Source organism: Glycine soja, chromosome 19 (assembly GCF_004193775.1).
Source record: "Glycine soja cultivar W05 chromosome 19, ASM419377v2, whole genome shotgun sequence".
Lineage (NCBI taxonomy): Eukaryota > Viridiplantae > Streptophyta > Magnoliopsida > Fabales > Fabaceae > Glycine > Glycine soja.
In genome coordinates this window covers 43,358,659-43,430,747 of record NC_041020.1, presented here as the reverse complement: position 1 = coordinate 43,430,747, position 72,089 = coordinate 43,358,659, and the positions used below count along the sequence as shown (strand labels likewise).

General features: G+C 30.3%; 8 protein-coding genes, 1 non-coding gene and 2 pseudogenes across 9 annotated transcripts; 4 read left to right on the top strand and 7 right to left on the bottom strand.

Annotated features, from left to right (window-relative positions):
• The first annotated feature begins 16,728 nt into the window (after positions 1-16,728).
• LOC114398052 (protein SODIUM POTASSIUM ROOT DEFECTIVE 2-like) lies at positions 16,729-19,046 on the top strand. The gene is made up of 3 exons (XM_028360174.1): positions 16,729-17,503; positions 17,996-18,071; positions 18,621-19,046. Exons 1-3 carry the CDS (start codon positions 16,874-16,876, stop codon positions 18,785-18,787), a joined length of 873 nt encoding a protein of 290 aa, XP_028215975.1. The 5' UTR covers positions 16,729-16,873; the 3' UTR covers positions 18,788-19,046.
• A 2-nt stretch (positions 19,047-19,048) lies between these two features.
• LOC114398053 lies at positions 19,049-19,850 on the bottom strand (annotated as a pseudogene).
• A 586-nt stretch (positions 19,851-20,436) lies between these two features.
• Positions 20,437-20,519, bottom strand: LOC114401072. The gene has a single exon (XR_003664187.1). It is a non-coding gene; the product is annotated as a small nucleolar RNA R16 (small nucleolar RNA).
• A 1,100-nt stretch (positions 20,520-21,619) lies between these two features.
• LOC114398858 lies at positions 21,620-28,348 on the bottom strand. The gene is made up of 4 exons (XM_028360973.1): positions 28,280-28,348; positions 28,126-28,185; positions 23,214-23,397; positions 21,620-22,549 (listed from the first exon to the last, which is right to left on the bottom strand). The coding sequence occupies exons 1-4, from the start codon at positions 28,346-28,348 to the stop codon at positions 21,933-21,935; spliced, it is 930 nt and encodes a 309-aa protein (XP_028216774.1). The 3' UTR covers positions 21,620-21,932.
• LOC114400746 (protein SLOW GREEN 1, chloroplastic-like) lies at positions 27,857-31,629 on the bottom strand. The gene is made up of 2 exons (XM_028363366.1): positions 30,407-31,629; positions 27,857-28,185 (listed from the first exon to the last, which is right to left on the bottom strand). Exon 1 carries the CDS (start codon positions 31,490-31,492, stop codon positions 30,437-30,439), a length of 1,056 nt encoding a protein of 351 aa, XP_028219167.1. The 5' UTR covers positions 31,493-31,629; the 3' UTR covers positions 27,857-28,185; positions 30,407-30,436.
• A 4,007-nt stretch (positions 31,630-35,636) lies between these two features.
• LOC114399491 lies at positions 35,637-36,929 on the bottom strand. Its single transcript, XM_028361688.1, has 3 exons — positions 36,518-36,929; positions 36,176-36,281; positions 35,637-35,809 (listed from the first exon to the last, which is right to left on the bottom strand). Exons 1-3 carry the CDS (start codon positions 36,554-36,556, stop codon positions 35,673-35,675), a joined length of 282 nt encoding a protein of 93 aa, XP_028217489.1. The 5' UTR covers positions 36,557-36,929; the 3' UTR covers positions 35,637-35,672.
• Positions 36,930-46,012: 9,083 nt separating this feature from the next.
• On the bottom strand, positions 46,013-49,125 carry LOC114400102 (annotated as a pseudogene).
• A 1,877-nt stretch (positions 49,126-51,002) lies between these two features.
• LOC114400100 lies at positions 51,003-52,340 on the bottom strand. The gene is made up of 2 exons (XM_028362384.1): positions 52,244-52,340; positions 51,003-52,140 (listed from the first exon to the last, which is right to left on the bottom strand). The coding sequence occupies exon 2, from the start codon at positions 52,078-52,080 to the stop codon at positions 51,259-51,261; it is 822 nt and encodes a 273-aa protein (XP_028218185.1). The 5' UTR covers positions 52,081-52,140; positions 52,244-52,340; the 3' UTR covers positions 51,003-51,258.
• A 2,604-nt stretch (positions 52,341-54,944) lies between these two features.
• On the top strand, positions 54,945-59,145 carry LOC114400099 (diaminopimelate epimerase, chloroplastic-like). The gene is made up of 9 exons (XM_028362383.1): positions 54,945-55,398; positions 55,471-55,638; positions 55,979-56,049; positions 56,332-56,389; positions 56,580-56,759; positions 57,121-57,205; positions 57,640-57,699; positions 57,812-57,885; positions 58,780-59,145. Exons 1-9 carry the CDS (start codon positions 55,132-55,134, stop codon positions 58,894-58,896), a joined length of 1,080 nt encoding a protein of 359 aa, XP_028218184.1. The 5' UTR covers positions 54,945-55,131; the 3' UTR covers positions 58,897-59,145.
• A 2,140-nt stretch (positions 59,146-61,285) lies between these two features.
• Positions 61,286-62,101, top strand: LOC114400101 (zinc finger protein ZAT11-like). Its single transcript, XM_028362385.1, has one exon. It carries the CDS (start codon positions 61,402-61,404, stop codon positions 61,867-61,869), a length of 468 nt encoding a protein of 155 aa, XP_028218186.1. The 5' UTR covers positions 61,286-61,401; the 3' UTR covers positions 61,870-62,101.
• A 4,376-nt stretch (positions 62,102-66,477) lies between these two features.
• On the top strand, positions 66,478-67,297 carry LOC114399829 (zinc finger protein ZAT11-like). The gene has a single exon (XM_028362047.1). It carries the CDS (start codon positions 66,615-66,617, stop codon positions 67,128-67,130), a length of 516 nt encoding a protein of 171 aa, XP_028217848.1. The 5' UTR covers positions 66,478-66,614; the 3' UTR covers positions 67,131-67,297.
• The last annotated feature ends 4,792 nt before the right edge of the window (positions 67,298-72,089 follow it).

Sequence of the window (72,089 nt, the reverse complement as noted above, 5' to 3'; positions counted from 1 at the left end):
TTATGGAGAGTGAACGAGGGCTTGTGGCCACTACCATTTCAGATTTTTCTTTCTATTATCAAATTACAATATTGTTAATTTCGATTATAAAGTTGTTCATAATTTGTTTCCACCCATAATATCTATTCATTTTAATGGTGTTAATTTTCATAATTTGTTCACGCAACATAAATATGTTTTTGTTATATAAAATATACCGCAAAAACATATTTTCATTATGTAAGAGGGGATATGAAAAAATATAAAATGAAAAATACATTTTTGTTATATAAAATTATTAGTTGTGTATTTTTTTTTCCATTCCCTGTATACACAGTAAAAATATGTTTTTATTGTATATTTTATATAACAAATGTATTTCTGTTGTGTAATTGCATAATGAAAATGTTTCTGCTTGTTAATTTTTTACAAAAAAATTATAATTAATTGTAGATATAATAAGTTATTGTGTTTAAGCTAATTAAATTGATGGTGATACAAATTATCTTTTTTAAATTAAAATTCAATTTTTTTAATAGTAATGAATACCAATTAAATTTAATTATGATAGGAGTTATCATTTATAAAAATAATCAAATTAATTACTATGCAAATTTGCTTTATTATGATGCTAATTTGTATAATAATTAATTTGATTATTATTAAGAAAGGATAGCTTGTGTCATCATATGATAATTTGTGTCATAGTTAATTCAGTTATAGTTAAAATGATAAACTATATCATAATTAAATTAAATAAAAATATATATATCAAGAGAAGGAAAAGTGGTGTGCGAGGAAGGGGAAGGGCCGTAGGAAAACAGGGGAGGGCAATAGTATCATTTTACATGTTTTTGAAGAAGTAAGGAGATGAAAATAGCAAAACTGAGGTTGAGAATAATAACTACCACAACTAATGCAAGCTTAATAAAAGTGGGACCAAAATGTGAACCCAAAATGACTTGTTCATGTCCTCAAACCAAGCTCATGAGCAAGTCACTTTGGTAGCAAGAATTGATCGTGGAAGTAGTTGGAAGCAATTTTTTAAATCTAAGGTTGCATGAAACAATGATCTCCTAAAAGCATTGTGTAGTGGGTAGTAATGGCAGGAAAAAATAACTAATGTTGATTATATTATTTAAATATGCCTTCCATTAAATTATATTTATCTTACAAGCTTTTGATTTTTAATTTACTGCAAGTATGTTAACAAATTATACTATTAATGTATTTTAAGATAATTTTTAATTATAATTTACTAACATATTTATATTAAAAAAAAAATAATTACATATATTTTAACAAATTTCATATATAATTTAAGATATTATCTAGTCATAATTTATTAATATACTCATACTAAAAAAATAAGAGTGTATAATTAGTAAATCTCATATATATATATATATATATATATATATATATATATATATATATATATGACAAAATTATCATTGATATCTAATGTAATAAACCGTAGTTAGCAATCGGAACGAGGCTTGCATTCAAAATGACAAAGGGTATTTTATCTCAGGAACAACTTGCTGGTATTCAGGTAACCTTCCTGCTTATGAGGCTGAAACAAAAGCTCTGCTGGCTGCTATTACTTGGGTTGTTGAAAAGCCATATCAAAACGTTACTTTTGAACTTGACTGCAGACAAGTTATTGATGCCCATAGCTCAAATGTCTCTTGCACGCTGAGGTTAGTGTTATCATAGTAAAGTGTAAGGAGGCCATCTGTTTGATTCACAATTCTAAAATAGAACTTATTTTGTATTTAAAATATATCACAATAATGGATAGAGAGAAATAGATTTGTATAATCCGATATGTGTTTTTGAAGTAATAATATTTTTTCTCAATATTACGAAGATTCTATGTGTATCTATATCGACTAAGATTAATTATTATTATCAACTCTTCAATACAAGTAAAACTCTATAGAACAAATCATTTTTGTACTCCTTAGGTTTAAATCTAGACTTCAACTTTTCTAGTTTGTGTTTGAGGTACTTTATATTAGATATATGTTTTTATCTATAACTTTATAAAATAATTTCATATCTTTCTATCTTTATAAAAATAAAAAATTATCTAATCTTTTATTGTAAGAAGCTTTCTGATATATCATGATTAATCACATGATCTCATCGACATGTAATAACAAAATATTATTTTTATTTCATGGATAACTTTTACATTTATAAAATAATACTCTATTTTTTATATTAATTATATTCTTGCTGCTAGTAAAAATGTAAGAATATTTCATTAAAATATTTATTTGATTAAATTAAATTCTCTAATTTAATTATTAAATAAATTATTTTCTTTTACAAATATTGAAACACTCGTTTGTATGTGATCTCCATAGATTTAATACAATAAATTAATCATAATTAATTTACTAATCAAGATAAGAATTTAGCAACAACACTCCTTAACGTCCCGATAACATGAAATAATATTTTTTTACCTTTAAGAAACCAATAGAAGAATAATGTAATATTTTCTTTCATGATTTATAGCTGCAAGATTAACTCTAGAGGATAGTATTATTGTCAAACTCTAATAAGTTAACACATTTAATCAATGAATGACTTAATGAACTTTTTTCTTTTTTCATTCAATTTTCATTTTCAAGGTCTTAATTATGTTATAGAGCTCAAACTCGTTATGAGTTGATGGATTCTTCTTGATTAAAAATTAATTCGAGTATGTAATCATATTCAATATTCATTCAACTAGTGTCTAAAGACATTAGGTGTCCGAAATTAAAATATAACAAATAAATTGTTAATTATTATGATAATCTTAGGTTAAAGGAAACTATGTATATTATATTTCTTTTTGAAAACTTACTATTGACATATCAATGTAATATTAACTATTAGACATTCATTAATTTAGTTCAATGATGATATTCACATATATATTATTTATATATGTAATTTAATAAATAAAATCTATTAATCTTTATCTAATAAAGACCATTACATATATATTAATTTATTTAGATTATTGATGTCTTATTCACGATAATTTTACAATCAAGAACAATTTAGATTAAAATTATAAAAAAAAAAATTCATTATCATAATCTCTATTATGATAACAAATTTCTAATTTTAATAAAAGACTTATCAAATTAAAATTTAATAAAATAAAAAAATAATTCTTTATTAAAATTGATAATATTAAATCTTAAACATACATATTTATATCCTACCAGACAAGTCAATTAAATATACTTTACTCAAAGAATATCTAGATTTTATGTTAGTCTACAATTATTTGAGTTTACTCCTTATTATATCCATGATATTATTATGAATGAAATGAAATAAGCATCATGCAGAAAGAAAAGAAAAATGTTCTTTGCCAGCTATAATCCGAGCAAAGTGTTTGCAAGTCACAAGCTATGTCAACTGATAAAGAATTACGCTCTCTCCTTTCAACGAAGATGAGAGGGATTGAACGTTCATGGATCTTATCGTATGCAGACTTTAATAATTCTGTTGTCTGTTTTTGTCTGGTTCAGGTATATCCGTATAGGTGCTATTAGACCGTCGCTATTGATAGTTATTTACATATCAACTTCATTGCTACGTGGCTTTATTTGAATGGCTAGGAAGGGAAGTAGAATGTCACAGAAGTTAAGTGGTAGCCGGTAGGAATTGAAGTTTCTTCGGAAGACTAGATGTGGCCTGGCACAGTTTGAAAAATATGAGTGTTAAGAAGAAAAATAACTGTAAAAGAAAAAAACTAGTTTAGCATTGTCCAACATCAACACGTGGCAAGATACCTGACAGATTTAATATATATGTAGAACAGTATGCAAAATGCACATAATTAATAAATTTTGTATAATTAAAATTATCGAAAAAAATTGTATAATTAAAAGGCAAATACTAATCAACGTACATTTTTCTAATTAAAAAAATACTAGAACTATCATACAAATTATATTATTATTGACATTTTTTTATTTTTAAGAATTAAAGATAGATATGGGAGTAATTCATGCACTCTTTTGCTCAATTAATTGAGCTATATTTCTTTAATTATTATCATTGACATGTATAATTAATATATATTTTTGAAGATTTATAGCAAGAAAATATATTTTTGAAGATATAAATTATGTGTTATATTTATTATAAACAATTTATATTATGATATAAGATTATTTTTTATTATAAATATATTTTTTAAAATAATATTAAAAATAAAAAAATAGATTAAAAGAAATAAGAAGTTAAAACTGCTCCTGGTAAGAGAAAAAAAAAATCCTTAAAACACTTGTCGAAGAAAAAGTATTTTTAACCTCTCATTCAAGATGGTTATTCTAATGTATATATCTATAATGTATAGGATTAGAAATTTAGAATAACTATATTAAGAGAAAGTACTTTTAAGAATTATTCTTCGACGAAAAACGCTTTTTGAAATTTTCTTAAGTGAAAAGTATTTTTAATTAGTACTTATTATCACTCTCATTAATACACATGTCTAATACTAATATTACATATTGACCATTTTACTTTATTTTTAATCTTTTATTCCTTCCAATATAGTTCTAAATTTTAATTTCAAATATAATTTTTATTATAAAAAAATATTAAGCTCCTCCTAATAAACTTTTTTTTATTTTTATTTTTCAAGCAATGGAGAGGGATAATCAAATGGGAATGGAAACTTCACTATGAGAAGAGCAAAATCATAATAGAATAAGAGAATATTTAAGAAAAAAATAATTATTTATTATATATCAATATTAATTATCAGGTAACTAGTAACTTTATTTAATTCATTAAAAACCATTATCATGTAAAAATATTTTTTTGGACGTTTTACCTTTTTTTATCAAGTCATTTTTTTATATAAAAAGAATTATATTTTTATTATGTTAGTTTTTATGAATGTTAAATAATAATTTATATTTCAATTTCAATAACAACATGAATTAACTAGCATAAAATTATTCCGTCTTAATAAAAAAAATGAATTTAAATCTTAGATATGCCATAAATATTAGATGGTACTAGTTGTTTTAAAAAATAATTAAATAAATTATCATTGTCTCATTTTTATTATAATTTCCGTTCAAGATATTTTACATATAAATTTTTTTTAATAAATGACTGAAAAAATACTAATAATTTTATAAAATTAATCTTATTCTTCTTAATTCATTTTTAATGTAACATTGATTATCTAAAACGAAAGAAACATAAGGAAATATTAAGTAAAAAAGTAACTAATATTATATTTAAAAAATTATTTAAAAATATTTTTTTCTCCTTATATAGGATGAATTAATGAAAAGAGTACTAATAATGTTTATACTCATCACACACACAAAAGTTACTTTATTTTTTTGAATGACACACAAAAGTTACTCTTCGCAATGATTATAGGAAAATTTATACTTGACAAGTCTGTTGGGATTAGTGATGAGTGATTAGTGTAATGTTATTGGGCTGGACAAACCGAAATTGCGATTTGGATTAAGTGGGAGTTCCTTTCAAAAACGAGGTGCTAGCAATTATACGCAGAACACTCACATGCTTGTCATTGACGTAAACTTTCCACCACTATAATTAAAATCTTATATTGAAAGATGCATTTTTTAATATTTAATTTATCATCACTTTTTTATTTATGAATCTTTGATTGACGTTTATTGTTACTCTTAATTTTGGAACTCGGTTCAATGTTTCTAAAATAGAAAAATGTCTGCGTATTATAGGGCTATTTTAAAATTTAAATTAAATTTATAAATAAAATAAATTAAAGAAAATATTAAGTATTTTTATTATTAACAGTAAATATCCTATTGTCATGAATAATAATAAAAAATTAAAGAGACGAGATTATTAAAATTAAAGAAGAAATTATGAAAACATTATTAAAATAACCTATTGGAGTCAGTCTTGTAAAAATAAAATGTTGCAAAAATTAAGCGGCTAATACTTTAATTAAGAATAAAAACATGTCTGCCTGTAAATTCATAATCGTAATAATGAGAGAAAGATAAAGAGAGAGGTGTATGGTTTCTTCATTTGGTTTGATTATTCTCTGCCAAAATTACAATAGTTCAACCTTCAATTGGACAATTAGAGGTATTTATGAATGCCATAAGCCAATAACCTCAATGAGCTTCTATTAGGAAATATTTACGGTCAAGCAAATATAAATGAAAGGTCGTCCCATTTTCTAGAGACGAATGACCAAAGCAAATCACATAATATCGTCTATGGTTTGAAAAAATAGCCTACGTGATGTAGACCCATTTGTACAAGTTTAAGCTTTTATTTACACCCACACCACGTGCTAATATTTGAGATTTTCATGTTCACATTTTGCTCTTATTTTTCCAAGCTAATTTCTCTTCTTTTTACTTTTGGAGAGATACACATTTTAGATATCCCTTTTTATATAACCAAGTAGTCTAAGTTTAAGGCTTCATTTTTATGATTTGAATAACTCACACGCATGTTACGTAACTACTTAACTTATTCTTTTGTGAGATATATTAAGACAATAAAATCAATTTTTTCTTTAATTAATTAATTAATTATTTTTATTTTTATTTTTTATAGTTTCTTTAATGAAGGTTCAAAAACTTTTAATCAACAGTAGACATAATGTAATATTTATAAATTATTAATAACTTTTAAATTTTTCTCTAATTGAAAGTTTCAAACGTCTCTGTTTTTAATTTTAATTTATTTTGTCATTAACGATTAAAATCTTATATTAGTTAACTAAATCTTTCTTAAATATTTTATGATTGATATTTTATTTATGCTTAAAAATAATACTTAAAAGAGACCATTTGTTTCATATTCTTAAAATTTTGCAACGGAAAAAATAACAAACCTTTTTATTTTTTCATTACGCCATCTTAAAAATGGAAAACGAAACAAAAGAATACTTGTAACTATAAATCATAAATAAAATGTATCAACAAACACATAAAAACAAGGCTTAAATACATTTTTAATTTTTGTAATTTATTTTTTTGTTTTTTGTCCTTTAAAAAAATTTAATCCTTACAAATTATATTTATTTTACTTTTTGTCCACGCTTTGAATATCACTTTTTTTAATGTTCAAAATGTTATATATAACGCTTTAAGGACTAAAAACAGGCAAACATAATTTAAAAAACTAAAAACAAAAAAATAATTTTACAATAACAAAAATAAAAAATACTAAATTACAAGGGTTAAAAAAATATTTTAAAAAAAATAGTTGATGCAATCTTGTTTAAATTATCGTCTTATGTTTCTATCTATAACTTAAATTTCAGTAGTTTTTTCTCTCTAAATTTTTAATATTTGAAAATAACCATGCGTATACTACAATTTAAAATAATATTTAACAATAACGAAAACAAAAAAAAAATACTAAATTACAAGGGTTAAAAAAATATTTTAAAAAAATTAGTTGTTGTAATCTTGTTTAAACTATCGTCTTAAGTTTCTATCTATAACTTAAATTTCAGTAGTTTTTTCTCTCTAATTTTTTAATAATTAAAAATAACCATGCATATACTACGTACAATTTAAATTAACGTACCATTCGTTATAAATTCAAATATAATTATATATTTAAATATATTTATTTATTATGAAATTTAATTAAATGAAAATAAATATTGATCCGATATTTGTTTTATGCAATTTTATAAATTGGGCAAAAGGCCCTTTCTCAAAACTCACAAATGATGTTCGGATTGAAAAATGATGGAAACATAAATAGCCAAAAAATAGATAAGTGATTAAGAACAATAAGACCTCAGAACTATCAAAAACTAAATTTTGATTAATTTTAGGCCATAAAAATATGTTTATTTCGTTTATGCAAAGCAAGGAATGTGATTTTCAAACTTTTTTTATCAGCAAAATAAGGTATATTAATGATGTATAAGCGATACCCAACCTACACACATTAAAAGAGTGTTTCTCCAAATAAAAAGCAGCAGGTTACAGGACCAACAATTCAGGCACGGATTTAGGGAGACAAATAGGTTGTTTTGACTTCCTCTCTTCCGCAAGATCCTATTTTTGATAAGAAAAATAGGCTTTTTAATTAATGTTTGCTTAATTCTCTTCTAGTATTAGATTTTATCTCTAGTTTTACACATAAATTTAATAACTTCTTTTTTTTAGAATTTTTATTTATCAATTTTTTATTAAAAGTTAAATAATTAAATAATTATGTAAATTTTTTTTGACCCCTTTGATGCATTCTTGAATCCATCCCAACTATTCCAAGTAAAAAATAAAGGTTAGATATCATTTTTAGTCCATTATGTGTTAATGTTTTTCACTTTGATATATTAAGTTTTTAAAGTTTCATTTTAGTCTTTAATGTTTTCAAAAGTTTTATTTTAATACATTAAGTTTTATAAGTTTCATTTTAATATTTTATGTTTTTGAAAATTACATGATTTTTTATGTTTTTGAAATTTTATGTTGATTATTTCTTTTGATTTTTATTAGCAAACATTAGTGTTTGACAAATTTTTAAATAATTAATTTAAAATAGTGGTGACTAAAAATTAAAAAAGATCCAAAATTACTACGACATTATCATATTTGAAGTTTCTCATCAATGACAAAATGAAACTTTCATATCAATATTGGTGTTTGATCACTATGTGACTATAGGATAACACAATGATATTGTTTAGTGGATGAAGGTTGTGAAAGATCTAATTTGTTTATCAATGATAGTTGTAGTGATCTGCAGATGTTATAGATATAAATAGACGGTGATTGTATTGTTTATGTTGTGATGATTATGGATTTACACCAAAAGATGATGAATGTTAGAGAATTAGGTGATTGAAGACAATTTAAAAAGATAATAATAATTTTTAATTGTTACTATTTTAAATTAATTATTTCAAAATTTAAAATTAACGACATAGTAACGTTTGCTCACGAAACTAATAAAAAAATAATTAAAATAAAACTTTTAAAATTTAATATATCAAAATAAAACTTTCAAAAACATAAAATATTAAAATAAAACTTTAACGCATACAAAAAACACTCAAAGATAATGACAAAAAAAATAACATTTAACATATAAACTATATCATGCACGTCCCTTAACACACGGCAAAAACCATTACACAGCACATCAGAGCACAAACGAGTCTGCAATATATCCAGCATGGTCCTCGAACAGTACTCATGTGACACATAGTGTTGGATATGTAAGCCAATCATAAAATGATGCAGAAAAGAACCTATCATTGGCTCATGAGATTTTCAAGCTTACATATTTCAAATACTGACATTTCAATTGCCTCGTTCAATAATGAAAAATAATCTGATTGAGGGGGAAAAACGAGAAAAGAAAAATTAATACGAAAGGTCAAGGAGTAAAAGTTGGAAAAATAAATAGAAAAAAATAATATTTTTGTCAAAGATGATTTCATGCGCCAAATATGAGACTGCATCTACCCATACTGACAATGACAACATGGAAAAATAATATAGCAAATGCATTCCCAGATTAAAAATTGCACACAAATTATAATATTCCGGAGTGATATATATTTTCAACTCTTGTAATTTAATTTAAACCTTATTAAGTACGTATACTTAATCTAATAAATTGTATGTTTAAGTAATATACACAATATATTTAAGAACTTGAGTTTTTTGTCCTTCAAATCTAAGCTAATTAAGCAATGGCATGCACCACTTTGTTGGCGTAGCATGATGAATAACTAAAAGCTATTTCGAATTGTATTTTGACAAACTGCTAGGCTACGTCCACAGATGTGATGCACAATTAATATGATGTATTTAATTGCCTTCTTCTTTTCCTGTTTTATATAAGTTTTTTTGAAAAATTGCTTTCCAACTGGTCCCCTTCATTTCGTAGTCGATCTTTTAATCAGTCTGCGAAGCTCCCACAAACTAGATTTTCAACTCTTCTATGATTCTATTCCATAAAAAATTATACCCGTCCTGTCTATGGAAGGTGGCCATAAAGTTTAATGGCTACCGCTGAAACCAATCAAATTTTCAAAGCGAATCAAACATAGAAGATACTCTAGGCTAGAGTCTAGATCAGGGCCATGACCTTAGGTGAGTATATTTAAAGATTAATAATTTAATATAATTTGTCAAATCTTTTTTTTTTTACCCATTACAAAATTACCATTCAAAGTTATATAATTAATTTTTTCTAAACTTTTACTATCAATATATAAAACCATAAAAATATTTAATTTATCTTTACACTTAGTTAATATCAAAGAAATTTGAGTAGTTTTAATTTTAAAAAACTACTCTCAACAATAACAATAATTACAAGTATTACCAAAAAACATTTTAAAAAACAATATATATTTGAAAAGATTAAATTCAAATCTTTAATATCATAATACTTGGTAAATTTTGAAATATCTTCAAGAGAAATACAATATTACAATTTTCGAATTAGTACAATTTTAAAATCAGGTTCTTATTAATAAAAATAATAATATATAATAAATTTAATGTTTATGGTCAACTAATTACATATTACGGTTTCAATTATTTAAAGTCAACAAATTTATTATGCATAATAAATTGTAATTAGACAGTTTTATAAAAAAGAATTACACTACCAGTATATAATATTTTCTCTCAAATATAATTATCATATAATAATTCAAGTTAATAATTAATATATTTTTTTAAAAAGTATAAAAAAAATTAGGACTTCAATAATTTGGGGCCTAAGATAACTATCTAAATGGCCTTGCAGGTGCCACAACCCTGGTCTAGATGATTGGAAAAAACATTAGGTTGATACATGCTATAAAAGTTGTCTCGAGTTTTTTTTATTGATTAGAATAAAGATAAATATCTAAAAATTTATAATAATTCACATAATTCATTTAACTAATTCAACTAGATCCTCGGGTGTCGTTTATTGAGTCTTATTGCGTTGACTGAAATAATACAATTTCAACAATTATTTATGAAAAACAGTATTTCAAAAATAAATGATCAATTTGAGGTGATTTAGCTCTGTAATAATTGTTCAAAGCTCTTAAAGACTAGTACTTCTCTTAAAAGTATTATAGTATTTTGAGCACATTTCTATTTTCTTAAAGTTTGTTTATAAGTTCTTGAACATAACTTTAAAAAAAATGATGACGATGAGAAAAAAACTCGCTAAATGTTTAATTTAATTTTATAATATCATTGAATAAATTATTATAGTGAGATTTTGAAGTTATCTAATTTTAAACTTTAATTAATAAGTTTGCAGTTCAAAGCATTAGAAGAATAAAATAAAAACTGATGAATTATATTAAGTACAATTCAAAGACCAACCTGAATCCCATATGCCATAAGCAAGTCTCATTTGAGATAATCTCAACTTAATATAAATGTTCGAGCAGCTGCTAAATCGATTAGTTATGAAATACCATTAACTTTATCTGCGTTATCAATATTTCTACGTGCTAAATCGATTAGTTATGAAATTTTTTATACTATTTGTTATATCTCTCACTTTATAGTACTTTGTAGTAAAGTAGGAAAATAAATTGAATATATATCAATTGATTTTTTTTTATTTTTCATATTCGGATTGAAGAATTTAATCAGTTAATTATATGAGTGCAATAAAACAGCTTCTTTTAAATATAATTTATAGAATACTATATTACTTATAGTTAATAAAAAAGATGATGATTTTAAATTGCAGTAAAAATATTGATTTTCATTTTTTATGTATAAAAATTAAGTGAAAAAAATAAATTAAATTATAGATAGAAGTTGTTGTTTTTTCAAAGATTAGTTGATTAGTCATCCTATCTTAAAAAGTACAATTCAAATATATTTTTTTAAAGGCTTTTGTTAAAGACCAACCTGAATCCCATATGCCATAAGCAAGTCTCATTTGAGATAATCTCAACTTAATATAAATGTTTAACAAAAATATTTCAAGTAACAATTATGGGGAACATGTCTGTACGGGCATGCGACATGAGAGTATCTTAGGCTGTTACAAACTTACCCATATTCACATGTGTCATTTTCTTTGATGTTACGTGACCCATTTGTGACTTTTGCAATTTTTTAATGCAAAATATTGCATTTGTTGAGGTGATACGACACTGTGATGCCATGCAGATAAATGTGACAATTTTTTTTTTTTGTTAAAAGTCTCACATTGTAGTCTGTAGACATTAAGTAAATAAATTATTTGATGTGCTAAGTTTCTCCAATATAGTAAAACACTCTTTTTGAGTTAGTCGTCTTAAATTCAAGTCTTAATAATTAATGGTTTTAGTAAGAGTTGAGTTAAAAAATAATTATTTATATATTAGATTAAGTTATAAACTGAATTTTGTGCAATCATCAAAGAAAAAAAAAACTACTATCAAATCAGTGTTAGATAAATTAAAAATCACCATGTACGTTGGCTTTTAAAGGAGATGTTAGGCTTAGAAGTCTTCGTTAAATAAAATAATTGCTTGATATAGTACTTAATTAAGCTATGATGCTCTTTCACCTTATAACTAGTCTTTTTGGGCTCAAGTCCTAACAAAAAATTTGGTCAAAATCATTAAAAACTAGTAATTTATTTCTAAATTGAATTATTTTAGTAAATGGATTTTATAAATAAATTATTTTTTTACTATATTATAGATAACCATACACAAAGCTCAAAACATTGCGAAAGGAATCTAAACTTTATTCCACTCAAACTAATAAATTTTTGATTAAAAATATAAAATATAAAAATAAAAATAGATTATTTTGATAATGTGCTGCTATTTCTTAGAATTAACATCCTATACTTTAGTTAATTTAATATTATTGGTGAAAAAAATTGCATTGTTATTTAATAATGTTTATTGTATTATTAAATGAATTTCTATGTATTAACTAATGCGAAAGTACATTTTTAGGTAATAATATAAAATTTACACACATATAATAAATTAAAATTAATTTATTTCAAAATATTGATTTCAGTCACGAGAATCTGTAGTGCCTTGAAGAGGTTCGTTTGATTTAAATTTTGATAAAATTTATTTTAAATAATTAATTTGAAAAAATATTTTGAGAAATATTTTTTTTTATCATACATCCAATGATATTATAGAATTCAATCTTTCTGACAGCACCTTAAAAAAAATAGTCTTTCTGACAGCAAACAACAAACAAAAGAAAGTTCGACGCGGGTGAGGCCTACATATTTGGGCTTCTCACTCGATGGCCTGTTACTATTTAGCAATCTCTGGGCTCGATGTGCTTCAAGGAATAGCTGACCAAAAGAAAGGAAAAGAAAAAGAGCTTCTAGGAATAGAACAAACCTCATCAATTATTAAAGCTTGCTTTATAGTTTATACGTTTGAGATTTGTTCCTAAATTAGTGTTAATTGATCGATGAACGGAATTCTTTAAATTTAAATGTTAAACTGTAATCAAATTATTTTTATATGAATTACATTGTACATTTGGTTTATGCATTTTGATATTCCATGTTATATGATTCACTATAGGTTTCCATTTTTTTTTTTTTAACTTTTCAGCTCTTAACTTATAAATTATAAATTAGATGTAATTCAAATTTTTATGTTCTACTATCTTCTGTTTGATCTGGATAATATATTATTATAAACATAAAAAACTCTCTCTATGATCATTTATCATACTTGCATGTTAGGATTTAAACTCAACAACTTATTAAACTAGAACAACCTTAATCCATGCTCTTGGTGGTAGTGCTTGCATTGTTTAATATTTGATTATATTAAAAAAAAAATATATCTCAATGTGAGGTTTAATTTGATTCAGATTTTAAGGTAATTCTTCTGTAACAGTTTTCCTCCACTAGCTTATCCTATCCTACCGCACACATATTGGTGGATCTTGTAACCGAAAACAAAACCTTTCGGGATTGGAATTGAAGAAAAAATGGAATAAAGGGAAAAAGAAAGAGAATTTTCAATGGTGGTAGGTTTAGAAGATTGGCCATCGTTCAAAAATGAGGGAGCCAGGCAAAGTAAGGAGGAAAAGAGGAGGAAGAAAGCCATAGAAGCATCTGATTCCATGGTTTTGTGAAGGGATTTTTTTTTTTTTTTTTTTATAGAGTTGATGAAAGAGAGAAAGAAAGTGACTTTCGTCGCATCCATCCATAAGAAAGCAAAATTCGAAATGGTTTCTATCTGGCAGAATTTGTTCCATTAGAATCTTATAGTGTTGTGTTTTGATTTTCCTCTAGAAGGCCTTTATTGTGTTTAAATTGCACAGTTCATGTGCCCCATCATCAAATGCTCATGCAAATTTGATGCTCTTCTAGTTTCCTAAGAAATTTAAGTTTATGAAAACAAAATTTTGGTTGCTCCATCATTTTTGTTGAATCAAATGCCTCCTTAATTACTCAACTAATATAAAAAGATAAGAAAAATTAGATAAAGGGAAAAACCATCTCTTTCATCTCTACCAATTTTCATTGAGTTACATTGGTCATATAATATTTTTTAAGACATTATCTTTCCCTTTATTTCTCTTTGTTAGTTTGTTATATTAATAATTTTATCTCACTTTCCAGCTTACTGAAGAAAACAACATTGTGAACTTTAATGGTGATAATATTGAATTTGACCAAATTGGAAATGGCACTGACTTTGCTTCTTGCATACTGGCATCAACAAACATTGAACATAATCTGCAGTAAATTGGTATCTTACACTTTCATTTATACCATTATTTCTTTATAAATTACAAATTTTAATCTGAATGAATACATGAAACTGCTGCAAGCAAGTTCAATGGTTGCTGTTTCATCTGACTAAGTTTTCAATGTTCTAAAAAGTATTTCTGTCAAGGTCTTGTTGGTAGGTAAATACTGAACCTGTAGACCATGCCCAACAAGCCAACAGGGCAACAGAGAATTACCCAAATTCACTGTGCTTTAGTTATTTGTGCCTCCAATTTTTTTATCCATTCAACTCAAGCCAGCGCACAAAATGGAAATTCATGTCGCTGGAACTTCACGTCATTCCAAAACATGTCTGCACCCGTATGCAAATGTTGCACTCGGCACAAAATGATTACTATAAGAATAATTGTCATATATAATTATGGGAGCAAATCACAAACATTTAGACACCCGTGCAAAAAGATAAAAAAAGTACTACGTCGTGGAATATAAATATTGGGCAAATAGTATGTGTATTGATAAAGAACTTCTTTACTCTTGTTTAATTATAATTTATTATGTATATGATAAATTTATTCAAATTTATAAATAATTATTGTTTAAAAGTTATATCATTGATTGATAGATTGTATAATTTTTTTTACATCCACAATGCACCTACATTAAAGTTAACTTTTATATATAAAAGATGACACTATTACAAAATAGAGAAAAAATGGGATCCAAAGCTATACGGTGGAACTACAGTCCACAGTTATATGATAATCTGAATATTAGCCAACAAGTTGACATATTTATTGCTCTTAGATAAGTTTTAACCAGAAGTAAAATGAATAGGTGTTTTCCAGTGAGTTTGATAGTGCTATTTTTTTTTTCACACAATGAAACAAACAGGGAGTTATGGCAATTTCAGTGTACTTATTTTGTGTCATTTTCATTCTTTAAAGCAATAGAAATGTTGGTTGCATCTCATAAAATCTCTGTTTTGCTCTGCCTTTCCACCAGTTGATGATTTCCTCTCTGCACCCTTGCCCTTTTACGAGAATGACCAAACCTCATTAAGGATACAACCATTCACGACATTCTTCCTTTTGTCACAAACTCGTCAAATTTTTTATTGATGATTTTTTTTAATATTTGATGGAGTATTGAGATAAGTATTATGGAAAGCTTTGAAAAAGAAATATAGTTGCATGAGTCTATCTGAATTGTATAAGACATGAATGATGAGATGATTAATAGTTTGAGAATCATTAGAGATGATGCTAAAGACTTTTATACAAGGATAAATTTATATCAGGACTCAATTTTTAGTCTTCACTTGTTTAATTTAGTTTTGAACATACATACCAGGAATAAAAAAATATTATCTCTAAATCTATGACTTCTATGATATAATTTTAATTGAGAAATAAAAAAAGAGATTAACTCTAAATTTAAACATTGAAGATAAACATTGGCTTTTAAGCTATTTTCCTATTCACTTCATGAGTAGAGTAAGTATGTATATATATATTGCTCATATCACAGTTTTCACATCAATATTATTTGTTATAGTTTTTAAGCAAATTTAATGATTTGTAGGATTCATGTAACCGATCTCGATCTCACGTGATGGAAGTAAATGGATTATAATACTGATTTGACGGTGAATGAAGAAGAAAAGAGAAAAAAAATTATGTGTTCAAATCTCCATTAACAAAACTAATAATTAATATTCGTGGATAAATATTTTTTGGTGTGACTATGGTTATTGTTGCTCTATCACATCACACGTGCAGGTGCAAGGTTGCTATTGCCATCCTGAAACCATTGATGATTATGTATTTACGCCCAACACCCTTGATACATGTTCTTGTTTTATCTATGTTATTTTTTGGTTTAGGTCCCACGGTAATTCTAGTGGGCGTGCAATTGGCTTAACTGGTATACTGTTAGAACAGATGTCCAAAGTCATGCTAGTGTTGGGAAAGTTTAAAAATTCCTTCCCACTTTAATTACTTTTGTTTCCACATATTAAACAAGAAGCTAATTGAATTTTGAAATTTCCATTTTCCATCCTACCTCTTCTCTCTATATCTCAACCACCTCACTCCCAATTTGAAGCTTAAAAAGCAGTCAGTACCAACCTTCCTTTCTGTTACACTGCAGATTCTCTAAACCACTAACTCTTCTCATCCATCAACAAGAGATGAAAGGCATAGACATCTTCTGTGCATCACAGGCCTCAACAGCTATATGTCTTAGCATGGATCAACCCTCTTCCTCCTATTCCTCTTCTTCATCTTCCATTTCCAACACTGCTCAATTTGGTGGCAGAGCCATTGACCGCCACAACCCCATCATCACAGATCCTAGAAGAACCCCCTCAAGAGACCTCATTTCCCCTAGCTCTTCTTCTCAGTCCCCCATTGAGCCCAAACCTTTGCATGATCATCTCCAAAAGACAAAGAAAAACTCCACTTCCAAGCCAAGTGGTCAGAAGAAGAAGAGTGCTGCAAAGGGTCATGATCAGAAGAAGAAAAGTGCTGCGGGAAAGTTGACCGAACACATCACCAACAATTACTCCTCAAAACCAATTGACAGCATTCTGAGGAGGAGTTGGGCTAGGCCACCTTCTGATTTGATCACTCCTCCTGGTTCTTCAAGATATTTGCTCATTGACACGCCTTCCTTGGACCGCGTATCTTCGGTTTATGATCCTGTTTTGGCTTTAACTGATGTTAATAAGGAGAAAGCACAGGTTATTCATCTTGATCAAACCAAACATTCATCTAAACCCTCTAGCTCCACTCTTCCAAAATCTGATTCCTCAGACCAGGTTGGTTTTATTTTTTTTCCTAGTGAAGAGATAAAACTTATTGTATACTGTTCCTTAGGTGCCTTTTATCACAATTGGAGTTTCTCCTCGATAATATGCATACACCTTTAATACAAATCTTTATTATGTGGATTATTGAAGTGAAACTCCAATTCTAATTAGAAAACAACACAAGTTTCATCCATTTTTCCTTGTGGCTCTCATGTCACGGACATATAAGGCACTATAGCACTTATTTAGGATTTTTCAATCTGAATTATGTGCATTTGTTTCGTGTTAAGGCCTCTCAACGACTCCTAATAGACTATATCTGATGTATATTAAGCAAGATTTTTCATTTGTGGTATGAGTATGACTAACATGTGTTTGTGGCGTAATTAAGTAATACTAGCATATGCACGGAACTTAAATGGACAATTAAAGGCACAACTTTAGTAATCTTTGCATATTATGGACTCAAATGGGGTGGGATTTGAATGAATTTTCTCGCAGGTTGTAGAATTGAGGGTTTCTCTGCACTGCAAAGGTTGTGAAGGGAAGGTGAGGAAACATCTGTCTAGAATGCGAGGTATGTCACTCTCTCCTAAAATCTTCTATTTCGAACCATAAATAGAATGGAGTTGAAGAATAATTTTGTTTGAAAAAAATTTCAACACCAGGCCAAACATGCAATTATTAAGATAAGTTTTAGAATTGAAGTTACAGCATAAAGCGACAATTGATGACTGATGACGGGTGAAATTACAAATATCACAACTTATGTTTATAAATAAGGGACCATGTTTCAGAGACTAGATGTCATGAAAAAATCGCTCATTCCTCTTTCAGAGAACATTGGACAAACTAAAGATGATGATAAATTGAAAGTAGACACCCTTTGCTAATTAGTCTGTATACTCTGATGATTTGACAAAAAAATCCTGTATTTAATTATGCATATTATATTTGATCTCTCCATCTATTTCTAACATATTTAGCATAAATTCACCCGTTATTGAAGTTCAGATTAATTATGAAAGAACATGGTGAGAAGACATTTATATGGACTTTTTATTTTATTTTTCCTGTTTACATTTAACATTCAAGCCATTTCGTGTACTGTTAATTACATGGACAGGAGTTACGTCCTTCAACATAGACTTTGCGGCAAAGAAGGTTACAGTAGTTGGTGATGTGACTCCTTTGAGCGTATTGGCAAGCATATCAAAGGTGAAGAATGCACAATTTTGGCCAGAACATGCTTCAATAGTTGGATCCGAAACAAAGAGAACAAATTTGATCTAACGGGAGAGGAAAGTAGCCTATTGGTATTGTAATTTTTTTTAATGTCACAACTCGTGAATTGGTCAGTATCTAATTAGTGTAAATATTAGAGTGTAGGTTTGGCTTTGAAGAGATATTAGAGTTTGTTTCGAAGGAACCTTATTTTTGTACAAGGATTGGTCTAATTTCTCTGGAGAAAATTTACGATATGTAAACCAACATAAGACCTGATCCTTTAAAAATTATGAACAGGAATAATATTTAGCTACATAGAGATGTATCTTTTGTATTAACAATAGTTAGTTGTAACATTGATAAAATTCTTCACAAAAAGTACGATTATATATTATTGTTAAGTATAAATTGCTATACTACCTATGGTCAATTATCTGGTGCTTATTTTTTTTTTCGATATTTGGTGCTTACATTTTTGTCGACACCATATAAACTGTCCCTTGATTTCTAAGGTTCATCATATTTGGTGCTTATATTTTACATTTCATTTTGCTGCCACCTTCTCCCTTTTCTCCAGCAAAAACCACCACCGCCGACAACTCACGCCACCATCGCACCGTCCAACCCGTTCTTCCCTTCTCCCTTACGACCCTCTCCTACGCACGTCTCTAAGATTCTGGATCAAGCGATCTCATGCGGAAGAGGATAGTTAAGGTCGAGATCGAAGATTCTAGAACCTTTCCCCTTAACCTCGCCTTCATCATGGTTCATATCGATAACAGAGGAAGAGTTCGAGTCGCTCGTCGTCGCGCGAAACTCACTCATCGCAACGGGATGATGATTGTAGCCAAACGCAAAACCACGTGGACCGGCCATGTCGATGTGCAGGATAGCGTCGAAGTACGAAACCTGTTATGCCACAGGCACCATGGCGGTAAAAACGGAGAATTGGTGTTGGAAGGGGAATCGAGCAGATGCAATAATGGCGGGGGCGAGGTTGAGGTCTAGCGGCGATGGTGCCGCGAACACCTCGTGTTGCGGCGTCATAGGCACGCGCTGCCTCCTCCGCCATGTCGAAGGTTTCGAGCCAAACCCGATTTCTTACATCTATATTCCCATTGTTTTGCCATTATACGGTCACTTTGTTGGCAGTGGTTAACTTTTTACCTCCATTTGGATGTCTTTGGGTCCTGAGAAATCTTATTCATACATAAAGCAATCAAACGATTTCAATATCTCTTTCCCATATGTAATATGGGCCTGCCTATATGCAGATTATCAAGAATCTTGTCATTTTCATAAACCGATGTGATGCCAATATGACCGGCATTTATCTTCAAAGTTTTTAGTTTTTGTAATATTATTGAAAAAGAATCAGTACACGGATAAAACTTATATCCCAAAGGTACGATATAAAAAATAAAGATGAAAATTTGCTCAAAGCTGTTCAATTAAAAAAAAAAAAAAGAGGGTTAAATAAAATTAGTGTAAACAAGATATGCGCATTCTGATCAGAGAGAGCATACAAAACTCATCGAGACATCTCGTATTTGCAGACGTATGTGCAACTCATCATATCAGATTACATCCACCTCAACATATAAACAAAGGGGCAGAACAGTTTCATCTAAACCAGACAAAAAAAAACCCAAATTAAATGCAAAACTTATGGAAACAACAAAAAAAATAATCCAATCTGACAAAAGAATAAAACATACGGCATCAGATAATAGGCGGAGTTGAAATCCACACAGTAATTTCGGTGTGTAGGAAAAGATTTTTTTCGTCATTTACGAAAACGCAGAAAGAAGTAATTAAAGATGGATATGACAAAAAGAAACACACGGTTTTGATAAAAATTAACAATAAAAAATGCAATCAACGGCACAAATCGTGGAACTCATGATAGACAGCTCAAAACCCTAATCTGCTGTAGTGTGTTGAGGAAGAAGACGCAGTGCTTCGTATTTATACCTCTAAAATGGTCAGAGAAGTTATTAATATTTTTGCTTCTAGAATCTCCGAAGCCTACAAGGTACGACGTAACGTCTGGTAATTAGATGGGCTTGAAGCCCTAATTGAATTTAGTCCAATCAGGCCCAATCTAGTGCTCTTAGTTTGAACTGGACTGGGTTTTGGCCCCAAAAAGAGCTTTACCACTTTTAATTTAATAATTGGTACACCAATGACTAAATAGAGATTTAATAATAATAACATTAATTACATTTATAAATTTCCAATTTTTTTTTTAAAATTCAATAGTCACCACTCACCAGCTAACAGAAATGAAAAAGAAGTGTGTTTTTCTTTTTTTTTTAATAATAGGCTACAATACAAGGAAATGATAAACTGGTTAGATTAATGGCACACTATAGACTTGATTATGAGGGTGATCCAAGACAACAAGACCATTAGGGAGATCCAGGCTGTTCCTTCCTGTCATCCAACTGTTGTTTCATGCACTTTCCATTGCATTATGTAAAGCTCATTCCAGAATTCAAAATGAATTTTCCATAATGCAATGAGAGGTTTGCATTTAGGAATGGACTTTTCATAATATGATGAGAAGTGAAGGAAGCAATAGGAGTACAAAATGTTTTACCCGGAGATCCAATGCCAAGTTAGCTTTTCTTAAGTGTCCAAAATAACAAGCTACGAAGCCAAACAGAATGAATACTAGACAGTAGAGAGTTGTAATGTTGACGAGCCAAAGGGTGGGTGGTTCTCAATCGACTACCGGCTTTCAAAATCACCTTTCGGTTACCATAAAGATACGATAGCCGAAGACCATCGAGACAGTGGCATTCATTGTTACGTATCAATTTTGTTTGACTTGATAATTAAGATCCTTCTCTTAGTAACATACAAATGTTAATTTTACCGGAAATAAACAAAAAATTTATGCACAAATCATTATTCTTTTCATTTTAAGTTTCTATATGGCAGTGTTCAGAGAGGTAAAACCACCTCAAGAATACGCTCCTATTTACCCCGAACGTTTGAATGTAGACAGTATTTAACTGTATTAAATGCAACATTGAAACTCACCATAGCAAAGCTTTCCTCTATCTTCTCTCGAATGATTTGCGTGCTCATTTTTGTCTGAAGCAAAACTTATTGATCCTTTTATTTGTCTTGTGAAATTGCCATTTTACTACGTGTTAGGCAACATCCTAGAACAAATATGTTCAGGTGCAAAATGCCTATCAGCCTATGTAACGGCTATCTCTGTCACTAGATCATCTAGCAGCAAGCTCTCAACTTCCCTACCTATTCCATTAATGTCATCTCTTAAGTTCAACCACTGCATTTCGCTAACCAGCACCTTCCCCAGTGCGGTATCCTTTACTTTTCCTTGGCTCCCCAGCATACTGTATAGACCGTCTTGGAGTCCATTTTTAATCAATTTAGAACAAAGATTTGTGGCTGTAGTAGGGCTTACCCATGGCTGTACCCCCATGAATTGCTCGTTTAGACTGATAATTCCCGAATTTATACGATCAAAAAGCAATCTCCTTTCAGACCTTGGACAATTAGTCCAATCAGAGTACCTCTTTTCAAGTTCATCAAACACTGAAAGACTAACAGGGCATTCCTGAGAATCCCAAACTTCCAAAAATGCATCAGGCTGAGCTCTATCGATACCAGATTCATACAAGACATCAATCATGTAGGAGGACTCCCAACTATCTCCAGTCTTATGCAATTCATTGTCTTCTGAAATTCCAGTAGATGCCTCCCCACCGTCTTCATCACTTTGAATTAGCACAGGTTCATCCACAAATTCTTCAGATTCTAGCTTCAGCAACTGGAGTTGCATTCGAAGCCCTGAATACAATAAACATACATGAAACCAAAGAATCAATAGAGGTAAAAGCTTCAGAGACAAATATGTTTAGGAGGATGCCAACCAATCATGAATCATTTCTTCTGTTAAGCTCAACAAGGTAATTGACTAAAGCTTCAAAGCATGGTTGCAAGTGTGTGGGACAAATTCATTCATGTTGGTCATTTATCATTTTTAACCCATGAGACATTTTAATTCACATCATGTATATAACATGAAATAAGGCAATAATGATGTCAGATCAGAGTCTTTCTTAGGATATGCATGCAACTGCATTTGGTCTCCAGTTTCTCCATTGTATGAAACCTAAATGCATGAAAAAATACAATTGTCAAGTGCAATGCAAATCAGAAAGGAAAAACACAAATAAACATCTTTTCAGTTAATTGCTCAATCAGTTACGGTATTTTGACTCAATATGTGCTAATCCAAATCTCTTCTTGAATACAGTACAGATAAAGTGAACCTGCTGTTGATCTGTCATAGTTAACTATTTCTGTTATTACTATTGAAAATGTGTGCAAACACCTGGCAACTTAGATCAAGGAACTAAAAAGGAATAAATCGAGAACTATACAAAGGATGGAAGAAGGAGAGTAAACACTGCGTTATAGAGTAATCCAAATAAATGTCTGAGGCAGTTACCTTGTATGTCAACATTGAGACTTTCAAAACAATCAGAACAAGATGACAGATCATCTGTAAAAGAAGATTCTAGCACTGAGACTGGACTGGGTTGATCTGCATCTTTACAGCATGCAGATTCAAGTCCAGATACAGGAGGTTGCAAGGGTTCAGAATTTCTACTGGAAGACCCAACTGATAACTCCTGAAATATTTCAACATGTTATATAAATTGCTTGATTCAAATGCCACTATTTACTTAGCTACACCCCCCCCCCCTCAATGATAAAGTTTTAAATATGTGCAAGAATCTATGGCTTATGAGTGTTATTGACCCTAACAGTTTTACATTAATGTCTATATGTGTGTGTAATGTTGGAAGAAGAAGAAACTTCAAGGAGATAGGGAGCATATAGACGTAATGATCGATGAATATTTGAATTGTACACAGGCAAGTCAAAAAGGCAAACTACGAGTTCAGCAATAAGTGCATATACCCCTACACCTTTATTCTCTTATTACTTTCTTTCCTCTTCATTTAGATTACTTTTTAAGAGTGATTGGGGAGTCGGTAAAAATTACGCTAAATTAGCGTCTAATGACACTTGATCCATGCAAGCTGAAACAATAAACTCTAATTTTTGTGCTTTTTATATTTTGATGTGAAAACATCCTAAAACGCGTCTTAAAAGTGGGAGTAACCACGCATTATGTTTACGTTCACCTTATATTGTAACTCACAATAGTTCATGTATATTTTCACATTAAATTAAGTTTTTGAAATAGTTAAATAGTCAATAATTCAATTATTGTAGTTTTATTTTTCTAAATAAAAGCTTCAGCTAATATTGAAAAATAATAGCCTTTTAACCAATGCAATCTATGGACTTGCTAAATGGGGTATAAGTTTTATTAGACAAACAATATGAGGACAATGCAACTTAAATATTTGTTAAAAATGTAATCATTAGACAAATATTACAAGGATGAAGGACCACTTACGAAGTGATGGACCTGTGACTGTGAGCACAATGTGACACATATTTATTGTAAAATATATAATTAAGATTAAATTAAATATATAGTTTAATCATATTCAATCATTTAAAATTATATTTAAAAAAAATTATTGATTTAGGGCTGAATATATTTCTTACACTGTGATGCATGCTTTAATATAAAATATGTAACTGAAAATAATTTAAACATACAATTTTATCATATTTAATTATTTAAAGTTAATTTTATCAAAATCAATTTTAAGAAAATTTACAATAAACGAATAGATATTTTATGGTTTCTTTGGTTTCAGTGTCGTCCCTATGGATCCAAAGGAAAAGACATATTATAACAAAAGATCATTGTTTGTTATGTAGGTCCAAACAATTATGACTTTTGAACGGGGTAATGAACTTATGAGTCATCATGACACCGAATCACCAATATTATAGACTTTACTTATGAGAAACCTGAGAATACGATACACATTAGATCAAGCTGGCTCAATTAGGAGGGACACCATAGTATAGTGCTGTTAACTATCTTAATCAGCGATCAATAAAACATAAAAATCAAGGGCCATAGAAGTATATAGTGCTGCCTAATTTTGAAATGCAATGTTGTGAGCTGCACATTAATATAGTCAAAGTCAATCCATGCGATTTAATTCCATGTGCCGAAACTCACTTTGTAGAAAGAAAGTACATCCAGCCGCAATTCCATATTCTATCTCTATGGGAAGTGTACTTTGTTTTTTAGTCTATTTGCATGGGCAACTTTATCTGTTCTCTCTCTTTGTTTATCCTTTTGGACCATTACTCTGCTGTCACTGTGAATTTGCCATTGTCTACCCTGCATTTCCAACTGTTCATATAAACCTTCTTGAAAGACTAGGAGGTTTAATTAAGGGCTTCAAATTCAAATTGTTGCATATGCAAGAAGTCTCTTGACTTTTAAGAATAAGAATGACACCATGAACAATTTTTAGTAGGAGTTACATTATTTCAATTGATTTCTACTTTCAACTGTAATTTTGCACTTTAACTCAGCAAAATGCAACTGTCGTTCTGTGGTAGTAGTTTCATATTATAATGAACACAAAAAACCGTTAGTGTAAGTCTGTATGTGGGGGAGCTACAGTTTTTTATGCATTTTTTTTAAATAGTAATTAGCATAATGACTGACCTTCAAAAACTTCACAAGTGTTAAATATATTTTTAGTCATTACAATTGTATAATCAAGATAATATCTTTTAGTCCCTGAAAATTCATTTTCTTTTGATTCCCGATTTAGTCATCTGTGAAAATATGTTAAATATAATTTTTATTACTATCATTATTAACTCTGATATTAAAGGATTTGCCATAATTCACATATATTATATTATTTAACTAGTTAAGTTGCACCTGTTGGTACTGGCGTTGGCTTTGTTAACTGAAGTAGTTCAAAGAAGATATTGGAAAAAGAATCAAATTACAAGCCTGTTTACTTAAACTTAAAGGGCGAAAAAAAGTAATATTAAGTATGCATATAAGCAGTTTAATTTTTGAAAATCAAATAAAAAGCAGAAGCTATTTATTTGATTATAATTATAAAATAATTTTTTTTGAAATTTAATTATAATTATAACTTCTTCTTTTTTTTTCAAAAGCTACTCAACAACTGCTCAAAATAACCAGAAATCTATTCCAATAGGCAGTTAGTTTACGTAATATATACCTAATTTCTTTTAACCAAAATTTCAAATTTGAATTTTGCGTATATCTTCAACCCACTTTATGTTCAGATTTTTCAGCTTAAATGAGTTTACTTGTAATGATGAATACCTGTGATCTGGATAAATAAAAATAAAAATAAATAGAAATTTGGTTATATTAAGAAAAACTAGAACTCGCTGTACGATCGGGGGCTTTTAAATCCAAGCTCTCCACCAGATGAGGACTTTTTCTTCTTTTTTTTTTTTTAGCAATGAAATTTTTTAAAAATAAATGTTTTTAAAAGTACTTTCTTTTTCAAAATAAATGACTTTTTATTTAATAAAAAAACTGAAACAAACATTTTGTACGTTCCGGAATCCGAGTGAGGGTAATTTCTATCACTGTTTTTGCAATTGGCGTGTGTAGTGTTTAACCCTCAATCCATTCAGTGGCAATCTGCATCTGCTGCCAATGCAGGCCTGATCCGTGAGGTGGGGAACCCGTCAACCTATCATATGCTGCAAATAAGTCTTCAAACTTCAATACTTTAAAACTTCCCTATAATTGGTCAGCTTATGTTTCTTTTGCATAGTTTAAATACGAACATACATCAAATAATATGATTTATGCAACACAAATATTAATTAATATAAATTTACATAAAAATAGGAATAAAACCTTTTACAAATATATATATATATATATATATATATATATAAACTAGGTGTGGGCCTGTGCAGTTGCACAGTTTTTAAGAAAACAGTAAGAAAAAAATTAAAAAAAGAAGTGTTAAAAAAATTAGGTTACCAATGCCCCGCACCAACACGTGGTCAAGGTGTTGGACAGTTTATATATATATATCAAGGTTTAAATATTTTTTATTATGAAAAATACTTAAATTTTGTAATTGTTTTTAGAAAAAATTTTCCTTCCTAGACGATCCCTATGGTTTTAATTTTTAGCCTCCATTCCTTGTCTTCAGGTTCTATCACATGATTACTCATATGTCTGTTTAAAGGACACATCATATGTTCACTTGTGAAAAAAATTTCAGATTTTTCAAATTTTTAAATCAGTTATATTCATAACTGATTTAGAAAACATTATTATTCTACATAAAAAGGAGTGTGGATGATAGAGGAAATTGTTACATCCTCATGCATACGGTATCAGCACACATGTGTGTAAGGATGTTCAAAACCAAAACCAATTGTTTGTAAACCGCCAAATCAATCCCAAAAAAAAAAAAAAACAAAAATCGCTTAAACCAGAAACTGCACAAATAAAATATCTAAAAAATTGTATATTTTTGTGGTTTAGTTGGATTTTTGGATCATGTTATAATTGTATTAATATTTATTGTGATCTTTAATAATAAGTATTAAATAATTTTACTTTTCATTTGCTTTATCATTAAGATGTATAGTTTATTTCATGTTAGAAATGATGTACTATTATTGTCAAAAGAATGTTAAACTTTAAGTGATGTACAAATTATTATTATGTTATAAAAAGAGTTGATAATATTATTTTATATTAATATTAAATAGAAGTAAAAATAATAATTTCTATATAAAATAGGTTAAAATTTAATAAAAATAAAATTTATTTTTAAGACTACAGAACATATATAATAATTAAGTAAGTTTAATTGATAAATTTAAGTTATGATAATAAATTTAAAAAATAAAATTAAAAAACTGTAAAATTAAATTGACTCAAACTAAAAAAAATTGATTTAATTTAAATTTGATGTTATATTTAAATCGAACCACATCTTTATTTATTTTATATTTGGTTCATATATTGTTTGTCTAAAAATCAAATCATATCACGAAGTGACTGTGTGCCTTAACACGTCAACAACCATTTGCCAAAACTTGACAGTAGGGAGCAGAGACAATCCTTTAAATTGTCGGGAGCAATCACGAAGAAAAATAATAGAAAGTAATCGCAAAATTAAAATATTTTTCAAGAACCAAAAATATATTTAAATTAATTATTAATGATTAACAAATAATTAAAAATACAGGACCAATAAATTGGCCCAACCCCTAGCTCAACCAAATCAGGCCAAGATGGGCCGAAACACATTCAGGCTTAAATTTTCTCAACATAACCACAAGTTTAGATATAATATTCAGACCGTTTGTGACAGACCCATCAAACTATAACCATTTTATTTAGGATGTTGCTTCTTGCACTCCCATTATTACTTTCTGCTATGTCCCATTACATTCCAGAAAGCCCAATCCGAAATGCAACACGACACGACAAGAAGTAACAGTGTTTTAACCTGTCAAGTAACACGAACATGTGACATTAGTTAACCTGAGATCCCACGGTGCCAAAACATCAAATTATGCACGTTTAACCCTCTTACAAGTTACAGGTAACATTGGGTAACGCAAGATTCCATGATTCTCACCCCTTGTTTCACTCTTGAACACATCACTCATCGCAACTCTCATGAGCAAGGTTTGTAAAGGGCGCTAAACCAAATTATAAACTATGAAAACAAAATAAGTCACTGACATATACTTAAGACAAAGCAAGCATTTGGAAACAACTCATCTAATTGAACAGATGCAGAGAGGAGGAGCCACATGTGAGCTAACATGATTCTAAAGCTTGTATTGGTAATCTAATGGCTATCTCATACTTAGGTAAAGCTGTCAACTATTCATTTTGACTATAAGTTCGAAAGTCTATTAAATATTAACTCACCACGAGTAGCAAATTAATACCCATAAAAAAACAAGGATGTCAGAACAATACCATGATTGCACAAAAGGTGGTGATATTTGCACAACTTATACTCACCATGTAAATACTCTCATTCAAGCCACTTGGTCCCACTAAAACTTCTTTTCTAATAATCCAGGTATGTGCAGTGTCGATATATTTTCCCGTGTACAATATGGTATAAAACCCATTGTTAGGCGATAGGCCTACCTCAATTTAGAACAGACCTGGTAATTGGGTAACTAAATCCTCATACATTGATCAAGAACAGGCATAACAAAACCAGGGGCAAAAGATCCCAGGTATAGATACAAAGAGAAATCTGCCAATTAAGAAAATATATGCAGAAGTTGTCTAGATCTACAGACACATGCACAAGCACGCCAACATGCAAATAACATAAGGTTAAAGCAGGTTTAAAGCCATAAGTTCCACATAAGTTGACATCAATTTATTACTATAAATATTAGCTTCTAATTAAATATGGAAAATCACATCACACTATAAGTTAACCACATTATTATTCACTTTAATTGTTTTTCTCTCTTTTTTATTCCTCCTTTTTTCCAGGAGATGGAAGGTTTGCACAGTCAATTCAACCCGAATTCACTTAAGTGCTAATCATGAAATTCTGAAAATTCCTGAATATCTTTCTCTCAGTACTATTTCTCTGCCCCAACCCCCTTCCCCCCCAAAAAAACCAATCATCTAAAAGTAAATGTGAACTCTTGTCATCATCTCCTTTAGAGATCTCTAGCAAAATAAACCACAATTGCCACCCTTTTACTGATCAAGCAAGAGTACTAGTAACTTCAGTGGGAGATAATTAATCTAAGCTGACGAAACACACCAGTGAGATCACCAACAATCAGAAAAGGAAGCATCAAGATAGGATAGGTTTGCAAATATCAAGAAGGTTCCATGTCGCATTTCAATTATTATTCTGAAAAGAAAAAAAAGGGTTTATGTGCACAGACATGAATCCATCCCTACTAGCTAAACAAAACTCAGTTGGCTACACTCGCATTTCAGTGGCACCAACTAAACAAGCAATGTTGGCTATATTTAGGTCATTTTCTGACGAGTGTAACATCTAAAACTCATAACATATAGAAAACAATGCCCTAAAAGTTTACTGATACTTTCTTTGCAAAATAAAACATTATCTGAGTATAATCGGAAGAAAAAGCAAAATGGCCATACTCCAAAATATTAGGACTGGAATTAAGTATTATGAACCACAATTAACCATTTTCAAAACCTACACCGTTACTCAGGAAAGTGTTCCATTTCATATTATTATAATCATCCTATATTACTGTCATGGCTAAAGTAACATATCCACTATCTAGCCTCTTCCACCACTCAAAACATAGGGCAAAGTTCCACAGCAAAGTAAGCTAACAAAAAAAATAAAAAATTAACATTTGCCGATAAATAAAAAACAGCAAAGTAAGCTATAAGCATAACCAAGGCTACAATCAAAATAAAACATTATGCCATAAAAAATAAAATCGATTCACAAATTTGATATTTCAGCACAAAAATAGCTTCTCTTCATTAACCCTACTACTTATATCCACCAGAAACCTAACCAACAGTAATTTCGAATCATCATTACGAGGAAAAACTAAAAACTATGAAACTAATAATCACCTATGGGCTATGGCAACACCTGAATTACCCTCTGAAAGCATTATAAGCAGAACCAAATATATCAGTATAAGGAAAAGGGACAAGACAAAAAAAAAAAAAAAAAAACTCATTAGAACCTCTGTCACAATCACGAGCGATAACCTTTCTCAGCCCCTGGCACCAGCTCCCTCCCTCTCCAATTTCTGCGAGAAGAACTTGGTGGCGAACATGTTGTCCTCGAAATAATCCTTGTAAGGGTGGTCCTTTGGAACAAGCCTGCGAAACTTGTCGAATTGTTTATCAGCTTCATCTTTCTTCCTAAGGAGGGTATATATAATACCCTGACACAAGTAAGGCCTAAAATCCCTAGGCTCTTCTTTGACTAATTCCTGATAAGCCTTAAGCGCCTCAGAGAAATCCCCTTCCATGACTTTAACCTGCGCAATCAAGAGCCTGAAGTCTCTAACATCGGAATCCCTTTTTTGCTTCTTGCACACCTCAATTGCTTCTTCCACCCTCTTCAATAACCCTTTCAAGGGCTCGTTGGACTGCGAAGTCGCCATGACGAGGCCGTGGAACGCTTCCACGCGGAGCGGGTCTTTCTTGAGGATTTCCTCGAACAGTTCGCGCGCGCTGGCGTGGTCGTCGTTGTAGATGTGCATGTTCGCCTTCAGGAGCGGCCACTCCAGCTCCTCCGGTTCAAGCTCAATCAAACGGTCTAAAACCCCAAACGCTTCGTCCATTTTACGCGCTCTGATTTTGACCTCCATGAGCGCGTGGAGCGCGTCGGTGTCGCGCGGGTTGGTGCTGAGACGCTCTTCGAGAAGACTCTCGGCTTCCTCCTCGGTGAAGGCGGTGTCGGACTCGGCGGCGGGGGGAGTGAGCGGGGCGGCGATGGCGGGGGGTGTGTGGTGGAAGCGCATGAAGAATAAGGCAGCGGCGGCGATGACGATGCAGGTGGTTTCGACGACGGGGGAGAGGAAGGAGGTTAGGGTTTGGAGGAGAGGGGGGAGGGAGGGGGTGCGAAACGAGGGGTGGTTTTGGGAGGAGGGTCTGATGGAGTGTAACCTAAACGAGGAGGAGGAGGAAGAGGGAAAGTGAGGTGGCGGCAAAGATCGGAAGGAGATGGAAGAGGATAAGGGAGTGGGAAATGGGGAAGGGTGGCGCAATTTGGGAAGAGAATCCATGGATAAGGCCATGGAAGGAGAAGTGAGTGTCAACATCGGTACTATACAAGGAAAAGGAGAAGAAGGAAAAGGAGAAGGAGGAGAAGCAGAGGCTTTAGGCTCAAAGCTAAAACCCTCACTTTAATTGATTACGGACGGAAAGCGTATTACAGCATTTACAGGGGTACCAACAAAACTTTCTTAAGTAGGCTAAAACTTAAATTCATTTTTTTAAAACAAAAAAAAAAAAATGCTAGATTAGATGAATATATATACTGCGAGGAACACCTTCACTTAAAGTATTAAGGGGATCATTTTTTAAAAAAAATTATCATTTTGGAGCAAATTTTAAATTAATATCAATTTTACGACTTATCCACATCTATATAATGAAAATGATGGATTTACGATAATGACAGAACAACCCAAATAATCAACGTGTTTTCTAAGTAGAGTATAGCTAAATCTTCCCTCTTTGTCCTCAATTATATCAAAAAAATGATTTGTAAACCTTATTATGGCCATCCCTCATTAATTGTTCGCAGATTTTATTATCAAGAAGTGTATTTACGACTTCTTGTGTCAATTTCTCTTGACATGTTACAAATTCTCCTAGAGTAGATCTATTAAAAGTTATAATATCCATTATGATTTTATATTTTATTTTTTTACATTGAAGTCATCAAATATTTTATGTTTTCAATTGTTTTTATTATGATTTTAAAGTTGTAAGAATTTTTTTTTACTGAATTAATGTATGTTTATTTTTTTAAGTTTTATTTGATATTTTTATATGATTTTATTTAATATATTTTTATATTTAATATTTTCAATATTCTTTTACTAATGTTAATGTTAAGAATTATTATTTATTTTGTAAATTAAAAAAACTTAAATTTAAATAAAAATGTTAAAATATATTACGTATTTTGTTTAATAAAATATTAAAATATTTTGTTAGTAATATTAATAAAGTAATATTAATTTATAATTTATCGAATAATTTTTTAAAATTTTTTGAGACGGCCTCATATGGGCAAACCGCTGACAAGCTCATCCAACTATACAATGTTTCCATATTCTATCCACCATTGGGCAGGTAAATAGAATGTGAGAACAAGTTTCTTCATGAAGTTGACAAAATGGGCACAACAAGTTTTGATCATCATCCCTTATGACATTTCTCTTCATAATCTGATTATGTTTTGTTGGAAGCCTATCAATGAGTATCCTCCTCACAAAATGAATAACCTTAGATGAAATTTTTAAATCCCAAATAAAGGAAAATTCATTTTGCTCTTGTGAAATATAATGACGCTCACGAAATGCCTTATATGCAGAGCTTACAACTTTCCATTTGGCTCCAACTCCCATCTCCAAGAATCACTTACACTATTTTGGATATGTAAGTTCTCTACTAATGCTTTCAAATCTTCCACCAATTCCTTCTCCCATTCAAATCAACCCCTCCTCCATTTAAGATTTCACTTCCACACCTCACCCATTTCTTTGACGACAAATTTTCTTTCGCACCCAGCTTATTTTCCTCGCCACCCCTATAGGTGCTTTAAAGAAAGAAAATAATACAAGAAAAAGAGTAAAAGTACCAAATTTAGAAGACAAACTTTAATTTTTACCACTTTTGTCATATGCATTTGACAACCTCATTTTTAATTGCTGTGAACATATTTTTGCTAGCTTAATTTTAACTTTTAAGAGCATGTTTGTATTTACGTTTCAAATACGTTTCAAATGTCGTTCAATGCCATACAAACATACCTTTAAGTCAGGACTTGAACATTCAATTATTCAAATTTAATTGTTATTGAGTTACACATAATCAGATTAAAAAAATAATAATGAATCTTCCAAAGGGATTCTAAAACAACATATAAAAATATAAAAGTATAGTGCGTTTGGTTTTGGTCTTGTGCTTTCCGTTTTTTTTATTCTTCTTGTTGGTATAAATTACTTTAGGCTAAATGTTAACTAGTCTCGGATATTAATTAAGAAATTAAAAGAAAAAAATATTTATTATAAAAATTACAAGATAACATAAAAAAGTCTTAAAAATATAATCTCAACCATGTTATTGACATGTTATTTTTATTATTATTATTATCACTATCACCCCTTTCACGGGGATGATGTTTATTGTATTAACAACACCAATAAAAAAATTAAACACTATTTTGAATAATATCTAAAAAATACTATAAATTAGTAAAGCAAACCATAACCTAATTAAATAAATTATAAACTAGTTGAATTAGGTTATTATAAAGATTTGTATTAATTTCAAGATGAAGTTATGGATATACAATTACATTAAATAATTGGGTAAAAAATTTTACAATCCAATAATCTTACTCAATTTGAATATTATTTCATGTGTAAAATACATGCGGTATCGTATATAAAAATATTTCTATTTTAATCAAATAAAATTTCGAGTTAATCAAACATTAGCTTTGTAAAGCAAAGAGACCAAAAAGAAATTAGGAAAGAAAAAATGCTCAAGATTGTAAAACTAACAAGTAAGGTTACAACGCCACCTTAAGTTAACTAAAGAAGAAAAAATTGTAAAAAAATAAAAAAAGCATCTTCTGAAGGCTGTTACCCCATAAATTTGATGGTTGTGTCACGCGTGAATAGGTTGCAGCTAGCCATGAGTATGAGTGAAGAGTGAAGACGAAGTAGGTTTTTGGATTAGTTAAACGCGAAAAAGATGAAGAAATGAATATGCAGGTAGTAGTAGAGTGAGAGTGAACAGAAAATCTCGAGTGATTCGTTACGAAGGACTGCGACTGCGACCGCGACTGGATTGCGATTCCAAACACAGACAAAGTATTCCACAAGACCCCACCAAATAGCAATGGTCCATGCGCTATTTATGTACCCACATTATTGTTTTACCCGAACCCATTGCAAATTAAAAACACAGTACAGACAACGGAACCCTTGAAAATGCACAAATCTCTGTTTCCACACCATATCATCGAGGGGACAAATATACTAGACAAAGACACACCTAACATGCTTCGATGCACACACACTAAATGAGAATAATAAGAAAATAAATATTACCGAACTCATATTTCATAATAAGATATGAGTTCAATTTTAATATGAAAATTTTGTAAATGAATAATATGTAAATAAGTATTATTTAAATCTTGAAATTTATTCTGATTCTAATGAGTTCTGAATCCAGTCCATCTAAACTTTTTTCAATAAGAAAAAAAAAATTAAGAAATGAGAATAATAAAAAGAATGAGAAGAAAGTAATAACAGAATAAATAAAAAAAGTAAATAATATACTCCATAAATTCATATATAAATAAAATTAATTAAGTTTTTCCTCTAATTAAAAAAATCAATTCATATTATTTAATTCTACTTATCACATTCAAAATATAAACTTTCAACTCTTAAGTATCGTTCGACGATCACTACTATCTCTTATAGTATATAGTTATTTTTACCAAATCATTATTTGGAAATATGAAAGCAAAACTAAATTAAAACACCCTGAAAATCTGTGTTTGTTTTAGTTTCGCTTGCTTCCAATGTTCGTTCCTATCAACCATTAATTAACATTTTTTTTCCTGCTTTTACTGTTACTCCATTACAAATTAAACCAGATTAATCTTAAAATTTCTCGCATTATTACACGTCCAATCTAAGCATTAATTAAAAAGTGTCCTCTAACGTCATAAACCAATAATTTAACATAATTTAAGTAGGACAAAAAAGTTTGCTTAAAATAATTATAACATTATAATGAAACGAATTGTATCTAAAAGTAATTTGATTCCAAGGAAAAAAATATATTTAAATCAAGGGTCTTCAATTCAAATAAAAATGACCATATAAAATTGAGAATAAATGAAGAAAATATCGATAAAAATATGCAAACGATAGAATATTTAATAATAATTTATTATTTAAATTTATATGTACATCGAATCTAACACACATTTTTTTCTTAAAAAATTATTTATATAGCACGACACTTGTGTGTGCCATGTCAAACTCTTCCAGTCAGTGTAGAGTGGTGACTTCAACTTCTACATCTTGGGACAAATCAACGATGTTGTCCCTTGGTCCAATATGGTTTAACGTGGTCATGTCACTATTACCCTTGGATTGGGGTATTATTACATAAACAACCATGTTCGTCCTCTTCTTCGTTAATTTATTTGACGATTAGCCTTGATTTGGTTGCGTCTGAAATCTAAATTCGTTCTTTGGAAGAATCTGAAACCACGCTCTGGATCCTTTGCCTTGTCTCTCTCTCCGAAGCTCTCTCTGCTCTGCTCCTCGTGTATGCCTCGAAGAACTCCTTGTTCTCCTTCTCTAACTCCTTCCAAACTGCTCGCGCGATCACATGCATGCACGTGTGTCATTCACAGATAGAATAAAAAAAGAGAGAGAGAGAGAAAACATTGACAACACATTACTTTAACAACATCAAGTATGAAGTATATACAACATGTGTACATATTTTTCAAAAGTTTTGGTATTCAGACGCAGATGTACACCATTATCAATACGTTAATTATTTTAGTATATACCGGCCGGGCCGATAGTGGTTGGTGGTTGTCTCCAGGCTATAATAAGCTGATTAATTAATTTGGAGCGAAGCTAAAGTGGTCATAATAACAGTGAACGAATTAAATTAATTAATTATTTTTTTCCATGAGCAAAAGGAGAGTGAAATTAATCAAATGACCTTACCGGTGGAGGTAATAACAGGCTTGATATTTGCATGTTTGGAAAGAGCTTCCATGCACTCTTCTTTGCTCATGTTGAATAGGATACACTCCTCTATCAGACGGTGCACCTACACATATGTATTATAATTATATTATATATATTTATGTGTGCATATATATACCTTCATCATCAGAACTTATATATGTATTCCACCAAAAAGAAACAAAAGAAATTATTAATGGAAAATATTTAAAATTACAAACAAGATATGTTTTTCAAAAGAAACAATAATATTTTGACAAGTAAATAAACGAGAAAGATAGAATTAGGAGGGGTTTAAAGGTCAAGCAAATTAAAACTCACCAGGCGGATATAAGCAGCAGAGGAAGAAGAGTCCTCCATGGCTCTTAATTAGTTGATTCTTTTGAGTGGAAGTGTGTGAGATTTAATATTTGTATTAGGTGGGGGAGTTTGTCTACTTGTAAAATGATCTGATGGGTTAGTATAAGGTTATGTACGTTATATATATAGTCCAAAGTATTATAATTAAAAGAGATGGAGGAGGCAAGATGCTTGAATAGGAAGAAGAGGAAGAAATTAAGGCCAGAAAGATCGAAGAAAAAAGAGAGAAAGGACAAGAAAAGATGACGAAAAAGTGAAAACCAAGGCATGAAAGAAAATAAAAATGGTTAGGTTAATAAGGAAGGTGGTTCAACATACAGGTAGATCGCACAGCAATGTTAAAAAAAAAAAAGAAGAAAGAATCAGAACATAATGGTGAAGGAGAGAATAATAATAATAATATAAAAAAAGATTAGATAAAAAGGCACATAAAGAAATGAGTAGAGTGTGAGGCAGCTATGGTGGGACCCACAGCCCCACGTGGGAGCAAAACGGGGATTGGTGGAGAAAGGATTAGGGGAGATTCTACGTGAAGGGCAGCAAACGCCGTTGTTTGCTTATTACGTGGCAATGGGGGCCATTCTTCACGTGAAGCGTGGGACCCCGGATCCTTATGTCTTTCCAAAGTGGCACTAGTTGGCACCTCAATGCATGTACCATGCTCAAATCCTACATCTTCAACGTTTTTCAAAAAAATGAAAACATAAATTGCCGCTGTCATGAATGATACGTTGGACATGTGGTTAATCCCAAACGACTATGCTATAGTAATTATTTAGAGGGCAGAGTTATTCCATCAATTTTGAAACTTTTGATAGAGATTAGTTGGATTCCTTCTACTTCCTTCTCCGTATTTTTTAGATGTTTAAGGTCAAATCACGTATCTACTATCAAATGAGTTTTTTTTTAAAGGATCAAATGAGATATGTTAAAAACTAGTTCTTCTATCCGGTGTTGCTTGAATAATTAATTATTTTTTAAACTAAATAGGTAAATTTTGTTGAAACTATTCTTTTATCTCATACTTCAAGTTTGCATGTTGAGTAAAAACAACACCCTTATTTACTTTTTCCAAAGGAATAGAGATATATCAACCAAAGACATTCTACAATGATAAAAGTTACGCAAAAAACCATGAATAAGCTATTAACTATGGAATAGTCCCAAACACTCTGCAAAATTTAAATTATGATAGAAGGTTTTTTTTTTTCTATTGAAAAAATCTTTAAAAATTATTGAAATTTGTTATAGAGAAAGATTTGGAATTCCTTACTCTAGACTAGTTGGATTGTAATATAATAATGAGATGTATTGTTGATTTTTTTTCTCTCTATTATTTTATTATATCTTATTTTGTGTATGTTTTTTTATGTATCATTTTGTGTATGTTTGAGAAGCATTTTAACTAATTTTTAACATATTTTACTAATTGAAAATTTTCTTTGATCTTATTAATTGTGCTTGCTAAATAAATATATTTTAGTAGCTCGTACCATTTTTTTTATGTTACTTCAAGTAACAAAGTTTAAAAGTTTACCTTCTAATTTCCAATGTTTATTTTCTTCCATTAACATATTTATTAAATTTCTTTTTAACTCTTTTATATAAGGTATATCTTATTTTGTCTTCTTTCTCTAGTTAACAATAATGTTTTATTTTAATTTTGCTATTTTATATTAGATTATTTATTTTAACCATTATTATATTATTTTAGTATTATGTTTCAAGATATAAACAATGATATATGATAAGTTTTTATATTTTTTATATTATACTATTTATTTTAATCATTATATTATTTTAATTATTTACTCTATTATTTTAACATCACATTACAGCATATTTTAATCTTTCACTAATCAACATAATAAAAAGTATGATAGCTGCCTAATCAACATAACAAAAGTATGATAGCTACCTAAGTTACGCTATTTTTAATTTTATTTTTATTACAGACATTGGTTAATTTTTATTTTATTGTAAACTTGAAAAAATATTTTAAGATGTAATATAAGATTAATAATAAAATACACAATATGAAAAAATAGAATAATTGAAATTAAGAAATGTAATAAAAATAATTTTTCTACAATAAAGAATTATAAGAGTTTAAAATTAACTAAAAATAAAAATTATAAGTATCTCAAAATATATTTTATAATAAAATTAAAATTTTATAAACTACCATATAAAATATCTATTTTCATTTTATATTTATTTATTACTTCAATAAATAAATTTATCAAATATTTATAATGCAATAAACCTATTTAATAATATGATTAATTGTACTTTTTAATTTTTAATAGTTTTTCAGTTTTTAATTATTTTTTCAGCGACTTTTATCAAATACAATCTTTATTAATTGTTTTATAATATGATTGATTGTACTTTTTAATTTTTGAAAATTTTTAATTGGATAAAATTTATAAAAAATGAAAAAGTTAATGGTAAGTTTTACCAAAGAGTAAAAAGTTATGATAAAAAGTGCAACTAATTTAAGATGTCACATCAACTTAATAACAAAAGATAAAATTGGTAAGCTTTTAAAAATTAAAAATAAAATATGTTAAATTAATTTGTTAAAGATAAAATTCTTAAAAAAATTAAGAATAAAAACTATAATTAAGTCTTTATAATAGTGAGAGTCACATTTAATAAAATAATGTATTTTAATTATAAGTGACATCGAAACGAGTTTATAATAACTCAAGTATTAATGGATGTACCTAATCCATGTGCATTAGTGAGCCAATCCATCGGAACTAGAACATTTGATAATTAAATGAAATTCACATTTGATTAAAAAAAAAATCTTACTTCTTAATTAGTTGGTTTAAATGTTAATTTGTTAATCGAAGAACAATATATAGGACTAGGTGATTTGATTTAGTAAAACATAAACACGAAAAAAAAAGGGTTCAGCTCCTCTCTATACGGAATTTGTATCTGACAGCTTTCCACCATTGACCATGAGCAAATATGGCTGGCCATATTTCGTGGAAGCAATGTCGATATGTTCAAGGCATGTATGTCTAATGTCTGCTACTACTATTCACGCTCTGGCTGCTCGTCCTTGTCTTGCTCTTCAGAGAAACTATTAACTTTTTGTGATAAAGTTGATGGCGATAAATATATATATATATATATATATATATATATATATATATATATATATATATATATATATATATATATATATATATATTATAAAGACTCAAGAGAAAAGGGAAAAAGAAAAGGCATGAAAAATGTGGGGAGGCCTTATACATGAATTAAGCTGATATATATATATCGTGCTAATGTCAGTCACGTTAACTATTCTCTAGTCCCTACCACTTGATCGATTGGAAAAGTAATACGAATCTTAATTAATTCATTAAATTAGAATTGAATATACCACTCTTAAAAAAATGAATATATCATTTTTAAGAATGATAAAAAAATTTCAATTTGGTGTCAAATTTTTAAATGATTTAATTTTGTCTCTAAATTTTTAAAAGATTTAATTTGATATTTTAAGTTCTTAAAAATGAATTAATTTAATCTCCTAAATTTTAAAAGGTATAATTTGATTATCAATTTTTTTAAAAATAAATCAATCTGATTTTTATGTTTTTAAGAACTTAAAGATCAAATTGAACCATTTAAAATAATGGAAAATCAAATTGATTATTTTTTAAAAATTTGAAGATCAAATTAAATATTTTAAAAAAATTTGGGGATCAAATTGATTTTTTTAAGAACTTAAGAGTTAAATTGAATCTTTTAAAATTTTGGAATCAAATTAAAATATTGAAAATAATTTTAAAACTAAATTGATAATTAAACCAAAAAGATTTTGGTTGATTTTTCAAAGCAAAAACATCCTAGAAGAGTGGAAGTGCTGAGCCAATGGAAGCTGATGAAGCTTGGAGCATTTGCCAAGCTCTATCTTGGTTGCAGGAGCTTAATATTCGCAATGTTCTTTTTGAAGTTGATTACAAATACGGTCTCTTTTAGTGATATTTCTGAGTTTTGTAAGGCGACAAAATAATGATGTGGCTCATGTGTTAATTAGAGCATTATCATTTAATTTTCTGCTTTGCAACCAGGTCTTTGATCACATATCTTGTATCTTTTTTTTTTCTATTTTGAATTTAAAATCGTAACTTTCTTTCTCTCTAAAAAAAAGTGATTTAATTTTCAATTTATTACTATCTTATAAATAAAATACTACAGTTATTTTTAGTATTTAAAATTTTTAAAAACTAAATTCTGTTGAATCAAATGTTCTCGCTGAAACATTAGCACGATCTCTCAAAGTAGGTGACTGTTTTTTTTTTTTTTTCAGAAACAAACTTATATCATTTCATATAAGAAATATGATGAAAGATATGGATACTAGGATAATACAACGGGATAAGCTTATATCTCTCAAAGTAGATAACCAGTGTCAAGGATAAGTTGTCATCTGGCTATTGTGATTCTCACGTCTTTAGGGTGTTCATCATTATGGGTCATTTATAAATTTAAATTGATCCAAACTGATATGAAGAATTTAGATTGTATGATAAGTTTAGATTTATAAGATGACTATTATTATAACATGGTTTAAAAGACTGTAACCAGTAACTATTGACTAATTAAAATTCACTATGAAAAGAATGGTTATATCTTTAGTACTACTAAAGTAGCTACTTAACCCAGTTGATTTAATGCAATAAATCGACCATAAGGATCTAGCATCGAACTTAAGAGACGAAATCAAATTATATATAGACCCAAATTCGGTCACACGGATAAATAATTTCTATGGATTTACCTCTTTTTTTAAAAAAAAAAAATGATGGATTTACCTCTTTTAAGGTATATAAAAAGAGTTCATCTTTTATTTAAATTAAAGAATCTTATAAACTTAACTAACTTCAAATTAACTTAATGTAGTTTTTTTACCTTTTGATTTTATTTCTCTCATTTTACACTAATAAAATCTTATAGAATACAAGTTACTTACCTTTTTAAAGTACAAGATACGTTCGGATTAAAATAATCAACAATGATTCCTTAAATAATAGACTTAAATATAATTTCGTTCCTCTTATATTTTTTAAATTCATAATTTTATTTCTTTTATTTTAAAATAGAAATATTTAATTTTCATATTATTCAAAATTCATAATTTTATTCTTCTTACTTTAAAATAAAAACATTTAATCATCTAATTTTATAAAATTTATAATTTTAATCTTTCCATCAAATTTAAAAAGTACTGATGAATAATTTTTTTTTACCTGTTGTGATTCAAATTTGACAACATAAAGCTAGATTATTTGTATAATTTATGTTAATTAAAGTTAATCTTTTAACTGTCAATATTTTTATTTTAATGAAATAATTAAAATTGTAGATTTTTAAAAAAATAAGAGACTAAAATGTCTTTACTTTAAAATAAAAGGACTAAAATTACTAGTTTTAACAACAAAGGAAAAAAAATTTAAATTTTGAAGAATAAAAATATCATAATTGTGTTTAATCCTAAAACATATTAACTATAACCAATGAGATGTTCCATAATTTCCTTCCAGCTATTGAAACTGAAATTAGAATTTACGTTTCATGTTTCTTTGTTAAATTTCCCATGTTCTCTGTGAGTCTTCTTTCTTGTTCTCCCAATAAATTAAAAATCATTTCAGTAACAGAAAAACAAAAATAACATAAAGATATCCTGGTTCTTTAATCAATAACATGCCAAGCGGAAAAAAAAAACCATGTTAATTTTTAAGTTATATCTAAAACTATTGAGTACTGTTTTCATAATTTCATTTTAGTATCAATAATTATTGATAAAAATAATAACAGTTAATGTCACTTAAATAAATAGTCTGGAATTTAAAATTTAATTAATTTTTGAATAAATTAAATGATGTTAAAAGAAGAATATTTATCTCGTGTATTTATCATCTCCAACAAAAATTTATATTATCATAGGTGAAACATAACTTTTTACTAATACCATTAAAAAAATCATTTTAGTGCAGTCACTCACAGCCAAACTATACATGCTATAAATTTTGAACTTTGATTACAACGAGCCATGCATCTTCAGAGCTTGTTTATAATCAGTGTTTCCCTGTTAATGTTTGGAGTTTGGATATTGAGTTGCAACTTGCAAGCTTAATCGAATTATGGACTCCGACAGATTGTAATGCTACGACATTTCGCCCATTATTATTATTATTATTGCCGATGAAACAGGCATTCCATGCTTAATTGCTTTTTCATGTTTTTTAAATAAAAAGAAAGATAATAAAAGTTAGTGAATGATTTGTAAAAATAACTATAAACTTATAAGAATAAAATAATAACTTATAAATGTAATTATAAATATAAAATGGGTATAATAATGTGCATAATAAAATATTATATTCTCCTTATATATAGTTATAAATTATTATTATTATTATTTCTAAATATATTTTTGTATTTTTCAAATGGCCGTAAATTGTGGTCGGTAACATAATCATGCTGCCATGCTCTTGGCCTTTAATAATTGCCATAAAGGGCAAAGGTCTTTGTTGATGTCATGTCATTGTAACCTAACCAGGATGAGTATTCATATTTTATAGAGACCTATAGGGGCAAAATGACCCAAATCGGTTTCCTTTAGAAACAATTTTTTGATATGAGTCTGTTTTCATATTAATTTTAGAGGGGATTTGTTTTTCACGTAAAATTATAATATATGGATGTGTGTCGCCATGTATTTTGGCGACACATACAAAATGACAGAGTGTATGTCGCCAGTCAAACTAACGACACTGTGCAGAGCTGTATCGTCAAAATCAATAGCGAAATAGGCTGGTTTTGTAAGCATTTTTTTTCTTCTTTGTTTAACGTGTGTACATGTATTTTCTTCTTTTTTGTTTAAAATGTGTGCAGGGTTTCTTTTTTTTTTTTTTTAATAAAGTTTTAATGTGTAGAAAGTGCATTCTTTTTTCTTCTTTTTTCTAGTTAAATTTAATTAATTATAATAGAAACTTTAAAATCTACCTTTAAAATTTGTACCTTGGCCTTCAAGTTTTAAAAGTTTTTGACACTATTTTTATTTGAACTAATTACTTTTTTGTTAGAATGAAATTTTAATTTTAAGTTCCAGTACGCTAGTTTTTGTAATTTTTGGCGATACACTCTGCCATTTTGTATGTACACTCTGCCATTTTGTATGTGTCGCCAACATACATGGCGATACACATCTGAAAAACAAACCCCCTCTAGAATTAACCCTGATAACTGCTAAATAATTGTATTTTGATGATAGAAAATAAGGCAAAATTGTCTTTAAAAATAATTATTTAGCAGTTATTTGCGCTTAAATATTAAAAAATTGATGTTTTGTTTAATTTTGGTTGCAGATATAAAAACTGGAGGTGTAACTAGCAAAAAGGCCAGAAAAATTGAAGAAAAGAAGAAAATCTGAAGCAGGTCCAGTCCAATACGCGCTAAGCCTATGATCCAACAGAAGCGCGCGCTAAGCCTGCAACACGCGCGCTAAGCCCGCGATCTAACAGAAGCGTGCGCTAAGCCTACAACATGCGCGCTAAGCGCGCGATCTACACGCGCTGAGCGAGGGGGTGTCGCGCTGAGCGCGCCTACGAAGGCCCAAAGCCCACTTCAGCAGCTATAAATAGAGAGTCAGTCCAAGGGACAGAACACACCACGACAGAACCCCCTCTCCTAGGGGTTTCATTTATTCCCTTTCTTTCTTTCACCCCTCTTCTCATTGTAATGTATGATGTACTCTTCACTATTTATCAATGCAATACCAGGTTTTTCTTTCCTATTTTCTTTTCTGTTTTTACCTTGCATACTCATCTTTATATTCTATTAGGGGTTAGATGCTCGGGAGAGGGTAACTTCTAAATAAGATTTAAAGAAGATATGCATGCATTAGTTTTAGGGGTTAGACGCTCGGGAGAGGATAACTTCTAATAGAACAAGAAGAAAAGATATCATAATAAAATCATTGCTAGGCATAGAGTGATTGCATTATGTCCATGCGTCAAAGCAAACATCTAGAATTAGAACTTCATGCATTTTATCTGTTGAGTCTTTGCAAAGGCATTTGGGGGATAGATAGGTAAAATAGGCTTGTCATCGTGAGGCATCAGCGGCAAGTAAATGAATAGATGTGGGTGGGATAGAATCACCTGAATTGGTAAAGAAAAAATCATAAACTCATACATCCTAGGCAGGTTAGGCAAGTCAGTTCTCAACATTATCTTATCTTGACTTTATCTTTTTCTTTTATTTTAAATTTTAAAAATCTTTTATCTTATCTTATCTATTATCTTTATCTTTTATTTTAAATTTTAAATTTCTTATCTCTTGCTTTTAAATTGGGTTTGCATTAATCTAAGTACAAACAAAGTCCCTGTGGATTCGACACTCGGACTTCCGAGAACTTTACTACTTTTAACGATTTGGTGCACTTGCCAATGAGTCAACAGACCCATATCGAGAAATTATTTCTAAAGGAAACCCATTTGGGTCATTTTGGCATAGGCGGCATGTTTCCAAATGTTTCCAAAGAAAAATTACTATATGTCCGTTCTCAAATATAAAATTCTTTTTTTTTTTTAAAGAGAAATGTCATTTCTACAACAATTTGTACAAATATTAAATTATTGTAAAAATAATATTTTTCTTTAAAAAATATCAAATTTGTATAAATGTCTTAAGAGACTTATGGGAGTAAATTGTAAGTGTCCAATAATCATCAAATAATAAAATATCAAATTTACAATGACTATGTTTTATGGTTACCCATTTATTATGATTCAATAAAAATACAACTAAAAATAGTATTTGATTGGAAGAGAGAATATTGAGAATGAAAATAGAATAAAAAAAATTATAATAATAAAAGAAAGGAATATCAAGAATGGAGGAGAATTAAATATGAGAAAAATTTTAGGATTTTATCTTTAAATTACTTTTCAACAAACTTACACAAACAAAAACTTATTCTAAATTATAATTGATTACAGCAATAATCGATCACACATATAATCAACTATTAAAATAATTTAATTTTCACGGTTGTCTCAAACATACCCTAAGAATTTATTTAATGATTTCTTATGGATTAATTTTCTTACGCTTTAATTGGTCCTCTGAAGATGAACTAGCATTATGTCAACACATATAAGTGTAACTAATTGAATTAACTTTTTATTTTTATTTTTGTGGTAACTATGTTGAATTAGGTCTTTTAGATTTTTTTTTCCCCCTTAATTAAAAACCAATGTTTTTCTTAACTATGTTTCGCATTGAATGTGACCTTCTTCACTAGGACCAATATTGCTGGAACACTTCCATAAATTGAATCTATATTGTCAAAACTTATAAAATTCCCTCTCACCAAACGCCAAATCCCCACCCCTTTCAACTATCTTATCAATCACGAATTAGGAAGACAACATTAGGATCCGACTTTAACACTTCCTCTTGACAATAGATTAAAAAAAAAAAGAGTTTTTCAACAGACAATTAATTACTTGCTCAAACACCAACAGGGAAAAGGGGGAAGCCGACAGAGGGTAAGAAAAGAAAGAAGGAAATAACAAACAACGCATATTACAAAACGCAATTCTCACCATAAAGTGGAGCAAACAATCAAACGATTTCAAGTATGTGATTCTATGCAATTCATTCTCAACTGTGTTTTCTCTTCCCAGCCATTATGCTTGGGGTACTTATAAAGGGTAACCATATCTTTTAGTATCTCTTGTGAAGAAGAAGTGGTGTCTCATTGCTTCCTTAGCTTTAAGTGGTTCTGAAGGGTCGTACCTCAGAAGCCCTTGCAAGAGGTCAATCAAATCGCCAGCAGAATGATCAACATGCTGCCTTATGAGGTTCTGCAGGGGAATATTATATAGAAAATATAAAGGTGAGGGAATGCATTAATATCATTCCAGGTGTTGTCATGTTGATGGCAAAAAATTGGACGATAGAACATGACACAAGAACACGTTCACAAGTTCCTTCACATGTAAAATTTGAAGCTATCACAAAATACAAGTACTTCTGGTTTTGAATAACACCAGATATTCAAGGAACTTTCCTAGTAAAATTAAATGTTAAAAGAATACTCATAAATCTTAATTCTGACATGATCAAGGTTAATTACTTTCACTTGCATTTGATCAATCCAGCCTGTTATGCACTTACCACAAGCTATATCTACATGATTCTCTTTACGAAAGAAAGTAGCCATAAAGCATGGAGCAAGAAATGGTCATTCAAAACAGTAGCAAGTAGATGGAAGAGAAAATATCAACAGGTGATTGAACTATATTCTTATAAATAATATACATGAAATAATTGTCTGAATATGAAAATACAGGCAACCACAGAGTAAGCAATACCGGCAACTGTGGCAATTTCCAAACTGCTCTCATGCTTTCTCTTGAAGTTGAACTATCAGGCCAACTTAATCGTGTACCTCTTTTAAAATACTTTTCAGCTCGACGACAGCAAGATTAGGTATTACATGAAAATCCAGAGAAAGGTTAAAGAGAATGCATATTTCCAAAAGCAAAGAGAATTCAAAAGCTTACTCGACCCTGACCACCATATTCGGAGGTAGTGGTTCTAAAACTCTCTCCATCATGGCAAGATGTTCCAAGTTCTCATGTGTTTGGAAAACTGCCTCTCCCTGCTCATATGCAATGAATAATAACACTATAAACCCCCTAAAAAAAGAGTAATATGAACTAAAATTGCTCAAGTCACTCACGAAAATTATAAACAAGTTTTGTTGGTAGAAGTAATGGCAATGATTACAATAACAAATGCCATAGTGACATAGTGATAGCACAAATAGTGGCACAATCCATGCGTAATATCTAAATTACCATGTTAGAAGACCAACACAAGAACCCATGGCTCACCATTAAATGTTATAGGCCTTGCTAAGAAGTGCTATTAACAACTTTGATTCTACCTTTCATGCATAATGAGTAAAGGGAATTAAATAAGGTTTAGTCTGATAATTACTTACAGAGCAAAGCTCAACAACCAGTATGCAGCCCACACTCCAAAGATCATAGTTCCACCCAAGACCTACAGGAAAACAACAAACGGAAAATATAATGACTGGAACGTGGATATAATGTGCAATTGAGTATACATTTCAATGACACTTGGGTAGATTCTTGAAATAGGAGCCATCTTTTGTGTTCCGTGATAGAAACTTAATTTCCACAGATGAAGAATAAGCCAACAAAAAAGGAAAAATGTAGAATTTTTTATCATTGAAAATTACAAGGGATAATGCTTCCTAATTCCTATGGTTGCAGGATCTCAATCATATATAGAACACTGATTAATTCTTGTCAATCACTTTTCAACCATGGAAAATTGCAATTGCATGATATTCCAAATATGTTGATCATTTTTCAAAGAGCTTTATTTTTTTTTCCTAGAAAGAAAGTTTAAATGGGATGAAGTCGAATCACGATAAGGAGAATAAGTAAGAATATGATACCTTATAGTCTGGCACTTTAATGAATTCTGATGAGACAAGAAGAATGTTCTCTGGCTTCAAATCAGTGTGATGCATAACTGCAGATATGGGAGATATAATATAAGTGACTTGAAGGTACAATTGATTAACTTATCTAATATGTGCTAATTCAATAAAAATATAGTTTGTTTCAAATATTTAAAGACTATATTATCCACAATTAAATTAGTTATTAACTTATTATTATATATGCACATCTTAAACTCCCAACAGAGGAGTATCAAATACACATAAAATATATAGTTTGGTAGTTGGTACAGGATATGTCCACACACATGCTACAGACTCCAAAAGTTGTCTGCCAAACTCCCGAACAAGATCAATTGATAAAGAACGATAATTGTTTTTGCGGAGAAAATCGTATAAGCTTGGTCCAAGCTTCTCAAATACCTGTTGAAACCATTTAAATCCATCCACAAGTTTTTCAACTCGCATGATAATGCACATTCCTTCATTTAATCAAATTACAAATATCAATAAATACTTACAATACAAATATGATTAAGATAGTCAAACCAATTCCGTATCTGCACACAACTGCAAAGAATGAAACCACTTATACAACATTCTCTTTTAGCATCTACAACCAATATACAACATTCTCTTTTAGCATCTACAACCAATAATGAAAGAGAATCAGAAAGAACCCTTACCGTGCACCGTCAACATCATGTCTGGCTAGCCTCAACCAGACTTCAACTTCAGTCCTTGCAGCCTCACGGTACTTGAGCGAACAACTTTATTTGCCACGATTTCTTTCTTTTCATTGTCCAAGCATTCAAACACTTGGCTAAAAGTTCCTGCATAAATTTTAGACATACAGATTAATTTGGCCAACACACTAAGAATTAAAAAGAAATCTGGAAAGTCCATGGATGTGATTTTAATAAAATTAAACAAAAAATCTTTTAATGTAAAAGATCTAGAAAGTGCAGAATATTGAAATAACATTGTTGAAAACCAAGCATTACCTACCTTCACCCATTTTACTGAGAATTTTGTCTACAAGCATAACAAAGAAAACAATTTTAGAGAAGAATTGTACATATAACATAAGCATATAACTAATGCAGTAATGCAAACATGTCAATCCAAACTACGCCACACACATTTAGGCTATGTCTGATTTTAAAAGTTTGAAAAATACTTTTGCAAATTTCAATGCATAATTGTGAATTCTGATGCACAAATGAAGAAAGAAGAAATTGTTGCTTCGGGAGTAAAAGTACATTTGAGCTTTTCTAACTTTAATCCAAACATACACTTAATGGTTGGAAACAATATGCAATGCAACCATTCTAAATTGGAGTCTAACAACCATCACATTGCACCCAATAGACTTCAAATAAGGATGAATAACGTACACCGAGGTGTTTAATTTTCACCAACAGCAAAAACATAGTGACCGTCTTTATCATCAGGCCTCCAGGGGGTGACCCATTGCGTGGCATTCCCCTGTAAAACACAAATGGATAAGCATGGTTTGGAACCATTCCATTCCTAACCTCCTGCTTGCAGTACATTGTAGGAAGAACCTACAACTGCAACCACTCACAGATTAACTATCCAAAAATTAAGCAAAATGTATCCATGGCTAAAAGCTACAATTTTACAAGCCAAGAGGTCCAATACGCTGTAACCTCATAGTAGTTCTAAATCCACATAGCGTGCCCGTTTCACTGTGCCTAAACCTCGATTCAAGTTTCTTTATTTTTCAAATAAAAAAGTCTTATCATTGAAATTGAAATCCACCATGCCTAATAGAATTATGAAATAAATCAATTCAAATAGCATCGAATTAAGAACACACAAGGTCAGTTATTCAATGAATAATTCCGAAAACATATAATTAAGTAAAGATCGTTCGTGAAGAAAATACAAAAATTATTAAGAGAAGAAATAAAAACCTTGGATGAAAGGAAAAATAGTCATTCACTTTAATCTTGAAAGTACAATTTAACTATCACTTTAATCTTGCCAAATTTTCAGTCTCATTCACTTGGGCACTAGATTAACACATGTCATTAAAGTTGGATTTTTTTTTCTTGGAAAGTTTTAAATTGATTTTTCGTTTGAATATTGTGAAGATACAAGATTGAAGATTTATAACTTTCTAGAATTTCATTAAAAAAAATTGTGACACTTAAAAGTCGTCACTCTTTTTAAATCAAACATATTAATTACTTATAATGATAGAAAAAACTCATTTAAACATAATAGTGATTAAAGTCATCACTATTTTAAAATTAATTATTTAAAACGAAAAATACTAACAGTGTTAGCAGAAAATTGACGAAAAAACTATTTTGAATCCATTCATAAACACATAACAAAATTGAGAAAATGCAAAACTATAATAGAACAAAATGATATTTTAGCTTGTATATTTCTTAGCCGAGGGTTTTTCGGACTTTTCCTCTTCAACCCAAAGCAATTTAGATAAAGTTTGTGTCCCCTAAAAAATGTGAATCGATCTTCAGGAATGAATTTTAATGTATCATAGGAAAGATATACCTCGAGGGAATGCCAAGTTCACTACTGCTTTTTTTTTTCCTTCCCGAGTAATAATGCTTATGCTCATATGTAAAGACCAAGAAGAAAAACATGGTTTCATCAGTAATCAGTGACGTTTGTACATCAGAATTTGATAGCTTCATCTATTTAGTCTACACCGCCATTCTTTTAGTTTGCATTGCTCCATATATTACTTGTTAAATATCGTCTAAGAGCATGATGTCTCGAGGCTAAAACAAAAGCGCAGAGCAAAGAGACCAAAAACTTTGAGGATTTGTTGGTTTCACTTCAAAGCTTTAATGAGGAGAGAAAAAAAAAAGAAAATAAAATAAGAAGGGAGCACATGCACATGCATAATTTATTTCTGACCAAGTAACCATGGTCATGGTCATTACTCTCATTCAACAGTCTCATTTCTATGTACATCACATGATTCATCTAGCAAAAGTTTAAGAAAAATCAAGGCAGTGCAATTAAACTTAGCGACGGTAGCTAACTTATACATATGGTTGATCATTATCTATTATCTCACATACTATTTAAATTTAAGTAATAAGAAAAAATGCAAGCCTGATTACTATGCAAAAAAAGAGTAGGGGGAGGAACAGAGCTGCGAGCCTCAAAGTTTTCTCTTTTTTCCAGTTAATGCATGATTGTGCATCATATTGGAATCCATACCCACATATGACACCAGTTCATTCTTTAGCGCTAACCCAAAACCGGATGCATAAGACATCTGAGAAGGTACATGAGAATTCCCTGGAAATACCAAACCCAAAGAAGTTGGAATGAATCCATTTGGATTAACATTTGCCTTATCATCTGTGTTAGTAGAAGAGCTATTGTCTTGTGTACCAAGTGTAAGGCCAGAGGAAGACAAAGAAGGAGGATTTTGCCACTGTGGAGCAGGAGCAACTAGAAGTGTTTGAAGCAAAGGTCCAGCTTCTGTTACACTTTGCAACAATCTACCAATTTGAGGCAAGGGTTTCCCACAAACAAGTTTATCAAACACTAGGGAAGCACCATCAACCATATTATTATCTCTTGAAGCACCTATGTCTGCCTTCATATGATTTGGTTGCTTTGTTAAGGTCAAGTTGCTTGGTTCAGCAATTCTTGTGTGAGATAAGCTCTGGGAGGAATGTTTCTCATTTGGGTGGAGACTTGACAAGGATAAATCACATGGATGATTTGAGAATACTTTGGAACTTGAATTTGATACCTTGGTGCTATTCAATGATGGCTTTGTTTTGTATTGGAGGCATGGATGATCAACTTGTGGAATAGTACTGCTTGTCTCAGCTGGGGTAGATGCTTGGAAATTCCTTATCAATTGAAGTTGGCCTCTTGCTTCGTCTCTTTCTTGGCAAACTTTCTTTAAAAGTTTATACAAATGTTTAACTGTCTCCTCATATTTCTTTATCTTAGCATTGGCTTCCATTTTTGCTACTATCAATTCAAGCTTGGCACAAACAAACCTGTGGTTGATATCCTCATTGCTCTGTCAATACAAGAAAAAGTTTAGTCAGTGCGAAGTTGAGAAATCAGATTACAATACACTACCAACATGATACTAGAAACAATGATGTTTGGAGTATTTTAACTGAAAGATTGGACCAAGATATTGCAAGCTTTGTTCAAGATGTGAAGACTAAATGCCTTTGCCTTTTAACACGGATGATATATTATTTTACAAGCCGCGAGTGGTATTAACTTTTGACTAATCAGTTTCATAGTCATGGTAAATAACAAAATACTAAAGTTCTTTGGCATGTGAAATATGATGGTTTTCAAAAGTAACAAGCGTTCAACTTCTTTTGGTTGAAAGGCAAAGCGATGGTAATTCAACTTCTTTTGACAATATTGCGAACACACGTGATTGTGTTACCTAAACTACACGCATCCAGTAAAATTAGTTATTCGGTCGTTGTCAGGTGCATCTTATTGATACAATATTATGATTCATTACAAGATTATCAAACTGAATATTTTACTTAAACTGGTATAAGAGTTCTGTAGACTTGATCTGCAGATTCAACTTGTAGACTTGTTCATTTTATATAAAAATAATTATAAAATATTTATAAATAATATACTAATTAAACATTTCAACAATATAATAAAATAAAATAATAAATCATAAATTTCACAATACTTAAATAATAAACTTTAATAATATATCTAGATGATAACTTGCAAATGTTATAGTAGTGGTAGTCCCGTTTGATTTTATTAGAGAACAAGACTTTGATGTTATTAAATGTAAGAATTTTTTTACTCATAAACAACACCAAGATATGTTAAACACTAAATAAAAAAAATAAAATAATTTACATTTTGGTCTAATTTTTTTAACTTGCTGACCCGATAACTCGTGGTAAACTCGAGAGTCTACCGAGCTTACTTAGAGTTTATCCAAAGTCTACTAAAAAAAGAATTTACACACGAGTTAACTCACATAGATTAAATTGATTCGTAAACTCGTAAGAGTTAACTCGATAATTTAATAACCATGTTGATTACCATAAAAAGCACAAGCTGAAGTTTCAATGGTAGGTTTGACAAGAAAAAAATGTCCAGTTCCACATTATTCAATTGTAGCCTCACTTTGCAAAACATTGTTTCAATTATAATTTAATTAGATGATTAATATATCATAGATTGGCAAGCAAAAATTAGGCCAGTATTCAAATATATAGAATCTAGACTTTGATATACCCTAATATAAAGAAGAATGCTTATATGCAACATTCAATAATGCAAAACAAAAGTTAATAATAACTGGAACAAAATTGAAAACAATGAAGTCCGTTTAGAAAGTGAATTACAGAAGAATCATTAACCTTATTCTCAGAAGAAATCATATTGAGCTAGCTATGAGCAATGCAAATACGCAACCAAAGTGGGTTGGTTGTGTCTGAATTTGGAAAATGAATGCTGCTTTTTGGTTCAATTCAAGCTGCTTCTTTGAACTCTAATAGGCAAATCTCATACATATATGTCAAAATTGGCTAGAGTAGTCTTCAAGACAAAATTGAGAATGATAGGATTTTGGAAAAAGAAAATAATAACACCATTTTTATGTATTCTAATTCAGCAGTTGTTCAGTGTATCAACTGCTCCGTGATTATAGGGATGTTGTTTCCCAATTTATCGTCAATATCCTCTTCTTTCATGGTTAATTGGTTGTGGTCTATTTTAGGACCTATATTTTTTTAGATACATTATTTGGCAATTCATAATTAGGCTTTGACAGATGAACTACAGTTTTGCTGAGTGTATCTGAAACTATACAAACAAGCATGCCTTTAGGTTCAACCTTCTGTAGGTTTTTGTGTGTTAACAATAAAACGTGTTGCAGTTTAGGTTTCGGTTTTGAGAACAAAATTCTTTTTTTGTAACATATGAAATTGACTATACCTTCCTCTTGCAGTCTTACCTATTGTAGCTGGCAAATCTATCTATAAATAGTATAACATAGTTTTATACAATCATTTTATCATAAATAAATAATAACGCACTACATCTAATTCTTATTTTAAGGTTAAATTAACTAATTTTTCATATTAACGAATTTGGTTTATTTAATTGAGAATATTAAATTTATGTTAAACTAATATTCATTTCAAAATTATCTACTGAACAAAACTAACAAATATTAATAATTTGTTTTTTTTGTCACGTCGTTTTAAAATTGTCGTTAATGAATGACATCTTTTTGTTTTAAAAAATAATTAATATAAGACATTTAAATTCAACTTTATAAAAGAAATCTCGGATCTTATAATAAAGACAAATAATAGTATTGTAGAACATAAAAATTCTTTTTTTTTACTGAATAAACATAACAATTATAGTCTTACAATTTTATAACTTTGAATCACTTATCAACAAAGATTTATTGGTTTGATAAGAAAAAGAGTGATAAGATTTTATTGGTGAATAATTTATAAATTTTTATAAATACTTTTTGAATAATTTGACATGTCTTAATCTTAAATTTTTAGGATCTAATTCACTTAAATTTTTTATTGTAAAAAAAAAAACTTTAAAGCACTTGCAAGATGTTGTTATATGAAAGAGACGGTCTAAGCCATAAAATTAATCGAACTTTTTTTTTTATCGTGAAATTTAAAAATGATGTTATGGATTTATAATAACTCACAGATAAATGCACTTAACCCGTCAAAAGAGAATTGTATTTTAAGTTTTGTTTCTATCTTGTTTCGTAATAAAAATATTCACATAATTCACGCTATATCGAAATTAAAAGGGGGCTGTCGTCTTAAAAAAAAAGACTATATGAGGAAATAAACAATCATTTTCAATGCATATGCTTAAACGGCCGAGATTGCGTACAGTTATCCAGAAACAAAAACCGTAGAGAATCCGAATCCCTTATCAAGCAGGGGTTTCGCGGCCCGAGACCAAGTCAAACCGAGACGGTGACACTGGCTGAGTGGAATTTCCGCCGCCATTCGAAGCTACAGCGATGGCCATAGCCGCCACCATTTCCGTTCCTCTCACATCCCCCACCCGCCGCACTCTCGCCTCCGTCAATAGCCTCTCTCCCCATTCTCCCAGATCCACTTTGCCCACACCGCAACGCACTTTCAAATACCCTAATTCGCGCCTCGTCGCGTCCTCTATGAGCACCGAAACCGCCGTCAAAACCTCCTCCGCCTCCTTCCTCAACCTCAAGGAGTCCGGCTTTCTCCATTTCGCCAAGTACCACGGCCTCGGAAACGACTTCGTTTTGGTGAGTCCACGTTCCGCTTCGCTTTTCCTTACAAAATAACCGTGTTCGGTTTTGACGCGTGATTTTGAATAGATTGACAATAGAGACACGTCCGAGCCCAGGATCAGTGCAGAGAAAGCGGTGCAACTGTGTGATCGGAACTTCGGCGTTGGAGCTGACGGAGTTATCTTTGTATTGCCTGGCATCAATGGCACCGATTATACCATGAGGATTTTTAACTCTGATGGTAGTGAGCCTGAGGTAGTTCTTCTTACGAACTGTTATTCCTGCATGCTTTTGATTGATTGGACTTGGGCCCTGTTTGGATAAATCTCTCTATAAGTAGTTACAAGAAAAGAAATTAAGAAGGCAAAAATGATTTGAGCTTTTTAAACTTTTATAGAAACTTTCTGGTCTAGCTTTGTACACGACATGAACTGATTCTAAATTATGGGAGAAGTTTCATTTATTTTAACATCTTAGTTTCTTCTCTTATAAGTGTTTTATGGAGAATTGTAACCACTGAGGAACTTAGTTTTTTGTTTTTTAATCATTCACAAGCTTGCTATTGTTTCTTGGATTGACACTTTTTTCTTCATAGATGTGTGGCAATGGAGTTCGATGCTTTGCCAAATTTGTTTCTCAGCTTGAGAATTTACATGGGAGGCATAGGTATGGTGAATGATCGTTCTTTCTAAAAAAAATTCTGTTCTGTTTTTTGATTGCCCTTTCCAGTTGCTTCACACCATCTTATACTTTTGTCTTGTTGGTTGTCAGTTGTGATAGTCTTTTGGGGCTATTTTTAATACGTATTAGATACTATTGAAAATGAAGATGATAAATTGATGATGATTTTTCTTTTTACTATGGTTTATGTGCCACCTCGATTATTATCATTATATAATACCGGACTTCATGAAATTTAATCTAACAATGTATTTTTGTACTTTGCAGTTTTACCATTCATACTGGTGCTGGTCTGATTATTCCTGAAGTCTTGGAGGATGGAAATGTATGTTGTTATGAGTCAAATATTTGCACTTTACTTATTGATGTGATATTGTTTTAAAGGTATCAGTTCATGTTGCTTTTAAGGTGTTTTAATTGGTTTCACATCAGGAAGGAAATTTCTTTTTGTTTCTTATCTGGTATTGGTTCTCCTCTTTCTTCAGTTTGATAGACAATAATACTAACTGTTTCAGGTCAGAGTTGATATGGGGGAGCCAGTTCTTAAAGCCTTGGATGTGCCTACTAAATTACCTGCAAATAAGGATAATGCTGTTGTTAAATCACAGCTAGTTGTAGATGGAGTTATTTGGCATGTGACCTGTGTTAGCATGGGGAATCCACACTGTGTAACTTTCAGTAGAGAAGGAAGCCAGGTCTTTATTTTGACATACAATTTCCATTTATGTATTAAACAGTGCATACTAGATCTATTCAGTTGAATGAAACATTGTGGAATAGTAGGAAGACAAGACAAATCTGTGATCAGTAAAATGATGTTATATACTAATAAAATGCATAGATTACACACAATTGAGTGTGCAACCATTTCTATCCAAAGAAACATAGTTCCTTTGAAATGTTATTTCTTTTATGTCACTACTAGATTTTTTTTTAAAATTGAATCTTAAAGGTTAACATGTCAACTTTTATCTGTTGTACAGCAGGTTTACACCAATTTAACATTTTTCTGCTTTTCCTGCATATATCATGTTTGTTTTAATCTTGTTGCAACAGAATTTGCTTGTTGATGAATTGAAGCTAGCAGAAATTGGGCCAAAATTTGAACATCATGAGGTGTTCCCTGCACGAACTAACACAGGTTAAGATTTTTTTATTCTATGAATGTCAACTTCCTTACCTATGCCGACCCCGTCAATCTTTTTATTTCTGCCACTAGGGGCTTTTTAAAAAAATCTTGAGCAATATATAGCTTTGTTATGGCAAGCCAGACGAACATTCTGCCAATATGGTGGTTAGAGACTTAGTGGCATGCAATTATTCTTGGTTTAATACTTGAGAACATGATATTGCTGGTAATTTTTCTTGGACTTGGTGGGGTATGTTCCTTCTCCTTATGCAGAGCATATAATATTGTGCAATTATGGCCAGCTCTGATGTTTTATCACCAAAATTTCACTGTTGATGTTTTGATTCCTTGAGCATGACTCAAATGGCCTAAATGTGTGTAGTCATCATCATACTAATATAGTTGTCATACCTCATTAATTGTATGATTTCTTATTTAATGTGCAGAGTTTGTGCAAGTATTATCTAACTCTCACTTGAAAATGCGTGTTTGGGAGCGGGGAGCAGGTTAGAAAATCTATCCATCTCGTGTCCTATTATTATTGTTACTGCAGTTGTTGGGGTAAGTTTCAAGGTGCCTCAAAATTTTATATGGGAGAGCTCATGTTTTGTTGTGCAGGAGCAACCCTAGCCTGTGGAACTGGAGCTTGTGCTACTGTTGTTGCAGCAGTTCTTGAGGGTCGTGCTGGGAGGGTGAGTTTGCTACTTTTGTAGTAACAATATGAAACATATTGATTTTCTATTAAATTTTTTTTCGTAATCATAGTAGTCAATAGTGACTGGTTAGCGTGTCGCTATGCAAATGCTGTTGCATTGCAATTTTGTGCTGCGGTTGGAGTTGCCGTGATAGTGGCGGAGATGGGTGGCCACAAGTGCCTCTTGGGCATTTTTTGCACCCACGAATCTAAAGCCCCTCGGAAATCCCTAAAATACCCTTAACTTTTAATAGTTAGGGTATTTTGGGGTTTTGAAAATGTTTTTAGGTTAGCTTCTGAAGAGAAGCTCTTCTCTCTCATGCGCAAATTCTGCTCTAATGTTCTCCTTTTCCTTCTCTGCTGCATCTACACACAATTCTTCTTCTTTTGCGACCTTCGTTCCTCTCCTACGAAGGCAACTTTTTCCGGTGACCAGACCACTTTGGCGAAGGCCACCTATTATCTGTTTCAAGTTTCTTTTTCTTTTCTTCTCTCTGAACTCAGATTCCTACCTATCATGTTTTTCCCTTTTCTTCCTTTCCCCAATACTCTTTTTCTATATTTTACCTTTGTTCTTTGTTTCCTTTCTTTCTTGCTTGCTGGAAGCAACCATATTTTTTTTCCTGTCTTTGTGCTATTTTATATTCTTGAAGAAGACATGACATTTTGTAGAGGACGAAGATTCCCATTAAGAGGATATTGTACTTGGATTGTAATGACTAGTAGTTTAGTTTCTTTTAGCTTTAAAGATGTTTAAGCTCTGTTTCCTTGACTTCTATTGCTATCTATTTTATGCTTTTGATTAGTTAAGTGCTTCCTCCCTGTTCCAAAAAAAAAAAAAAACTGTACGTTGATTTTGCCATAATTTTTTTAATCTGTCAATTTGATACAGAATTGCACGGTTGATCTACCTGGAGGGCCTCTTCAGATTGAGTGGAGGGAGGAAGATAATCATGTTTATATGACAGGCTCAGCCGATGTAGTTTATTATGGTTCTTTGCCCCTTTGATATGTTGCCCCCATTGTTAAACCCAATATGGAATTAGGAATTGGTGAATAATATTTGTATGAGAGGTGGACTTTCTGCTTGTTCCTAATATTTTGCCACGTCTTTATATCTTCCTACCCTTTTTTGGTTGGATGTGTCACAACGGTTTGTTATCTGTTTTGTGCTATATTAACCTCAAAGAAATGAAGCAATGAGAAATCGAGACAAGGCAAACATACTGATAACGGCCCATCTCGATGGCATTCTGCACTTATCAATTCTACAATTCCCCTCACCATCACGTTTTTTGTTTGTGGTTCCAATACCGTGTTACTATGCTTAACCCTCCATTTGAGTATGCACGAACGGCTTTAGACGCAACTGCGAACTTTTTTTTTAATAAGTCAGTATTCTTTAAGAGTTTTAAAATTAATATTGAAGAATATCAATTTGAAAGGCTGAAATAGAAAGAGGCTGTCAGAAGAGGAGGGGCGGGATTTAGAGAAAATTGCAGCGGTTTGGACAGCCTTGGCCTCTAACTCTACTACGGCGAATAGTTAGCAATCACACTATAGTTCTTCATTTGTGTCATTTCTTTAGGTGTCTTACAGAAATACAGGATATCCATTTTTTTCAGATTGGATATAAGTATTTGTATTGTATGGTGTATAGTATCACTGATTTCTGAAAATTATGCATTAGTTCTTAGACGCATAAAAAAAATATGAAACACACGAGGGCAACTGTCTAAGAATTGCAGCAAGTGATACACAACTATCAGAATGTTTCAAAAAATGCCACTAAGTTAAAGAATATGTCGAGAATATTCTCAAGGCAGATGTGAGTGGTAATGTAAAATTCTTGCATCTATAGTTTGCACTTTGCAGTTTCCTTTCTCTCTTTACTTTAACCAAGGGAAACAAACATATGCTCTTGGATACAGTAATGCTGAACCACGAGTCCACGACCACGGGAACGAGGAAATTGATTCGATGAGAGGAACACGGTGGCAGTATATCAAATATCCGTGTCCAAGCAGAAAAGTGCCATGTTAATTTTAGTCTTATAATTATGTGGAATTGTTGGATAAATGAAATATCTTCATCTTCAACAGCAATTTCCTGAATTATTCGACAACCTTATTTTAAGACATCAATGAATCATAAACATTTCTTTTACTCTTCGGTTATTCTATTATCTCGTGAAATGTGAATAAATGAATAAACTCTCAATTTGGTTTCTGAAGCATCACACTCTCTAATGAAATGAATTAGTTTCTGGATTGATATTTTATTAACATCAAGGGACTAATTTGAAGGAAAAAAAACCAATACTTGAAAGATTATATAACGTAATATGCAATACTTTAAAATTACTTATATAATTTTATTACTATATATGAAGATTACTTAGGAGGGAGCTAGGGTTACACTTAAGGGAGCAAATTGATGGTGTATACGGGAATAAATCATAAGTTAAATCCTTCTGTTCTATATGAACGGGTTCATCATAATACAAGTTCAATGTCTCAGAAGATATATAGGCATCTATTGAGGAGATGATCGAGGACACAGATGACAAACAGCGAATAACTCGAGTAATGTAACCAAGCAATAAAAAGTCAAATTCCATACCTAACTGCATCTCCAGATGGAGCTCCTTTCGCATATGTGAATTGATTCTAGCTACTAACTAGTCATATAATTCTATCTACAAGGGAGGCATCAAGTGATGGAATTTTCTATATATTATTCTTTCTTTTAATTTAACTCTCTTAGACTATTCATCTGTTTACCAATCTGCTGCTCATATTTGACTGGGTATGGAGTTTCACTACTACCTACACAAAATATGCCCGGTTTTGCCGCCGGTTCAAGCATCCCCGTGTGAAAAGCATAGCACGAGCTTTCAGATCGTTCTCTACCAACCAAAGCAGTTGGGGTCACAAAGAAAAACATGCTTTTGCTACCACTCAATCAAATCTGTCTGCAGAAAGAATAGTAAATTTGCTGACCTTGCCTCAGTTGATGCTTGCCGTTTTTATTCACTAGTTCTGCTAACACTGGAAACTACACAGAATGTTCTTAGTACATGTCGATGTTTCGAGGAACTTTTGTATTCCGTGGTTAATTCACTCGGTGGCATTACGCGGCCGAAAACTGAAAAGTAGAAGTGAGCGTAGGACATAAGCGTCACGTGGACCAAATATTTTCCGCTGTGGAAAAACCAAAGAAGACAACGTAAGGATCAGGGGCTTTTAAGTCATTACAACAAGTCAAAAAGCGTAGTCCAACTTGTTATTTTATTCTAGTTTGAAAATTAGACTTTGGTTGAATTTTGAAGTGTCCCCTCCACGTTATCTTTACTCGTCTCCAATTCCAACCCTCTATAAATACCAAACACGCATGTTTAAGAATTTCTCATCGAGTCTCATATTTTTCATACAACACATTCTTTCTAGACACGCAACACCTAGAAGATTTCCTTATTCTTTTTGGTGCTAAACCGTTGGGATATAGCAACAACATGTTAGGAATGAAGAGACATAGAGATAATGAAGGGTCAGAGAGCTTAGATTTGGCAAAATGTCTTGTGCTGTTCTCTTGTCCAATAGAAAGCAACAAGGCACAACAGAAAGGTTTTGGGGCTGTGGAATTTGAGTGCAAGACGTGCAGCCGCAAGTTCTCTTCTTTTCAAGCACTGGGAGGGCACAGGGCAAGCCACAAGAGGCAGAAGCTAGAGGGGGAAGAACTCAAAGAACAAGCCAAAACTCTTAGCTTGTGGAACAAACCAAAAATGCACGAGTGCTCCATTTGTGGACTTGAATTCTCTCTGGGCCAGGCTCTGGGTGGCCACATGAGAAAACACAGAGCTGCTCTCAACGAAGGGTTTCCTATAATTCCTTCTATCGACCAAGTTATTGCGAAAATCCCGGTTCTGAAAAGGTCGAATAGCACCAGAGTTATGTGCTTGGACTTGGAGTTACACCTGTAGAGAATGAATGACTGAACTACCAAGTCACCCAAGCTCCTTTTTCTTTGTTCTTATTAACTTTTCTACATTTTTTACCTGTTTCTGGACACATGTATTCTTTCATTTTTTGTGTGAAAATTTTATTGACTTTTCCCTTATAGATGATTGATTCTTTATTCTGGACACATGTATTATTTTGTTAATACGATTATCAAAAGTTCTTAGTGTTTTAATAATATTGATTTTTCAATTATTTTTTGGCCAATTTGATTTTCCTTTTAACTTAATTTTGTAAATAAGGACCAAATGTTAACTATCTGTCTATCTTTTAACTCTGTAACGACGTGACTTTTGTTCGTTTGCGAGATCATGATATGATATTATATTAAGTGAGAAGAATAAATATTGAAAAATTAAAATAAAATACATTATTTATGTGAGTTTTTTTTTTAAGAGTGGCACGACTTTTTTAAATAGTAGATTATATTAAATCTTAATTGAGAAGTGCTTGAAACACTTAATTTCTAATATACACGTTCATATAAAAGATTATATAGTTTAGATTTTTTTTCTTTTATATAAAAACAATCCTTTTCCATTAGTGATTAGACATGTCCCTCACACCCACAAGAAAGGATCCACCTTCCTAGCGTTGGGTTTTGTGTAAACAATTTACAGGAAGCGGGTGAAGACAGAAATTAGGATGTGTTTGGTGAGGAGTATTTTGTGTGGAAATAAATTTCAATGTGTGTTTCCCACTATAATGACTTTTAATTTGTCTCGTGATATTAAGATAAACACGTGATCATACTTGAATGATCCTTTTGTCCTTCTATTTTGTTACAAAAATTAATGGATTATTGGAATTTGCATAATCGATTGTCAATTAGAATTTGAACATTCCATGAGCTTTTAGCAAAATCAATTATTTGTAATATATAATCGATGAAATCTTATAATTTATTTGATTATGCATTCATTTTAATTTATTAAATTCAGTCATAATCTCACATGCTAAGGGTATAATAGTATTTTTATAAATTTATTATTTTAATTTTCATTCTATTTTTCACCTATTTTTGTTAAATCAAACATTCAACTTTATTTTTACTTTATTTCTCTTTTCTCTAATTATCTTTCTTCTATTTCTATTCACTTTATTTCTCTCCTCACAAATCAAAGAGGTTAAAGTAACCCATATCCTCCCCCCTCTCTCATTGTGTGTTCCTCTTTCAATTTTCAAAGACATTAGTCACGTGTGAATAAACTTTTCAATAAACACTTGTAAGGGAATAAAATAAGGTGATGCACTATCATATATATATATATATATATATATATATATATATATATATATATATATATATATATATATATATATATATATATATAAATTTACATGATTTAAAAAATTATAAATATAAATTAAATAGTAATTTTAAAAATTACATCATTCATTAAATTAAAATAAGGTGATGCACTATCATATAGTTTTTAATTAGGTGAAATTTTGTAACTTTGATCTATTTTATGAGAATTTTAAATTTAAGAGTTGGATTTATGAATTTTACTTATAATTAAAAAATATTCTATTAAATATGACACTCTAAAGTCTAATCTATTCTAATTTTTAAAATATTAAATTATGCTTATTTTATTTTTAAGTTTAAAGGGAAAATGTCAGCATAGTCAAAATTGCCGTCAGCGGACAGCACTTACGCGAGCAGCAAGGGCATTGTTGTCTTGACAATAGGTCAAAAGATGGTTCAGTAGGAAAAATAGTCAGGAGATAGTCTCATCCGATCTGTACCTAATTAAATCACATCCATGAAGAGACATAGAGAAAGTGAAGAAGTAAAGAGCATAGTTACTTCAGTTTGTTTGAAAATGCTGTCTCAAGCAGGAGATAGTCCAACCCGAGAAGTATTCGAGTGCAAGACCTGTAACCGCAAATTCACGTCGTTTCAAGCGTTGGGTGGGCACAGGGCTAGCCACAAGAGTCTCTCTGGGTCAGGCACTGGGAGGCCACATGAGAAAACACACAGAAGGGTTTTCATTTTCTTCTATAAACTAGGTTCTTGCATCTAGCAGTAGTAGTGCAATGACCATGTGCTTCAACCTCAACTTAACGCCTTTGGATCGGAGAATCACTTGAAGTTCTTGTTCCAGATCACAACCGCACCTAAAGTTAATATTTCTTTGTGATCAATCGTTTTTAATTTCTATTCTTTTCTTTGGATGCGATCGATTATTAATGTTTCAAGTTTCTGTAAATGATGGACTCTTATACTATATATACTTGTATATGTATAGTTTTATATTGTTTTCTGTTTTGAAAAAGTCGCAGTTGCGAGTTGAACAAGAATAACCTGGGAATTTCTTCGTGGATTTTGAAATAACGTACTTGGTATGTATAGCTAGCAATAACGGGTATATATTGTAACATACAGTACAGACCTACTTAATTAAGCTTTGATAACTTAATTAGGCGAGTTAACATTTTACTATTTTGCATTTATGTGATTTGAATTATGGCAAGTTTAATATTTCGTGAGTATTAATAATTCATGGTGACTTTGCTGATATAGGTTACAAGGTGATACTTTTAAAAAATGGAAAACTCCGGTCTTGAGAGAAGAGGATTATGACATGTTTGTATTTTCATTACGTTCAATTAACGAATTTTGAAGTATTGTGATAAGTAAACAATTTATTATTTTTTCCAACGACCGTATGAGGGGCTGAAACGTTTAAACAATTTGAATGAATTTTTTGGTAAAAAAAATATTAAATTATTAATTGCTTTAGAAAATTATCTCAAATTTTTGTTTACACTTAAAATTTCCATATATCAATACAAATTATAGAAAATTTACTGGTTGCTTAATGTCTTCATTATGACATGCGGAATGATCAATTATGAAATGTTTCCTAGAATTAGATTGGACAATATTATAACTTCTACAAGTTGTGGTTTGAGCTTTTTGAACCTTTAACTTGACTTTCTTTTTTTTTTTTTTTCCATTTGAAAAAGTGGTAAAAACGAGAAGTATACAATACTGGTTAGGGCATCGCTACTTAGAAAATTACTACTAGTTGTTAAATTAATATCAAAGATTTCATTGGGAAGAGTTGCTCACCAAATAAGAAAATAGCTAGTGTTAATTAGAAGAATTATTATACCCACATTCATAAAAAAGATAAGAGTTCGTACAAAAAATTTAATCACCTGTCTAAATCTCCATTAGCAAGTGCTTAAGTACTGTTTGAGGCTTCCCTTCCCTGCCCGTTGCCTGTGTGATGTTCCACTCCCTCGTTTTCTTCCACACACGCCACTACCTACTTTGGCGTTTTTTGACTTTGCCTGCATCAACTTTCATTTTCTTGACATTCTCTCAAATGTCATATACTAATATTGATCAGGTCGAATATTTTTTGGTGTGAACATGCTTACCACGTGGCTTTTACTTTAATTTGGTCAGTGTGTACCACATTATGACACGATCATGACAAAACTATGTACTCTTAGAAAAGTAAGTACCCCCCATTCTGTTCGAATAATTGCGATTTTGTGCTGCACACCAAATCAGTACATGTCAACGCACGCAGTCCATCTTGAAGCTTTTGAGAATTAAATCAAATAGCTATCACGCATATATCTAATACTACTTACGACGTCTTAACTCAATTATAGAAAAATGATATATAACCTTACGGCTAGGGAACATATATAAGTTGAGTTTATAGAAGAAAAAAAATTTAAAAGTTTCATTTTTATGGAATACATTAGTTAGAAAGGATGATATATAATCTTTAAGACCGAAGTTTTAGAGGTATTTTGAAGTTCTTTAAAAAATCAAATGCATGTTCTAATTACAATTATGATAATTAAAAAAAATGTACGATTTATATGAAATAATTAAACAAGCGCTTTGCGCACCCAACACAAGAATTATTAAGAGACCCGTAGCTAATTATGCTTAATTATAAAAAAAGTAGGAAGATATGAACTTTGAATAGATTTTTAATCATGAGTTGAAATTTATTAAAAATTATAAAATTTTGTTAATGGTATTTTTTATTTAATGATGAAAAATGTACTAATGTCTAGATACTCCTCCTCTCATATTTATTTATATGATACAATATGAGGACGTTCCATGTTTCAAAGAAGAACCAACTTACCAACTCCAGTTGTAGGGTAGCTCGCTATCCACGACTGGTACAGTGGGTAGCTGGCCATCACCAAGTAGCTCCTACGCGGTTTGGATTCATTAACCAGTAGTATGCGTAAACCCCACGTGAGCAAAACATTTTCTGTACCCAAAAGAGACAATCCCTACGCCAGCATCACAGCAGAATATTACATAAGCACAAAGGGCATTCATGTCATTATCTCTTCAAAGTACGACCAGTCATAGAGACAGACCCACATCAGCTTCTGTTTTTCGCCGCTAGTCTTAGATTTGTTCACTATTAAAATGCTTTCTTTTCTTACATTTTGAAACACTGATTTTACTACTAATAGAAGAGAGCCTCCACAATTAGTTTATTTAAATCAGTCAAATTCCTTGACTTTATTCCTAGTAATAGTATAGCGCCTTATAAATATATACCTCCATTTCTAAGTTTTACTCACCAATCCCACAACTCATTCTCAAATATTCATTTTGTCACCAATCACATCTCATTTTTCTAAATTCTTGTTTACACACTCTCATTAATTTATTACATTCCATATTGTAATTAATTCTTCGTACGTATCCATGAAGAGACAGAGAGATTTCAAGGGGTTTGAGAGCATAGATTTGGCAAATTGTCTAATGATGCTCTCTCATCCCCAACAAAATGAGAAACTACTTCAAAAAAAAATTGAGGCTGTGGAATTTGAGTGCAAGACATGCAACCGCAAATTCTCTTCCTTTCAAGCATTGGGTGGCCATAGGGCTAGCCACAAAAGGTCGAAACTTGAGGGAGATCATGAACTCAAAGCACATGCTATATCTCTAAGTTTGGCAAACAAACCCAAAATGCACGAGTGTTCCATTTGTGGACAAGAATTCTCATTGGGACAAGCACTTGGGGGTCACATGAGAAGGCACAGAACAACCATCCACGAAGATTTTTCTTCAATAAAACAGGTTATTACACAAATGCCTGTTTTGAAAAGATCGAATAGCACGAGGGTGGTTACGTGCTTGGACTTGAACCTAACACCGCTTGAGAACGACTTGAAGTTGTTGTTTGGAAAGATGGCACCGAATGCTGGTGCCTTTGCCTGATTCTTTATTGTTATCAGTTTTGTGATCAACGCTGATTTGTATTTAGTTTTTTTTTTTTCTTTTTCGGGGTGAGAATTTGTATTTAGTTAGTAGTCCTGTTTTTGAAGTCTTGTAGTGTATTCTTTAATTTTTTTTAACGTGAGAATTGGTTTTTATTTTCTTCACAATCAACTGATGATATATATTGCTTACGCATGTATAGATGAAACAATAATATTTATTGGTTAACTTTCTGGATGGTTTGATACATTTGGTTGACCTTTCTCTTGGCAGATAATATGTAATTTCAGTATAAATCTTTCGTTAAGATGGTGATCTTTCCTAATCTTATAAGAAATGCGTATTTCTCTAATTTAAACTTATTACCACAAAAAAATCTTAGTTAATTAATAATGGAAGAATCTTTCCCGTTTTTCAAACTTTAAGGTTGGACTTTTGTCATTTTTGGCTGTTGTCGTTGCGGGAAAGTGTTGGTATGAAGAGAACTGTTGGAAAAATAAATAGTGTTATTTTCATTGACTGTCAAAATCAGGAAACTTAATGAAAATGGGAAAAAAGGAAATACTTTTCTGCCTTTCTAGACTTGAATTTGTGTTGGCAGAACAGTAGATTATAACAAGCATTGGTTAGAAAAAGGTAAGGAGAAAAAATTTAATTGGTTTTTTTTTATTTATAGCGATAGGTAAATTGTAAGGCTAAAAAGAATGTTGGAAGAAAATGATTAGGAGAGATCTTAAGTTAAATAATATATTTCTAGAACTTTAACTTTTAATTAATCATATTGAATGATGTTTGTGATTTATATGTAGCTAACCTCTCACTTTTTGAGATAAGGTTTTGTTGTTGTAAACTTGTAGGTATATAACTTGAAACATAACAATAACAATAGTGTTGTAAACTTGATTTATATGTTTGTGATTTATGATGCATAATATTTGGAGGAGTGTTTTTCTTCGTGCTGCTGATATATATACGACGATTTAAGAAGATAAAGAAACTTGCTAGTTGCCATGGTGATTGAATCAATGGGATTATATTTGCATATATATTTTAGTCAATTGGACGATTCATATGTTATTATTTTAATATTTGTATTCTACAATATAAATATTTTTTATATAAAATTTGATTTATAATATATAAATTATATTATAATTAATTTTTTAATTAAAAATTCTTCAAATATATAAATTATATTTTAAATTTATATTGAATAATTTATATTATAATATAAAGTTATTTTTAACTATTTAAAAATACTTTTATCTCTATTCCGAAATTGTCTAACGCAAATATACCATAAGAATTAAATGAATGAAAAGTACTTCGATGATTTTAGCAGAATATTGTCACCTTTAGTTGCTTACTGTTAACAATGTACATTCCTATTAATTGAAATTTATTTAAAAAAATAGTATTTTAGCATATATATTTCACAAGAAAAATGTATGCTTTTATTCAATTAAAATTTATAAAAAACAATTTTTTAATATATAGTTATAATAAATAAAGGTTAAAATATCATTTTGGCCTCTTATATTTTTTGTATTTTTCTGTTTTGATTTTTAATGTTTTAAAAGTTTATTTTAATTTTTTTATAATTGTCAATAAATCCAAAATGACCATTTCATCCATTAAATGATAATTAGGCATTAATTGCATTAGTATTATATTATGTTTTCTAACGATACATTCTCTGGCGATTTAAAATGATCAAAATTGTTTGTTTGAAGTATTTTATAGGTATTAAACAGTTTAACTAAATCTGAAATTTTTTTAAAGGGAATAAAATCTGAAGTATAAAAACCGCATAAAACTGTTTGACATGTTAGTAGTATCTTTAGTCGCCATTCTTTTCCCAACCTGACATGTTATCAATTTATCTCTATTTTAATTAATTCTTTGTTTTTCTACCTATGAAAAAAATCAGGTTTGTCTGTACAGTTTTGGACTTTTGGTCTGGTCTGGGCCTCAATCAAGGCCTCCACTTCGAAGTCCATATACACAGAGGCTAATCCAATGTGATCTGTATTCCTTATCCTTTTATGCGCTAGGCCTTTAAATTTAGCATTTATTTTAAAGGGAAAACTAGTAAATTTTAATTATCAATACAAAAAAAATGATAATTAATATTATTAATCACGCATACATGAAAAATAATGTGTTAAAAAAATTATTTTTTATTTTTTTATTAATTGAGATGCTTCATTTTTTATTAATTAAAGAAAGTAAACCACAACATTGAATAGATAGTAAAAATAATTATATTATAGTTTTTAGTGCACCAAACCCCCAGCAATGAGTAATTTAACATCTCAATGTCATGAGAGGCCTTACAAGATGGAGGAATACAAAAATGGAAGGAGAGAAAATGGTAACAAGAAAAAAACTTAAAGTACTTTGTGTTTTCGCTACCCTAGGCTAATTCTCTTTGATCCCAGGGGAATTTTACTTTTATGATAGGCTCAAGGCCTTTGTCTTATCACTTTAGAGAATGCGGGCGAGCAAGACACATTGGACGAGTTATTTACAAATATCAAAAGCCACTCCTCAGTTTGTTTTACTTGTTGGTCAAGTTACGATACACTCGTTAGATGATTTCTTCTAAATTCCAAAAGTTAAATTTAATTTCTTTCTTTTAGAGAGTTTTGCCGGTTGGGCATTTTGGACTCATCAGGCAAGTTGTGAAAATGATATGGACCTTGTTTCTCCATTCCTGAGGTGTCATATATCTTTCTTAAACAATCTCTCTTGTCGGATTAACATATCTCATTGGAGGAGTCTTTCTTGTTGTGACAATTTTCTCTTTCTTTCTTGGAAGAGTCTTCCTTATTGTGACAACTTTTTCTTTCTCTCTTGGTGTTCCAAAAATCCTAATAAAGACACAAAACTAGAATAAAAAGCTTAAAGTTTTATAAAACACTAAATTCTAAGTAATTGAGGCTAAATTAGATAAAAATTAAGAAAAAAAACAGATAATTACTATATCAAATGTAATTATGCATAACAATTATCAAGAACCTAGACTCCATTTTGATCTTCATGATTTAATTGACATAGAAATTTTCCTCTTTAAATTCACAGTTTTTCATTCTCTTTTAATTGTTACTTTTTTTCTTGTCAGCCAAAATCTTTTAAATTTTACTTATATATCATGAACATATATATTAAAATTATGCATAGTTTGTCCTGAAATTTCTCATCATTAATTAAATATGACAAATAATTGAAGCAAAGTCTCATTCCATGAGTTTTTCATCATGCATGCGGCCGGAGCGGATGCTTCTAATTAATTTTAAAAGTACGCATCAAACTTAGTACATGCATTAATTCATCACGCGTATAACTGAGATGAGATCAAAATTATTATCTTAATTTGTTAACAAAATTAACTCTTATTATGTGTGCTTGCTTGTCTGGAAAGGAAATGTGTTTCAACTCTTGTTATATTTTATGACTAGTGGTGAGGGAAGCCGACAGCCTGATCATTACATAACTAGATTAACTACAAGTTGAACCAAATTCAGACACAAATACTGAAGTCAGGCATGAAGTCATCAAAATCTCTTAAGGAAATTATTTGAAATTGAGTATAATTAACTTTGGCATATGCTACATTTATAGAAAGAGTCATGGCACATAATCAATCAGCATTGTCTAGCAAGTTAGAGAATTAGAGACAATATTTTATAAATAAAAAAGATTTAAAATTAATTAGGATAAATAATCATTTTTGTCCCTAAATGTGTAACTCGCTGATAATGCGTCTATGAAAAATAAAAATACAAAATTTAGTTTCCGAAAGTGTAAAAAGTACAACAAATATATCCGACGTTAACTTTCATACATCACTGTTAATAAAATAACATACATGACACAGAGGGACGAATTTGTCACTTAAATGATTGTCAACATGACTATACTGACTAGATTGGATAAAAATGTCAATAAGATATCGTTTTTGGACGTAAATGTCAATAATTTTTTGTTGGATGAAAATGTCAATATTTTTTATTGGAGAAAAATGTCAATAATTTTTATTGGACCTAAATGTTAGTACGTTTCATTGGACCAAAATGTCAATAAGTTATCATAATTGGACGAAAATATCAATAATTTTTTATTAGACCTAAACATGAGTACATTTCTATTAGACTAATTTGTTATACCCGAAATTTCATTTCATTTAAGGATAGAATATAATTTTAGGGTAAATTTTCTTCATTTTTTTCGTTACAAACATAACATTACAATAATCACTTAAAAAATATATTGGCAAACATAATTTAAAATAAACATAATAATAACGATAATATTAATTATCAATCATAATTTGTATGTCACAATAGAAATTATCCAAAATAATCACGGTACTAGTTTATCAAAATAAACATTGTAACATTGTATCAATCATTACAATTTTTTTTAAATTATAATAATTAGTCACAAACTACTATAAATAAAAGATAAATATATTTCATATTTCACTTCTTCGAATCTTTACTATTTTATTAACCGTGAGAGATAGAAGTTAACGTTCGGATATATTTGTCGCACTTTTTATGTTTTTTAAGACTAAATTTTGTATTTTCATCTTTTAGAGACGTATTTATCTGCGAATTACACATTCAGGGACAAAAGTGACTAATCTATCCATTCCTATTCCCAGAGAGTGGAAAGACGGAAAGTCAAAAAAATATTATATGAAAAATATGTCCCTATGTTGACAATTAGAAATGGTCATGTTAGCAATTATTTCAATGACAAATTCATCCTTCTGTGTGCTATGTAGGTTACTTTATTAACTGCGACAGATGAAAATTAACGACCGACTATATTTGTCGCACTTTTTATATTTTTGAGGACTAAATTTTATATTTCATATTCTAATAACGCATTTGTCAATAAATTACCCATTCAAAGATAAAAATAATTATTTATCCAATCAGCTGCATGGTA

Coding starts and splice junctions, on each gene's coding strand:
- LOC114400099 (XM_028362383.1), top strand. CDS start 55,132: ATGGCCATAGCCGCCACCATTTCCGTTCCTCTCACATCCCCCACCCGC. Junction 56,390..56,579: donor AAGTCTTGGAGGATGGAAAT/GTATGTTGTTAT, acceptor TAACTGTTTCAG/GTCAGAGTTGATATGGGGGA. Junction 56,760..57,120: donor TCAGTAGAGAAGGAAGCCAG/GTCTTTATTTTG, acceptor TTGTTGCAACAG/AATTTGCTTGTTGATGAATT.
- LOC114400746 (XM_028363366.1), bottom strand. CDS start 31,492: ATGTTGACACTCACTTCTCCTTCCATGGCCTTATCCATGGATTCTCTT.
- LOC114399829 (XM_028362047.1), top strand. CDS start 66,615: ATGAAGAGACAGAGAGATTTCAAGGGGTTTGAGAGCATAGATTTGGCA.
- LOC114400100 (XM_028362384.1), bottom strand. CDS start 52,080: ATGGAAGCCAATGCTAAGATAAAGAAATATGAGGAGACAGTTAAACAT.
- LOC114398052 (XM_028360174.1), top strand. CDS start 16,874: ATGAAAGGCATAGACATCTTCTGTGCATCACAGGCCTCAACAGCTATA. Junction 17,504..17,995: donor AATCTGATTCCTCAGACCAG/GTTGGTTTTATT, acceptor ATTTTCTCGCAG/GTTGTAGAATTGAGGGTTTC. Junction 18,072..18,620: donor ACATCTGTCTAGAATGCGAG/GTATGTCACTCT, acceptor TTACATGGACAG/GAGTTACGTCCTTCAACATA.
- LOC114399491 (XM_028361688.1), bottom strand. CDS start 36,556: ATGGAGGACTCTTCTTCCTCTGCTGCTTATATCCGCCTG. Junction 36,282..36,517: donor CTGCTGCTTATATCCGCCTG/GTGAGTTTTAAT, acceptor ACATATGTGTAG/GTGCACCGTCTGATAGAGGA. Junction 35,810..36,175: donor GCCTGTTATTACCTCCACCG/GTAAGGTCATTT, acceptor TCGCGCGAGCAG/TTTGGAAGGAGTTAGAGAAG.
- LOC114400101 (XM_028362385.1), top strand. CDS start 61,402: ATGTTAGGAATGAAGAGACATAGAGATAATGAAGGGTCAGAGAGCTTA.
- LOC114398858 (XM_028360973.1), bottom strand. CDS start 28,348: ATGAGTGATGTGTTCAAGAGTGAAACAAGGGGTGAGAATCATGGAATC. Junction 28,186..28,279: donor TGCGTTACCCAATGTTACCT/GTAACTTGTAAG, acceptor GTTACTTGACAG/GTTAAAACACTGTTACTTCT. Junction 22,550..23,213: donor TCTCAATGTTGACATACAAG/GTAACTGCCTCA, acceptor TATTGTATTCAG/GGCTTCGAATGCAACTCCAG.